At 38.6% G+C, this 71,283-nt stretch overlaps 5 protein-coding genes, 1 non-coding gene and 1 pseudogene across 10 annotated transcripts; 3 read left to right on the top strand and 4 right to left on the bottom strand.

Moving 5' to 3' along the window:
• The first annotated feature begins 2,050 nt into the window (after window positions 1-2,050).
• On the top strand, window positions 2,051-4,816 carry LOC112185658 (transcription factor bHLH18). 3 transcript variants are annotated; one of them, XM_024323924.2, is made up of 5 exons: window positions 2,051-2,173; window positions 2,652-2,754; window positions 2,940-3,509; window positions 3,809-4,180; window positions 4,283-4,816. In XM_024323924.2, the coding sequence occupies exons 2-5, from the start codon at window positions 2,716-2,718 to the stop codon at window positions 4,355-4,357; spliced, it is 1,056 nt and encodes a 351-aa protein (XP_024179692.1). In that variant the 5' UTR covers window positions 2,051-2,173; window positions 2,652-2,715; the 3' UTR covers window positions 4,358-4,816. The 3 variants fall into 3 exon arrangements, with proteins under 3 accessions (XP_024179692.1, XP_024179693.1, XP_040371069.1); XM_024323925.2 differs by having other exon boundaries at window positions 2,057-2,173; window positions 2,657-2,754; XM_040515135.1 differs by lacking the exon at window positions 2,051-2,173 and adding an exon at window positions 2,234-2,281 and having other exon boundaries at window positions 2,657-2,754.
• Window positions 4,817-5,639: 823 nt separating this feature from the next.
• On the bottom strand, window positions 5,640-6,010 carry LOC112186957 (annotated as a pseudogene).
• An 11,631-nt stretch (window positions 6,011-17,641) lies between these two features.
• On the bottom strand, window positions 17,642-19,991 carry LOC112183885. Its single transcript, XM_024322199.1, has 3 exons — window positions 19,691-19,991; window positions 18,403-19,493; window positions 17,642-18,094 (listed from the first exon to the last, which is right to left on the bottom strand). Exons 1-3 carry the CDS (start codon window positions 19,989-19,991, stop codon window positions 17,642-17,644), a joined length of 1,845 nt encoding a protein of 614 aa, XP_024177967.1.
• Window positions 19,992-24,513: 4,522 nt separating this feature from the next.
• On the top strand, window positions 24,514-28,133 carry LOC112183884 (probable hexokinase-like 2 protein). Of its 2 annotated transcripts, none has more exons than XM_024322198.2 (9): window positions 24,514-24,926; window positions 25,048-25,204; window positions 25,752-25,934; window positions 26,028-26,102; window positions 26,201-26,356; window positions 26,555-26,653; window positions 26,751-26,884; window positions 27,215-27,296; window positions 27,385-28,132. In XM_024322198.2, exons 1-9 carry the CDS (start codon window positions 24,646-24,648, stop codon window positions 27,760-27,762), a joined length of 1,545 nt encoding a protein of 514 aa, XP_024177966.1. In that variant the 5' UTR covers window positions 24,514-24,645; the 3' UTR covers window positions 27,763-28,132. The 2 variants fall into 2 exon arrangements, with proteins under 2 accessions (XP_024177966.1, XP_040371308.1); XM_040515374.1 differs by having other exon boundaries at window positions 24,576-24,937; window positions 27,385-28,133.
• A 17,738-nt stretch (window positions 28,134-45,871) lies between these two features.
• On the top strand, window positions 45,872-49,754 carry LOC112187132 (leucine-rich repeat receptor-like serine/threonine-protein kinase BAM1). Its single transcript, XM_024325790.2, has 2 exons — window positions 45,872-48,577; window positions 49,022-49,754. Exons 1-2 carry the CDS (start codon window positions 45,955-45,957, stop codon window positions 49,489-49,491), a joined length of 3,093 nt encoding a protein of 1,030 aa, XP_024181558.1. The 5' UTR covers window positions 45,872-45,954; the 3' UTR covers window positions 49,492-49,754.
• A 13,830-nt stretch (window positions 49,755-63,584) lies between these two features.
• Window positions 63,585-63,656, bottom strand: TRNAQ-UUG. Its single transcript has one exon. It is a non-coding gene; the product is annotated as a tRNA-Gln (tRNA).
• Window positions 63,657-64,872: 1,216 nt separating this feature from the next.
• Window positions 64,873-67,843, bottom strand: LOC112188803 (malate dehydrogenase, glyoxysomal). 2 transcript variants are annotated; one of them, XM_024328011.2, is made up of 8 exons: window positions 67,354-67,841; window positions 66,954-67,268; window positions 66,782-66,871; window positions 66,604-66,687; window positions 65,680-65,715; window positions 65,468-65,557; window positions 65,284-65,378; window positions 64,873-65,192 (listed from the first exon to the last, which is right to left on the bottom strand). In XM_024328011.2, the coding sequence occupies exons 1-8, from the start codon at window positions 67,642-67,644 to the stop codon at window positions 65,120-65,122; spliced, it is 1,074 nt and encodes a 357-aa protein (XP_024183779.1). In that variant the 5' UTR covers window positions 67,645-67,841; the 3' UTR covers window positions 64,873-65,119. The 2 variants fall into 2 exon arrangements, with proteins under 2 accessions (XP_024183779.1, XP_040371162.1); XM_040515228.1 differs by lacking the exon at window positions 64,873-65,192 and having other exon boundaries at window positions 65,680-65,738; window positions 67,354-67,843.
• Window positions 67,844-71,283: the final 3,440 nt, after the last annotated feature.

Below are 71,283 nucleotides of genomic sequence, written 5' to 3'. Positions count from 1 at the left end.
CCCTCCCCATCGCCACAACGCTTCAACCCCATCCTCGCCACTGCCACCGCCACTTCACTTCAACCCCAATCTCTTATTCTCTTCTCTCCTTTCGCCCAACAAAGGTACTCTCCCTCTACACACAATTTATGCACCCAAAATCACAACCAATCTGATTTAATTTTACATCTTCAATTAATTTAGGGCTCAGAGTTTCCCAGAACAATGCCCCTTCGCTTTGAGCTTTTGTGCAAAACCCAATATTCCTACAGATAAGAAGGGGTTGGGGTTGGGGTTTAGGGTTTAGGTGAGGAGGATTCGGTTGATTATGGTGGCCGGCTCAAATCCGTGTACTCACCGTGGCCAAGGGAGATCCAACGGCTGCGCTTCGATCTCCGCCATCTTCTTCATCCGCTAGAGCATCCAATCTCTGAGCGCCTCCGGATCGTCGTTGTCCAGCCTATCTAGGGCTGCGATTTCCTCGTCGAGCTTTTCCTCCAACAGCTTCGCCACCATCAACACTTGCTGCTCAATAATCTACAAACCAATCAAAGGAAAAGTTCAATTATGTTTCTGGAGATGTGTGTATGTTTATATATTTGAACGATAAGGAAGAGAGAGAGAAGAGAGAGAAGGTTGTACCTCCTGGACAGTTCGCCATTGTTGGATTAGATAGATTTGCAGAAGTTTTGATTCAAATGAAGGAAATGAGATTTAAGAAAAGGAGAGGGAGAGGGAGAAAGAGAACTGATCTGGGTGAGATTTTGTTGAAGATGGCAATGGAATTGGAATCCGTAGGGGAGCGAATTCGCAGGCGGACAGGGGTTGCTGATGCCAGCGGCAATTGGGAGGACGAACAGTAGGTCGTACTGTCGTAGTGGTAGAGGATAAGAGATGAAAAGAAAGAAAGAAAAAAAAAAGAATAGATTAAAAAAAACAAAAACAAAAAAAAGAGAAAAGAATAAATTGAAAAAAAAAATGAAAAAAAAGAAGTGAGGGTAGAATAGACATTTTACTGTAAAATGACTGCCACGTCAGCAATTTAATATAATTTTTGGACGGAGAGTAACATAATGGACCTATTGGTCCAAAATTGAGAGATGATTGAGTAAGCGTGTGAAATTGAAAAGGCAGGGACTGAACTGTTTTTTCCCTGAAAGTTCAGGGAGTAAACAGTATTTAATCCTTCAAAAAAATATAAAAATAAAAGTGTCAGTTGACATATAATATGTCTAACCAAAAAAATATCTTTGGTTACATTTCCAAAATGTTCATCAATATTATTTATTTACATCATACATTTCTCATTTACATTAATAAAATATTCAATGAACAGTAACTGACTGGTGACCCTGACCCAACGGGTGGAAACATATGCCCAGTGACAGTGAACAGTTTCTTGACCTAGTGACCCAACGGGTGAACTTGCTCTTATAGGCATGAAAATTTTCATTTTGATTTTGTTAAAAAGAGTTTTGGCTTTCATGTCTCCCCTTTCTCTGATATTTTTTTCTCTTTCACTTCCTTGGAGATCTTAAATTTCATCGTAAGAAAAAAAAAAGGACAATATTTCTAAATGCTAACAGAATTTTGACCTAAGGTTGGATTTCAAAATACTTCTATCCAATTGACACAAAATAACAAGTTTTAAAAATTTTAATTACTTGTGTTCACATACATTAGAATATTATATAAGTTTTGAAGTTAAAATCGAGTTAAACACTAATGAATTATGAGCTCATCAACCATGCATTATATGATGCAACGCGATTATGTCTAATACCATCCAAAATTATCTTCCTCTATTTAGTTATGAACCGAAAGACTAACACAGTAACACATATGCTCAAAATAATAACATTTATATATATGCCTTTTATAGGTCAAATTCAAAACAAGAAAAGAGTACTCATAAGTTGACCAACTGAACAAGAAGAGAGCCTCCAAATGAACAGTGACCATTAATCAGAAAGCACACAATAGTTTCACACGTGCCACTAAACTTGATCATAAATATATATGTAAAAATTGGAACACGTACAATATTGTCAATTCTTGCTTTCTTTTTAATCATTTACTTAATGTGGACCGCGTTCAAACACCTATAAAAAAATGCACTCCTCCTCTTCCCTGCGAATTGGAATAGAACATTTACCACTCTCTTGAGTCTTCTGATCTCATATCAAGTCTTAAGGTAAGCTCACTTCTTCTAATTCTTTTCCAAGTTGCAAGAACTGCTCGGAAAGGCTGTACTTTAATTTCTGGGCTTCTTTGATTCCTTAGTGCTTTCCTGAACTTAAAGGTTTCACAAACTGTTTTTCCACTCATTTAATTTCTTTAATTAATTTTGGGATTCGAGTTAACCTTCTTCCTATTTAATGGATCCATATCTTTCTAACCTTCAATTGTTTTCTTTGGTCTGTAATTTCATACATATGATCATGAGAATAATATAACATTGATGAAGTGTGATCTACACTTTCCAGTGCTTGGCTTCACTTCTCTGAAAATGATTTTGTTTCGTTCTCCAGTTTCAATGAAAGAGAACATGGAATCTGATGGAATCTGTGCATGTTTAAGTTAGAAATAGTAATTCATCAATAAAAAATGCATATTAATTGCAGCCTCCATGCCTTCGTATACAACTAATTAGATTTTACCGTCTTGTTTAGTTTAGTTCGAAAGGTGCTACCAAGATCTACTGTGAGGAAAGAACAGCAGGTGTTTTAAATATTAATGGAGATGATCTCATCAGCAAAATGGGTATCTGAATTGGTAAGTCTATGAATTATGCTAGCTTTTTTATCTCCTTAATTACCATTGATCAACAGAACCTAGTTAATTAAGAAATGACATTGATTAGAGAAAAATTCGATCAGCAAGTTCTGTGTTAACTTATTTTGATGTGTAAAAAATTGTTCCGTATTTTCATACAAGTGTTTTGGTTTTGGTATTTATAGGAAATGGAAGATCCCACTTTCCTGAATCAATATGAAATGAATTCTCATCTGGACTACTCACTTGAAGATCTAAATTTCCAGTCTTTTTCTGCTGAGAGCTACTCATCTTACCCAGATTTTACCCCTCATCAAAATGATGTTGATCAAAGGCCAGCAAAACAGCCCAAGAATAACCACAGTAACTGGAACTCTTGCACTACCACTCATGACCACATAATTACAGTCCCAAGGGCTTCCTCTTCCGCCTCCTCACACCTAATTTCTTTTGACAACTCCAACTCATCAGCATATGGTTCTCTTGATTGCACTACTACTGTGAAGCCAAAGAATGAGGTCCTGGGTTCTGGTGGAAAATTGAATTCAATTTCAAATATGATTTCACAAGGTAATTCCTATGACCCCCAAACTTGTTCACCAAACCGGGCATATGGCCAGGGGATCAAGAGGGCTGCTACTGTCACTAGAAGTCCCTTACATGCTCAAGATCACGTTCTAGCTGAGCGAAAGCGCCGAGAAAAGCTCAGCCAGCGGTTCATCGCTCTATCAGCTCTAGTACCAGGTCTAAAGAAGGTACTCATCACCCATCTACATATTCAATACGTAGTTTATTAGGGCAAATGATCTTTATCTATTAAGTGGTTTACATATCTGACTACATTAACATATTAGACATGCCTGTTGAGATGTCAACTTGTTATTATCACCACAAATTGAGGCAAGAATCAAACACACACACACACACACACACACACCGATCATCAATAATTTACATTAATTCATTGATAGTATGGCTATTTCCTGTAGTACTAAATTATAGCGTTTATGATTGAACATACATTTTATTGACAACCCTTTTACAAATTTGTTAGATGGACAAGGCTTCAGTGCTTGGAGATGCCATAAAATATGTGAAACAGCTGCAAGAACGTATGAAGATACTAGAGGAACAAGCGGCAAAGAAAACCGTGGAGTCAGTGGTGTTTGTGAAGAGAACTCAGTACTCTGTGGATGATGATATCTCCTCATCCGATGAGAACTTCGACAGCTGCTCCGATCAACCACTTCCTGAAATCGAAGCTAGGGTTTCAGACAAAGAGGTTCTCTTACGAATCCACTGTGAGAAAAAGAAAGGGTGTCTGGCAAACATACTAAGCGAAATAGAGAAGCTTGATCTCACCATTCTTAATAGCAGCGTCTTGCCCTTTGGCAATTCAACTCTAGATATCACTGTCGTTTCTCAGGTATATAAATTTTTCCTCTAAATGTGATATTTCGTTATTCATTAAGGAATTAACATGCTTAACTTAAAGATCTAAAACTAGTTAGTATTTTCTTAATTACAGATCGACGTTGAGTACAGCATGACAGTGAAGGAGCTTGTAAGAAAGCTAAGACAAGCTTTGCTCAAGTTGGTTTGACCTGTAAAATAATCCTGTGCCCTAGACTTCTACTTTACAAGATGGAGATAATTAGGAGAATAAACTCATGTCATGTGTTATCAGTCTGTACCGAAGTTCTTGTTCTTTTGTTTTTTGGTTTTGAAGGAGGAAGCAAAGCCCTGTATGGCTGTATACATCTCTCTCATGCACGCACAGATAAAGCAATATATTGCTATGGCTTTTTTTTTTTTTTTTCGCTGCGAGGCTTCGTATATTTTGGAGGAGGGTTTTTCCTGTCATTTTTGCGTGGTTGACCACGTTCAATTACACTCCTGCGTTCACCTAGCTGCAGCTTTTTCATTTTGAGGGATTTTTTTAGAGTTTTTGTGAAAACTTCCGTTGTAATCACTTATTCACTTTGTATTGATGATTAGCAACTGTTGTTTTTTTTTTTTTTGAGATGTTGGATATTTATCCCATTTATCGCTTTAACATTCACTTCATTTACATCAAGGATTGAAATTTGTTGATCGACCAAAAAACTAGCAAATCACATTTTGTTCCGCTCAAAGTTTCAATCTACTCCTTACTTTAGTGTTCTGTTAACTCTTTAGGTTTTTCTAATTTAGCATAGTGCAATTCGGATGACATGATTATTCAATCATCAAAACCCTAAACATCTACACGAACAAAAGAATTTGAAATTATGATTGGCTTACGGTAAAAATTTAGGTATAGAACTCAAACTCAAAAATTTTAACATTAACAACGTCTACATCAAGTAACATTTAATCTAATACACCACCTGCCAATTAAAATACATAATTTTCTTTTCTTGCATGAGAGGAGATTTGAACTTGAAACTTCATCAATAGTATTGTAAAGGAAAAATCATCCAAATAGTGTCTGAACTTTTCTGGACTATTAACTTTCATACCTATGTTTTGAAAAAAAATCAAAATAGTACCTGACTATTTAAGCCCGACCCAATTTCCGTACCTAGCAACAGTAAAAACGTTAACCCCGTTAACTTTTCAAGGGTATTTTCATCTTTTCAGTATTCATCTCTCCTATCTCTTTGCAACCTCACTCTTATTCTTTTTTCTTTTCTTTTTTTGGTATGAAACAATGCATAAAAATCAGAGAAAGTGATTCAAATGAAATCAGACTAGCAAATTTTTCCAAGATGACCATCCAAAACATACAATGTTCACAATTTTGGGGTACAAAACATTATTTAGAGCCATATCAAACATGGAAAATGCACAAAAACACATCTGAAATAAGAATTAGCACACATTAGAAGAAGCCCAATACTCCTCTATGGTTCTCCGCCGAGCTCCACTCGTAGAATCTCATATGGGTACACTTTTGGGGTAAACGGAATTTTGGACGCCTTCTCGTTCCACAAGGCTAACAAGCCCAGCCCAACGAAGCAGCTCAGACTTCCAGTAAGCCAAGCCAAAGCTTCGTACTTTCCAACTGTGTCGGCAATGCGATCGATACAAGGTTCGTGAAAAGGCATGTCGTTGTCCCAGACGAGCTAGTCTTTGACGCAGAGGGGTCTGTCAGGGACGATGTGTTTACCGATGGGGAGGCCCATGCCGACGTGGAGTAGATGAGAGGAGGCAACAGACGACGCCGTTTCCGCCCATGAATTTTGGACGCCATGCTGCTCAATCTTCCTGCCATTTGTCTTTCTTCTTGATTCGCAATGTGAAGCCTCACTTCCCTTCCAGCAATGGTAGCTAGAAGAAGGTCTAGTTAGGAGAGCTTAGAAGATGACAACATTTGCAGCTGGGTAATCAGAGTTGATTAATCAGAGTCGTTGTGGTTAAGTGTGTTGGGAAGTCTCAATCCCAGGCTGCAGGGGACAACTGGGACAAAGCCAAGCCGAGCCGAGCAAGAAGAGGAATCCGGTATTAGTCGGCGATTGGGAGACCAAGGCTGTGATGAAAGAGATATTCAGGCGGATTCCGAACATGCATGAAAGATTTGATGCCCTTAGTTGAGACCTGAATGGCGAGTTAGAATGGGGGACCTATGATTCTTGATTTGGGCGAAGTGAAATGGCTCGTGGAGCAGCCTGTTAGCTTCATAGCTTGGGAGCGATGGTAGGCGGTGGTGGCAGAAATGGGGAAGGTTTGGTGTTAATAGAATAATAGTTCTGCTTGTCACACGTAAATTACCAGATTTACCCCTCAAAAGTTAACGGAGTTAACATTTTTACTGTTGCTAGGTAGTGAAATTGAGTCGGGCTTAAATTGTCAGGTACCATTTTGATTTTTTTCAAAACACATGTATGAAAGTTAATAGTCCGGAAAAGTTCAGACACTGTTTGGATGATTTTCCCTATTATAAAAGAACTTCATTTAACAAACTTCTTCTCTCTATTTTTCTGTTCTACATGACTAAGCAGTTTTATTTATAATACCATTTTATTTTTAAATTTACAAATAACCAAGACAATTTGTTATAATTAATATTGAAGTGTCATATTCATATATTCTTCACAAACTTAATCTGATTTTGAGTGCAGTTGAAGGCACATCAATTAATGGTCCACCCTGAAATTAAAATTATATGATAATACCAATTATTGCTTAAGTTGGCGACAACCTACTGTGTGATCTTGCTAGTTTGTTGTCTAGCTTCTAGATACAATCTTGGAGCTGTCTTAAACTTCAAACCACCATCAATTTATTAATACCAAACCTCCAAAGATATGTAACAATTTTTTCGTTTAGATTACACTGGGGTTATTATTAAGAATGTCATGTCTTCTCGCTTAGATGGTACTTATTTGTCTGGTGGGAAGGATTAGATCATCTGATGATCATCAGATGTGAAGTTAATTTGTATTAAGAAAATAATTAACACCCGGTGGGCACCACCTAAGGCTAAATCAAGCAATGTTATTGGCCAGAAAAAGAAATCAAGCATTGCCAATTTATGTATACTTGTTGATGTAAACTATCTGATATGCAGACCTCAGAAAATTGAAGTGGGCGGAAGAGGATCAACGTTACATCATTCATAATACATATTATCCAATAAATTGAAGATAGCTTACTATATTTTTATTTTTCGCAACCACAAGATAATAGATAAATTAGATGTAACCATCACCAAGTTTGGACATATAATAGCATGTTTACTTACTTGGAATAAGAGGGAATGATTACGGAGTAAATTTATTCCTACGTTTACTAACACATAAATGAATTGGAATGATTCCGGGTAAAAGTATTCTTGTGTTTACTAACACATGAAAGAATCGGAATGAGTGTAGTTCCCACCTCCTTATAAGGAATTGATTCCTGGATACTCAGGAATTTGATTACGAAGGGGCGAGATGAGTTTAGGAATCAACTCGTCTGGAATCAATATCAATTCCTTTCTTCTCTCATTCCAGTTGTCTCCGATTCATATTTATTTCCATTCCAAGTAAGTAAACGTACCATAAGAGTAGACCCCAAGTTTAATCTTCAGCTTCTACTCTGGAGGCCGGCTAGCTCTCACCAATATTCAAAATCACTACCCTCGTCGAGAATCCAATATGTTTAACCTAGCTGGCTCATTAAGTATTTACTAAATTACTATTTTCTTGAACAAATTAAGTATTTATGTACAAAGAAAGAGCGGTATGACCGTATGAGACTATGAGATGAAAATCTATATATGTGCAGTTCTAAAAAGGAAATCTTTGATTTGAATAATGACGACGATAATAGATATCGGCTCAATTTGAAGGAGATTATGCAGAAGCTATTATCCTTATGATCGAACCAACCCAAGACCAACCAAAGTGGACGGCGTTTTTGGAGCTGTCCTTTTCTTGGCAACAAGAATTGTACTTGGTACTCGAATGCTGCTGTGCCTGCGTGCACACATAGATAATGGTCAGAGTCATACCTATATACGTGTTCCTTGAATTAATGCCATTGAAAATTTCATTAGCTTTCTCCTACCGAGTTCTTGGGACTTTGTTGGACCTTTCACCCAAAATGGGTCTAATTATATATTGGTCGGTATTCTTATAATTATAGATATGCAGAAGCCTCAATTAATTGACTACTGAAAAAACAAATACACCAAAACAAACAAGGGATGATAGAAGGATCAAGGATATGATAACTTAGTATTAAGCTGTCAATGAGTTATCTTCAATTCCCAACTTAGGAAAGAGTAATGGGTACTTGCTAGCTCAGCTGCTGGCATTATGTCTCTTGCGATACTGCTGTGAGTGACTTTCTTTTTAGAATGATCGTAACCCTAGGTTCTAAACCCTAAAGAGATAGAAGAAAACAGGACAATATTTGCTGGATTCCAATTTTTTATGTGGGATTTGGAGTACTAATTCCATCTATTTTATGTGGCATTTTGACTATATTGCATGAGAGAAATAATTATCAGGGTGAAAGTGAAAGCATCCAAAACCTCCTTTACAAAGATCCATGAAATCATTACGTTCGGAAAGAAGATCCATGAAATCATCATTTTTTGGCACAACAAATTTGACTTGATGTACAACTTTGATTTCCTTGTAAACACCTGTCAACCTTTGATAGGTCATCCACAGACATTTCCACTTTTGGGGTACATATTTTGTCAAAAAAGGAAGGTTGATGGCTACATTAGCCTTTTGAAATCTGAACCAACCCAAGCGGTTAAACGATATAAATGTGTCCAACTGTGTATGGATAGATTGTAAATTTAGATGTTTACAAGTCTTCAATCTATTATTGGCATTCAAAGTTTACTTAGAAAAATACACGAACAAAAATAAGATGAGTTACTGTATATTTTGATGCTATTGCCTATATTAAAAGTTTAGTTTTAATCATTGCACGTGTGGTGAAGAGACAACAAAATTAAGAGATGTTTCTCACATACTAATAGCTAATTATCGATCATTAACTAAGGAAACTGACCGGTTATAAATTACATCACATCCGACCCAAAATGAGAATCACAACCTATGAACCTATAATTTGAAAAAGTATATAAGTTCTCCTTTCTCCATCTCTCTCCCACATTTTTAGAAACCATAGCGTTCCTTTTGTTCAAAGCTACGAGCTTACATGAGGAATGGCATCATATAAATAGTCATAAAACTAGGTTTTCCTATTTGCAAGGCCCATAGTTTCAGCCCAAACTAGAACGCTGTCAAGTTGCAAATGGACTAGCATTTGGAATAAAACCCACTTCCAAAAGACTTCAAATCTTTTGTGGATGATCTTTCAAAGGGAGTTTTTACTCTATGCTTTATATCATAATGCAATCTCTTGCATGTATTTTTGATTTCAACATACTGCACTTGAGCTTAGCAATCTCATGCAATTCAAGAAGTTATAGATAAGCATTCAGACTTCGAATTTAATTTATGTATGTTTTGTTGAAAACAATAAAAAAGTTTGTTCAGTGTTTGTATGTGCGCGCATCTTCATGCTAAACGGAATATGTAAGATTACTTGTAGTTCTTCTTCTTGAAGATTGATAAACCCTCTTTCCGCCACAAACAAAAGAAGAAGGAAAAAAAAATTATATGTATAAGGAAAAAAAAATTAATATAAACAAAATTTTTATTAATAATGTGATAACATTACAAAAAGACCTGACATAGTGGCCTATAGAAATAAGTTCCCCACATATAATACTATGCTTACATAGTTACATATGCATGGCCGGTCATAAATATAGAAAATTAATAGATTGTAGAGCAAACTAAAAAAATCTACCCCCATAACTCACTCACTCCAAAAAAAATTAACTGTGGTTACCATAACTACATAAAAATATATGAATAAGTATCCTCATCTAGCCTATCCAGTAGAGCCTTTCACATGGCAACACTTGATCAACACCCTAATTGTTGATATTTTGCTAGTAAGGGATGAGTGCTTCCCTACATGGGATGCAATATTTAAATAAAAAATTGTATGCCCAACATCAAAAGCACATTTGGTAATAAGCTAGTCCACAACCAATCTGAGACCCAAAAAGGAACTCTAACACTACCACAAAACAGGTCTAAACACACCATTAATAATGGTGTGTATTGGATCTATAGACACCAATGATTGGTGTAGTACACCAATAGCCACCCTCATTGTTACTATTGTGGGGATGGTGCCTATTGCTGCTGTGACATATACTCAAAAAACCACTACCACTTTTTTGGTGACTTTCAAACCGTGGGCCCCATCAACAAAAAGCAATCTCATATCTTTATTGGTGACTTGATTTTTGCATTGTTTTAAAATACATCCATCAACCTCAACATTAGTGATTGCCAATTTTTCAAAGAAGAAAAAATAAAAATTAATATACAATAACAATAATTATTAAAGGGGAGTGAAATTTACACTCCCCTTTTTGAAAACCACACACCCTCTTAATATTTTAATAGTTTCTTTTGTTCAACTTATATTTCTTTCCTACATTACCCTTACAACCATAACTTTTTGATCATTTGACAAGTACCAGCAACAACAAGAAGCAATATTTTCGAAACAATATGATCTTAACCTCTTGTGGCCAGAGCCCTTCCTGCTAGGTCCAGAAGCCATAGTAAACATCTGATACCTTGCGAAAACCTTGTTCCTCATCTTCTTCGCTGACCTCCAAATCGAAACTTTTCTGATGATCATTGTACCGCTCTCTACAGCACCACTATCAGTACTCGTGCTCTTAATTCCTGATCGAAGAGCTCGACACTCGACCAGAACATCATTGGAGTTTGAGAGCACCAGAATCATCCATACTCGACCAGAACATATTTCTCTCAATGGAACCTCTCTTCCTTCTCATCATCTTCCCATTTCTCTGATCACACAATTATATCCTTCATTTGGTTTTGTTACCTGATCTGGGAATTACATTAATTAGATCATTTTCCTCTGATTGTCAATCTCTCCTAATCTTGATTTGTCTCGTGATTAAACAACCAAACATCTCCTCTCCTTTGCTTTCACAATCTTGATTTGCCGAATAAATTGGATTTCGTATTGTTTTGACTGTGATTGAAACTCTAAAAGATTGAAGAGGAAGAACCCAGAAAATAAGTGGTACCTCAAGACCGTATCCCAAGACATAAACAGACCCTCTCCGGGCTCATCTATGCCATGAGATCGAAATCTCAGCCACTGCCCAGATTCCCGTTGCAGCGGTGATGCCAAAACCCGTCGCTAGCAAATCACAACCCGACGAGTCTCCTCGCTTGCTCTCACCCCCGATCTAAGAAGAACAGATCGAAATCGATCTACCCATTCCGAGATCAAACATATTGAATTGGGATTTTCCAGTTCTTCTGCCATGATGGCTCTATTGGAGGATTCTGAACAACTGTATCATAATTTTGGCCTTGTTGCTGGGTTCATTTCTATCGAGTTGGACTGTTGAAGAGAGATTAGAGAGCAGGGGAAAATAAAGTGACTGAGCAGGGATATTTTAGGAAGAGAAAAAAGCATCAGCCAACTAAAACTAATAAAATATTAAGAGGGTGTGTGGTTTTCAAAAAGGGGAGTGCAAATTTCACTCCCCTTATTAAACCACTTAATGAGAAAAGAAATTCTTGGCATGATAAGTGTTTTCTCCTCTACTCCTCCATAGATAACTACATCACATAAAATGAAAGCAATATTTAGACAATATAAAGACTGTTACAGAGCTCAGAAACTTTAAAACCCTTCAAATCCTTTAAACCATTCCATAAAGCCATGCAGAACCACTAAACTTGTAGTTGCCAGAAACATCATAAAAATGTCAAAGAATAACTGAAGACTCACAATGTGGCACATAAACCTACAAAGTAGAGATTGTTGCCTTTCAAACCATCTGAACAAAGAAGAGTTGTAACATGGTATATCAGATGACAACTACAATATGTCACAGAGAGAAGTCAACATAACAATCTTAGGATTCTGGAATTATAAATGGAGTGTAGCACTTAATAGTAAGAAATGATCAGACAAGCTTATTTGTCACAAATTAGTGATTACCCACTAGGCTTGATGTATTCTCTGTCCATATTATCTTTATACATATTGGAAAAGGGTCATGGAAATACCTGCCGAACTAAAACCCAAACTCATGCAATTTTGCGTCAAAGAGAATCCCATGAAAAAAAGATCAAGCCAGCAATGTAGATATCTTACTGTAGAAAAGTCAAGAGTAACAAACCCACATAATGCATATTTCAATACAGGCTAAAAGACCCAAGTATTATAGAAACAGCACATGCTTGTTTATGAAAGTTTCCCAATTAGTGGAAGATAGCATTGTAATAAGCCTTTGGCAAAGTTAAAAACAATCATGATGCAATAAAAACAAATTTGGTGAAAGTAAAAGGACACTACATCACAAACTAAATATCATCTAAAATTCTTACAAGTCTTCTGGAGAGCTATGGTCTTCAGATGTAAGATTTTTATTCCAAGACTACCAGGTAAATAAAATAGACAACTTATGTCATAGATGGGATTTGGATGCCTTGGAAATAGTCAAAAAATTATAGTCTGTTGGATAGCAACATTAATCAAACCAGTCCATCAACTTTCAAATCTTCTCTTCCATCTTATAATACTATACATTTACTATATGTAACCAATAGAAAAGGATACATAGCAGCCTTCAACATTGGTTCAACCATCTGCAATAGAAACAAAACACATTTTAACACTTCAAAAAAATTAAAATGTATCCATGCTGGACCATTCTAGTGTGTGCACACTACAACTATAGAATCATTGCATGATTAAGTTCTACGGAGACCTAATTTGTGACAAAACTATGTTTTGGATTCAGAGTTCAAGAAAGATTATAATTAGTGGACTAGTTACAGTATAAAGACTTCTCTTGTGACTCCTATCATCCACCACATATGGTAATGAAATAAAACACAGAGCAACCTAAAAGGTAAAACTTAAGTTAAAAAAAGGTAAAACTTAAGACTGATTGTAATAAGGATAGCAACCTAAAATTATATCCAATTTCTGACATTTAGCTTACTTAATATATATTGAAATCTTTTCTTTCTTTATGTTCCATCAATTTTCTCGGCTACCAAACAACAGAGGAATAAGCTTAGAAATTAGAACCAATAGATTAGGTGTGAAAAAAAAAACCCACAATTTGCAAATGGTAAAAGAAATCTTTCCGACATTTCAGAACTAAAAGACGTACGTTTAAAACACAAGAGTCAAGAAAAATATTGACAGGACCCGCCCCGAATTTCACCCTGAAATCCGAGGTAACCCTATGAGGCCCACCTTAGGAATAGCTCTACCAAAATTTCAGCAGAGTCACCCCTAAAATGGACTACCCAAAAACCTGTAAAACACACAAAACACTTTAAGCAAACCAACCTTATACTTCTGGAGCCACCCTGCTCCCAATTACCATAAACTCCACTTTCACAAAACACAAAACTCAACAATACTAATCCCAAAGGTTATTAGAGCAATACTAATACACAAGGATATAAAAAGAAGAGTAAAAGATCGATTAAGGGATCCTACAAGGCGGAAGTAGTGACAATTATGCCTCAAATGCCATGTACGCCCGGCCTCCACTAATTCGCCTGCAAACTGGGCATTTGAAACCGAAGGGCCCAGGGGAAAGTAATTTGAAACACGTTAGAGTGAGTGGACAAAAATAAATAAGTAAGTTAATTCAAATGAAAGTAAAGCTTTAATACTTTCCCATATTTATTCCCTTAAAAAAAACTCGATGCATGCAACGTGGATAAAACATATTTCTCGCAACACGAAAATTCATAAAAACATTCCAGCCCCGCTAGTCAAAAGAAATCGAGCTAGCCTCGCTAGCTGAAGGTATCAGTCAAATATGGGGAAGAAGTTCTCACCATACAAATAAAGGAGCCTCCCAGGCTCGGGTCGGAGTGTCCCACACTCTGGAGCATCCCATGCTCTACTCACCCACGAACACATAGTAAGCAGAGAGTAGTACTAATAGGCTAGCTAGCAATAAATATGACGACCCAGGTATGGTGGTTGAAAAGCATACGAAAACTCGAAAATCAGTAAGGCTTCCCCAATACTCACGAGAAAAGACATATTCCAACGACGTGGCATGGCCCCGCACGCCAAAATAATCTCAAGTCAATGAACCATTAGGCGAGAAATAATCGATAAATATAATTCCATCGAAAATCCCATTTTCGAAAAATATTCCAGAAATCTCAATATCGAAGAATAGAAATGTATTATAAATTTCCGGAAATCACCTCGGAAAATAACTCGTCGAAAATCATGATTTCAAATAAAAGCCATATATCGGAGATACTTATCGAAGGCTCAAAATCCATTTCCGAACCATAATTGAAAATAATTCATAAATCTAAATCTGAGCATAATAGATTCGTAACCGAAATTCATATGGAAAAACAATGTCAAAATTATAATCCAAGGCAAAATATTATGCTGATAAATAAAATGATAATTAAATTAATCAATAATTTCAAGATAAATGCATGCATCATTATTTAAAACAAAAGTCCACTCACTGTACTATTTAGGTGATCACGCATCCGAGTTCCTTCGTCGAGCAATAGCACGGTACATCGCCCTATACTCAATTATATTCCGTGAATAACAACTCAGCCATTTAATACGATTCCTAAAATCAAATCCTCATAATCACATCTCCACTTCTTCTCGGACTCAACCCAAATTATACAACTAATACCAATTCGTTAATTTAAAGGTTCCAAGGCAAAACCAAGAGATATCCAACGGTCGGATTCTCGTAAATCGATAATCAAAATTCATAATTTTTGAAAATTCATAATACATTCAAAACCTCACCGATCTTCACCAAACTCCATATATAAGCTCCACAACATTTATGGGATTTAATTGGGCTAAAACAGAAATTAAAAACCTACTTTACGCGCCTCCAAGCTCCGGCGGCCACCACCTCCGATGACCACCAAACTTTGGTAGCAGCACCAACTCAACAGACCCAACAACTTTCTCAACTGAGACAAAGTCAGAAAACGAGTAGAAGTACCTCAACAATTAAGGAGAAGGTTGAACCCGATCGGTGAATAGTAACCCAGAAATTCATCTTTTCGACTCTTCCTCCACGTTGCAAATCGTGTCTCAAGGCTAGGGGCAAAATGATCCTTGGCAAAAACCGAACCTTCGACGCCGGTTTGGTGGCCGGAGACCGCGGGAATCGGAAAATATCAGCCTTGACTCAAAACTGCTACAGTGACCGTCCTCTTCTTCTCGTTGCTTCACATTCCACGGTTCAAATTAAGCTACCAAACGATCCCAAAAATGAAAAGAAGGAAGAGAGCTTTCCAACGACAGCTTATGCTTCAAAATCCATCACCGGATGGAGGAGTTATGGCCGGAAGAAGCTGAAGAGGTCGGAGAGGAAGAGAGAATCGGGGAGAGAGAAGAGAGAGAGCTCGGTAAGTTTCCGAAAATGGAAACTTATCACAGTAACTCGGCTATTTATAGACAAATTACCATAAACAGTAATTTCCGTTTTTCGCTTATAACTTTTGCATACGAGCTCCGATTTTTACGTACCACATATGCACGCGCTCAGTTTAACGTCCTCTACAACTTTCATGAAGGAAATTTTCTCAAATTTTGACCCAAACAAAAAGTCATCTTTTAGGGCCCCCTAAAAGTACTGAAACGACAGTAAAAGTGAAAGTAAAGGTCGTTTACCGTCCTAATGATTAGTAAATCAGTAAATTCAGGTTCGGGACGTTACAAATATCATCTGATAACTAACCTGGATGCTTATGCTTTTAGCTAAATACTCAATTACAAGAAATACTTCAGATTCACCCAAAGGAACATGCAACACCCTAAAACATCCATAAAATCCTCTAGCAATGATTCCATACTGAAATACAAATTTCAACCAGGAAGAAAGAAACAAGCCTAAAATCCAAAGCAATTATACCTACAATAAACTTTATAGTAAAGAAAGGCGGAACCCTTTTGCAGAAGATGGGGGACGCGAGGAAGTAGACACGATTAGCAGCTGTTGGGGTCAGTAAACCGTTGGTGATGGCGCGTTAGCTAACTTCCCGTCGTATGGCCATAGGGGTTATATAGATTGGCTCACCCTAGATTCATTGGCGTAGGTCGTGTTGCAGGTTACCAGAGTTTGAGAAATGGCAGTGAAGAAGAAAGAGAGAGCAAGAGAGTTTTGAGTTATCCATTGTTTGTTTAGCTGTTGTGTGTGTGTGTGTGTGTGAGAGAGAGAGAGAATGGGGGATGAATAATACTAAATTCTGTTGCAAAAAACAAAATATAGCACTAAATAAGTGGGATGAAAAAGGGTAGCTATGTTATTATTTTATTGTTTAGTTTATTAATAAACAATATCATCGGTGATAGATGCAACTTTGTGTCACCAATGTTTGCTATTGTGGATTACAACAGTTAATAGAACCGTTTGCAATCTATCGTTGGCCTATGGTCATGTTGTAATAGTCAAAGAATCAAAGGGTCAGTCACCATTAGCTCAAACGTGGGGAATCAATGGTATATATTGCCTAGTTTTGTGGTAGTGTAACCACACCACCATCTAGAAGTTACCATGGAACTCCTACTATCCAAGAGGATGTGCATCACCACCGTTAACACCACAAGAGGTGTGGGCCAAGACCTCATCACTATTGAAAGCTGACGCTGTCAACTCACAATACCACAGCAAAAAAGCATCAATGTCAGCAATGCAGCCAACATGAGTCTCATTTATTCTTGAAGCAACAAGTAAGACTTTGGAGGAGAGTGAGGCCAAAAACATCAGTCAAGATGATCAGATGTGTGAGAATTAGGACATGAAGGAGAAAGTATGGCCAAGGACCAAGAAGCCTAGCCATTGAAACAAAGAAAAACTCTTCCACCAAAATCAAACATATGGGGAGAAGGAAAAAAAAAAAAGCGAAGAGAGAAATGACAGAGAGGTGAAGAGAGAACAAATGTCTCGCTAACATGGTAAACGGAAAGTGTCAAAGTACCTAGACCCGCAAACGGTGGTGACTAGGTTATAAGTAGTCTAGAGAGAAAAGTTTTTCTTTGATATTTTAAAATAATTCTCCATATGAAGTTTTTCATTGTCCCTTTTTTTAACTGTAAAGAGAATTTTCATTGAAAGAGGCTAGCTCAAATGGTTACAATCATATTGAAGTACATCTAGAATACAATTGGGAGCATTTTGGAGCCAAGACTCCTTTTGACCAGATTCAAAACCAATACTAGCTAGTCTGTGCGCAATTTGGTTGCAATTCTTGGGTGCAAAACCAATCGGTGCTTCATTTAACCGCTTCTAGAGTTCCTGAATGTTAGCAATAATGGCTGCAAACTCTGAATAATCAGATTGTTGGTGCATAATTTCTTGAACAGCTACAAGGCAATCTGTTTCGATACTGACATAGGACAATTGTAGTTGTATTGCCATCTCAAGTCCGGTTCGTATAGCAAGCAATTCTGCCTGTTTAGCAGAGTTCACATATGGTATATGGTGAGCAAAAGTAGCCATGAATTGCCCAGTTAGGTCTCGAGCAATACCACCAGCTCCCCCATGCACTTGTGATGGTAAGAAGGCACCATCTACATTTATTTTCACTCTGCTTTCATGCGTAGGCCTCCAATAATGTTTAACTGTTTGCTTCGGTGCTGTAAGAGTAGCATGAGCTTTCTGGAAATCTTCCAGCCAAGCTAAAGCTTTGCATAAAAGAACCAAAGGCGGTCTGGAACGATCCTCCCACAGAGTAGTAATCTGATTTTTCCAGAGAGACCAGATGAGCATTAATAACTTTTCAAATGTCTCTGGCTTAAGGACAAGTGTAGTTTCTAGTATCCATTCCTTAAAAAACCAAATTTGGCATAGCCATAGATTATAAATTAAATGGGGGAGCAGAGAAGATTTCTTTTGCAATCGGACACTTACAGAAGATGTGTGTTGTATCCTCAAGGGTAGCAGAGCACAGTAGGCAATTCGTTTCACCATCATATCCCTTGGTGCATAATCGCTCTCTAGTGGGTAGGTAGGATGTTTTGGCAGGCCCTCCATGCACATATTTGGACCTTGGCAGGCACTCTAGCTTTCCAAAGGAGTTTCCATAGTTCCTTAAAAGGATCCCCCTGTGAAGTAGAAGCAAGAGCATTACGAAGAACTTGTTCTCTGGCAATCCAGTACGCAGTCTTAACGGTGAAGTAACCCCGTTTTTTGGGCTCCCACAAGAGTTTATCCGAAACAGCCCTTCTCCTTAAAGGGATGGATAGTATTTGAGCAGCGACTTCAGGAGAAAAAAGTGTAGACACAGATGGAGCAATCCAAGATCTAGTGTGAGGATCAATAAGGTCAGCTACCCTATCGAATGAAGTTGAGTTTTCCGGTCTGTGAATCTGAGACCTTGAGTAATTAGGAATCCATTTGTCCTCCCAAATATGAATCTGTTCTCCATCTCCCACTCTCCATTTGACCCCCGCTTTCAACACCGGTCTACCTTCCAGAATACTTCTCCACGAGTAGGATGGTGTGTCGCCTAATTGTGCTTCCCAGAAAGAGCAATTGGGAAAATATCGAGCTTTAAATACTCTAGCCACCAAAGAGTTGGGTTTGGACACCAGTCTCCATCCCTGCTTAGCTAACATGGCAAGGTTATAGGCAAAGATATTTTTAAAACCCATATCTCCCTCATGTTTGGTAAGACACAATCTCTCCGAGCTACTCCAATGAATCCTCCTTTTGTCATCTGTATCTCCCCAAAAGAAAGAAGCATATAACTGGTGAATATCATCACACAAACCTTTTGGCAATAAATAACAATTCATAGCATACAAAGGCATAGTTTGAGGAAAAGCTTTAATGAGGATTTCTTTTCTTGCACAACTTAAAATTTTGAACTTCCAGTTAACTAGTTTCTTTGTGAGTTTCTCTTTGATATACCGAAAGTTGGCCATCTTGGCTTTTCCCACACGTAGTGGCAAGCCCAAGTATCTATCATGCTCCTCTACACAATTTACTTCCAGTACAACAGCAAACTCATATTGCAATTCTTTAGGTACATTCCTGCTAAACACCACGCTGCTCTTCTGGAAGTTTATCTTTTTTCCAGAAGCACATTCATATGTGTTCAAGATTTCTCTCACTCGAGTACATTCCTGTATTGAGGCTTCACCAAAGAAGAAACTGTCATCAGCAAAGAAGAGATGATACAATATAGGGGCCTAAGGAGACATTTTCAACCCTTTGATAAATCCAAAGTCCACTGCTTGTGATAACAAAGCTAACAGTCCTTCTACACATAAGATAAAAAGGTAGGGTGAAAGTTGATCCCCCTGGTTGGAATGATACTTTCAGATTTCTCACCATTAACAAGAATAGCATAAGTGACTGACATAACACAACTCATCACCATGTTAATCCATTTAGAGTCAAAACCCAGCTTTGTCAATATAGCCTGCAAAAATTTCCACTCAAGGCGGTCATATGCCTTACTGATATCCAGCTTGAGGGAGAAGAAACCCTCTTCCCGATGCCTCAGTTTGCACATAAAATGTGCCACCTCAGTAGCTACTAGGGTATTATCCGAAATCAAACGTCCCGGAACATATGCACTCTGAAGGGGAGAAATGATGTCAGGGAGCCATTTCTTTGGCCTATTAGCCATAACGTTGGAGCTAATCCTATAGATGACATTACACAGAGCTATGGGACGAAAATGAGATGCAGCAGTAGGGTTTGCAATTTTCGGAATAAGGCATAAGTGAGTAAAATTGGAAGCAGTCCAAATCTCACCCTTCTCAAGAAAGTTTCGAATAACAAGACATACATCCAAACCAACAATGTTCCAATATTTTTGGAAGAAAAAAGGGACATACCATCAGGTCCATGACTTTTTGAGGGGACATACCATCATTTAGAACAACGCAGCCTTGATTTCATCATCAGAGTAAGGCCTCAATAAATCTTCATTCATGTGTGGAGCAACTTTCAACGGAGTTGCTCGAAAGATCTCGGATAGTGCTGCAGCACAGTTACCTTCAGTAGAGAAGATTTGATTATAGTAATTGAGAAGTAGTTGCTTAACTATATTAGGATCCGTTATCCACTCATTGTTGGTATTCAGCAGTCCCTTAATTGTATTTTTGCACTTTCGGTTAGAAGCTTTCCAATGAAAAAAAGCAGAATTTTGATCCCCATCCTTCAGCCATGTTACCTTGGATCTCTACCTCCAGTATTTTTCTTAATTGGCAAGTAATTGGCTGTACCAGACATGAAGTTGCCTCTGTTCCTCATATTGTAATGGTGAGAAGGGTTGCCACATGATGGCATCCATCTTGGCTTGAAGCATATACATCTCAGCCTTTTGGTGTTGGAATTCAGATGTGTGCCACTTCATAAGTTCATGTCCAGCAGTAGAGATCTTCTGTCCAATTTGGAATAGCATGTTTCCCGTTATTGGTTGAGCCCAATGCTTCTGGAAATGTATTGAATTAGAGTTGTCATCTTTACTCAACAAAAAGAATATGTGATGACTAAATAAAAGAAACGAGAGAAATAGAAAAAATTAACTAACGATTATTTTTCATAGATTTTATCTCCAATAATGTGTTGATATTGTCATTGGAAATGTCTCTAGTTTCTTGCATCAACCTTTCATATTAATTTATATTTTTTGGGTGATGAAAGAAATTTGCTTATTGAAACAAAGACCCAAAATTGGGCCAACAAGCAGTAAACATAATACAAAACAATTCCAAAAAATAAAAAAGCCCAACTAGCAGCAAACCCTCCATGCGATGGAAGGGGGAGAGGCCGTGTCGTCACTACTACAAGCCAATCCATCAGGTGACTCAAAAATGTCATCAAATCTGTAGCCAGAAGCACCACACACATCCAAATCATCCTAGTATGAGAACTACATAATAGAACCCAGCCAAAGAGACACAAGGCACCACCAACCAAATTCAAAGAATCATAGTCATATAGGGCCGACAAGAAAACACTTTAACCATGGCGATCTTAATGTTCAAGAAGGAGAACCATATTTATGAAAAACTTGACATTGCATACAAGAGCCATGACCCATAACCATAGAAGTTTAATTTGGCATTGAATAAGAACAACATTATTAAGAAATTGTTAACGAAGCCGCTCGTGAATGTGTATGGCTCAGATATATAACATCCAAATCATCCTAGTATAAGAACTACATAATAGAACAAAGCCAAAGAGACACAAGGGCACCACCAACCAAATTTCAAAGAATCGTAGTCATATAGGGCCGACAAAAAAACATTTTTACCATGGTGAGCTTAATGTTAAAGAAGGAGAACCATATTTATGAAAATTTTGACATTGCATACAAGAGCCATGACCCATAACCATAGAAGTTTAATTTGGTATTGAATAAGAAAAACATTATCAAGAAATTGTTAACGAAGCTGCTCGTGAATGCATGTGGCTCAGATCTATAGTTAAGCATATTCGAGGAACATGTGGTTTGAAATCTACCACAAATGAACCTACGTGCATTGATGAGGATAATGCAACTTGTATTGAACAAATGAAGTAAAGTTTCATCAAGGGCGACAATATTAAGCATATCTTGCCTCAACTTCTACAATCAGCAACAACAAACTCTCCTCAAGATCAGAGATAGTGAATCAAGTTCGACCTGAGGACAATATGGCAAACTTATTCACTAAGTAATTACTATATTCACATTCAATAAATATGTAAAAAGTATTGGTCTAATGAAATTATCCGAACTCCTATGATTGCTGCCATCAGAGGGAGACGTTGACATCAGGGGGAGGCTCGATGTCTACATGTTTTGATCTCAAAGTGTGAAGGGTGTGTTATACTTTTTTTTCCTTTCGACTGAGGTTATTTTTATCCTACTAGATTTTTGTTACCCGACAAGGTTTTTAACGAGACAACTTAAGGAGCACCATCAATAGCATGTTTGAACAACACAAGGGAGAGTGTTGGAAGGAAATCATAATTTAATGTGCCTAGTCCATATTGGTTCATGTATCCTAGTTGGAATAGGGGCAAAATCTTCTAGATATCCTAGTATGTATTGGAATATGATTCCTTGTGCTTAATGGTATTATGTTTTGTAATCCCCTATAAATAGAGGCCCTATTATCAATGGGAAAACAATTCTCTTGAATCTCTCTTCTCTCTTTTCCCCTTTTATTATACAACAATATTAAATTACTAATCAAATTATTGGCCAAAAAAGAATACTAATCAAATTTGCTAATTTTACGTCCTATTAATTCTTGTCTTTTATGTGTTAACACATTCAATAAGGGCATATTGGTTATGTAAAAAAAATTAATGAGGATTGAATCAACAAGATGAAAAATGAAACGAATCCGAGGTGAAAATTGAGTCATTAGACCACAATTAATAAGAGAAAGAGTGCAACTATTTCCACCCTATGATTTTCTTTGTTCACCCTACTTACTCATTACATCCTATATTTTAATTTCAATTATTAGATTTACTTATCAACCAATTTCTCTTTCCAGGAATATCCTCCATCATATAACATATCAAATTAAAAAAGAAATTTTGTTTAAAAAAAAATTCTCATTTAGTTTATATCAATTAAAAAGACGTACTAAAATATATTAAAGTTTCCTTCTAAAATCATAATTTGTTTTACTTCCATTTTATTTTATTTTTTCTATTCAGTTTCAATGTTTGTTTATTTCAATCCATATTAAAAAATTATAGGTAAGTGCTACTATGAGCAATGAAGAAAATATTGATTTTTTTTTCGTGTTTTAAATTTTTTACTCTCAGTACTCATAAAGGTAGAGAAGTTTTAAATACACACCCCTAATTACTTAATACACACTCCATACTTAATACACCACTCATTTAATTTCTCATTCTAATATTCTACTAAATACACAACCAAAAGTACCTAAAATATCCTTAATCTCAAAAATCATGAAATATCCTATTATTTGACTATATTAAGGCTACTATTTAATATGATTAGTATATTCTAGTATATTGATGTTTTTAAATGACCATATTGATTACTTGTGTTACTTATTCAGAAATCCATAAAGATTTATTATTGTTCCCTTTAAATAAATGCATATAAATAGGTTTTATATTATTTGAGTTCTCATCCACCAAACACCATGTTGATCAAGTATAAAATTATGAGTTGAACATTTAACCAAAACTATATCATTAGTTTCTCTCCAATGGTGGAACTACAAAGTTGTCATTAGAGGGGCCAAACAAATTAACAATTACAAAGTTTTTTCACCCGTGATGTTTTATATTAGAAAATAAATGGATTAATTGTATCTCTTAGAAAAAAGAAAGAAAAGGAAATTAACTAAAAAATGGGAGTAAAACTATCTGTTTTAAAAATATTTAATACCATTGATTTTGCAATTCTAAATATTATGGCTTCTAACCTCATTTAATTATAATTTATTTAAAAAGAAAATTAAATTAGATAGTTTCTAACTTTATTCTTGTACTAAATTAGGAGGTCATGTATAGAAATTTATTGTGTTTATCTAACTATTTATACATAAATTATTCTATATAAGGAAAATATGACTATTTTTCTTTCTTTCTAATGCATAGATGTCTGTTTTGGTCATTCAACCTACCTACAAAATCTAATTTGAAATATAAAATAATAGGGATGTGTATTAAGTGATTAGGGATGTGTATTTAAAATTTCTCATAAAGGTATTATAAAGATTTTGATGAAGTTAACACTTATGGTTTTGTGAATTGAATAGCGAATTAACGATGATGACGCAACAAAAAGATAAAAAAGAAAATTGTAATAAATTGAAATTTGGATGGAGAAGATGAAGATTAATATTATCAGAAGAGAAATTAAGTAGTTTTGTAGTTAATTAATTATATATTTAGTTTTCCTTATAGATTTGAATTTTAGAAATTTAGTGTATTGATTAGTCATTTTGCATTTGGATAATATATTCTTTTAATAATTCAAATATTTGTTGGGTGAACAAAGAGAATGGTAGGATGACAATAGCCGTACTCAGAAATTGATGCGGCCTATAACCGGGTCTAGTTTTTGCACTTGAATCAAATTTTATCTCTCTCTGTCTCTCTCTTTTTTGCCCTTTTGCGCGCATAGGAATGCATAAGTTTCTTTTCCCTCCATGATACTCGTTCCTCCCTGCACAAAAAGCGGGTTTCTGTTAATCTCCCCTCTCAAATCACCAAAAACAAGACAAAACAGACGGAGGAAATGCAGAGCTTCTTCATCATTCTGATCACACACTGCTCAGATTGACAAAATGAGGAAGGAGGTGGTGGCAGCAGCAGCATTGACCGCAGCCGCTGCAATAACAGCCATAGCTGCCTTGGTGAGGCAGAGGAAGCGCTGGAGAGAGCAACAATGGAAAGAAACGCAGAAAATTCTACGCAAATTCGCCAGAGATTGCGCCACTCCAGTGCCAAAGCTATGGCAGGTGGCAAATGCTTTCGTCGCCGACATGCGAAGTTCCCTCATAGCTTCCAATGGAACTCACACAAGTCTCAATATGCTGGTTTCCTATGTTGCTTCACTCCCATCTGGGTACTTAATTCGTATGATCTCTCTCGATCTCTTGAGAACTTGCTAGGCTAGCTCAAATTTGGTTTTAGTAGTTAATTTCTGTACGTAAATATTAAATTTTGAGTTATTGATGTGGTGGCAGAGATGAGGAAGGAATGTATTATGGGGTGAATTTGCGGCGGACCAACTTCTTGCTCTTGTGTGCAAAACTTCGAGGGAAGAATGATCCCATTTCTGATTTTCATAGGGAGGAGATTCACATTCCGACTAATCTCTTGGATGGTACTGGTAGTACGAAGGTATAAGTTTTATTTGAGTATCCTTAATGATAAGAAAAAATACATACCAATAAGGCTTGTGAGAGAAACGACTCATTTTGGGTTTGAAATGACACAACTACCTTCACTTGAAGTTTTAAAGTTTATATAGTAGTGAAAATTGAGATATTGATGGCAGTCCCAGAATTGAGATAGTCGAGATCTCAGCACGTGCATAGGGTTGTATCAGAGATTTCTAGGGTCCAAGGTGAACCATAAAGTTAAGAGCTCTGAGAATTTGGAGGCTCAAAGTAGCCTTATATACAACTTTGAGCTTTTCAGCGCTCAGTTTGGCTTACTCTGGTCCTTTCAAACCCAAAATGAGTCATTAATTTGAATCTATACAGTTATATCCTATTTCTAAGGACCCAAGAGTCGCTTTGCCAAGCATGGATTTGTTATATATGCATTGGTCTTTACTCAATAAGATGCCTCTTGCACTCTAAAACTTGTATATGATAAAAGAAATGTGTACTGTAGGCTTCAATTCAGCATACAAAATTGCATTTAAACTCTTCTGGTTTGTTAGGAATTGTTTGATTTTATTGCTGTGGAGCTGGGGAAGTTTGTTGAAGCACATCCAAATAGTGAAAAAAAGGATGCACCAGCCAAGTACAACAAGCTGGGTTTTATAATGTCATGTCCAGTGGACCAAGCTGTGGCCACTTCTGGAACCGCCATCACATGGAAGAGTTTCGAGGCGGATAGCACAGTGAGTTTATCTACAATTGCCCGTTTTCTCTAGTTTTACACTTCATGCAACAACGAGAACTTTCCTAAAGTTTATATGTTTACGGATGAGAAGCTGGGAAAGAAGTTGGTGAGTGACTTCAATAGAGCTCTGGAGGAACGTGGAGTAAAATTGAGTGTTTATGCAATGGTAAGCAACTCTGTTGGTTTGATGTGCATGACTTCCAGGTGTAGCATGATTTCACTGCAACAAGTTGATTCAGCTATATTACTAATCATGTTGAACAGGTTGATGATACTGTAGGGACTTTGGCTGGAGGCAGATACTATAACAGAGAAAGTGTGGCCGCAGTTACTCTAGGGATGGGTACAGATGCTGCTTATGTAGAGCCTGCAGATGCAGCTCTGCAGTGGCATGGTCCGTCGCCTAAGTTAGGCGAGATGGTTAGTGACTATGACACATCTATATAGCAGAGATGAGAATAAGAAGTCATACATGCAAAATTCTAAGCCTTGCATTACTAATTTTTGTTTGGCATATCCACTAATTACCAATATTTTTCCCCATGGATTCTCTAATTATAACATGATGGTATATTAGTAGAGTAGCAGAGTTACATGTATATCTGCTTAGTTTTTCAGGTAATTAGCACACAGTGGGGAGAATTCAGTACTCCTCATCTTCCAATAACAATCTTTGATACTTGTCTAGATGCTGAAAGCTCAAATCCTGGATTCCGGGTAAGGCAAGACATCCCTTGCATTCTAAGGACACTTTAACGAAATTGACAACCTCAACCTACATTTCTGCTCTTGTTCTAATCCTGTTTTACCTCAGAGATTTGAGAAGTTGGTTTCCGGAATGTATTTGGGAGAGGTTGTGAGAAGAGTATTACTGAAGATGGCAAAGGAAACAGCATTATTTGGCAAACGTGTTGTGCCTTCAAAACTCATGACTCCTTACCAACTCAGGTGAAGAAAAAAATATAATGTCAATGCAGTATTTGTTTTAGCTACATGGTCTTCCAGAATTGAGAAAATATAGTAACTGAGATATGGCCAAAAACAAAATGACATTGAATTTGTGTGGGTGTACACAATGGTCCTCATGATGGAAAGCAAAATAGTATTTTACACCATCTTAATTTTTACTAAATGCTGCCTTAAATATTACAGAAACAATGACAGAAAGGCTGCAACAGTGTGTTGAAAGCACTTAATAAACACTTCTGTAATGTTGGATCTGAGAGAATCATTCAGCTACTAGCCTACTAATAAAATTCCACTTGTCATTTCCTCTAGCTCACCTGATATGGCTGCAATGCATCAAGACACATCAGACGATCGTGAAGTTGTCGGAGAAAAAATTGAGGAAGTTTTTGGGGTAAGGTGTCTTTAGTTGAAGCAGTCTTCAATCTTTAACGATATGCAAAATACTCAAGTACTTGACTCTTATGCTTCATCATTCCTAGATCAAAAAATCTACTCCAATGGTGAGGGAAGTTGTCGCCGAGGTTTGTGACATTGTTGCAGAACGTGGTGCTCGTCTTGCTGGAGCTGGAATTCTTGGGATCATAAAGAAGCTTGGGAGAATTGAAAACAAGAGAAGTATAGTGACCGTGGAAGGCGGGCTTTATGAGCACTACAGAGTCTTCAGAAATTACCTTAACAGTGGTGTCTGGGAAATGCTTGGTAATAATCTTTCGGACAATGTTGTTATTGAAAATTCTCATGGTGGTTCAGGAACTGGAGCTTTATATCTAGCTGCTTCACAAATGAAGGATGCTGCTAAATCCCAAATGCAGGATTCTGATCCTCAACCTGAACCCCAACCCGAACCAGAATTTTAAGCATACGATTCTTTTGATCGAGCTTCTGAAAAAGGCCACAGCTCTTGTCACTCTTTTCTTTAGAACTTTTCTATAAATAAAATTACAGTTTTAACCACCACAGGTGGTCGAGTTGGTAAGAGTCTTCAGGTGTGGAATTCCCACACCGGAGTTCGAATCCCGCTGACGCTTATTGGAGTTAAATCCCAATATATTATTGGTGGCCAAAGGGGAGGTAGCGTTTTGACATGATCTTTCGGCACAGATTAGTCTCTGGGCCTAGAAAGCCTTTGAGGAACCGTGTGATCTCGATCAAAAAATAAATAAATAAAATTACAGTTTTGTAACAGATTGTTTACTTGCGGGACAAGTAAAGACTGTAAACTGAAATCTCCAGTATTCAATTTAGATCATTTGCACGGAAAAGAAAGAAAGAATTGAAAGTGACTTATGAACTGGGATGATAACATGTCTTCCAAATTAGGCTATCTTTCCAAATTTACAGAAACAACAGAAAGAATTCTGTCACAATTTGTAGTGGAAGCTCCTCCTACACATGAAGACAGGCATGCAAACAAAGCATGCCTCTCAATAAACCTGAAATAGTGGGTGGCACGCAAAGCCATTACAAAATTGGTCCAATTGGGTTTGGGTTTTGCTTGGAAGTATCTTCACTAAGAGATAAAACAGGTCCATCATGGAAGCCCACACCAGTTATTTTCAATGCAGCTCAAAAAGCTCAGTTGTTTAAAAGATTCCTTGGAGGATTGCTGGTGGCAATTGGAATTTGATTTTGGGCAGTATGTACTCCTAGTAGATGATGTAGAGGCTTCATATGCGCCCTTCAACTATTATTAAGATTATGTGGTTCGACACAAACTACTAATAAAAATCGACTAAAAAGCACAACTATCTGGCTACCATACACAATATGAACGATCCACTATTAATAACGTCGAAAGCCTTTCAAAATATTACTTTACACTAGATGGGCGAAATGAACTACTACTATAAAAGACTCTTATGTGGTTTCATTTTCCTACAAGTCATGAATGAGAAAAACACTTATCTCACGTGGGTAAATTACTTAACGATCCACGGTATATCAAATTCGTAATTCACTACCAATACTATAAATATTTTGAGAGACAGATAATACATATTATAGAGCTTAATGGGTTTGTAACTTCATATACTTCGGGTATGGGCTTCAAATGCATATCATATGCCTTCGACTTCAAAAATTAGTTGTTTTCTTCTTTTATACGTGCATTGCAATTAATTGGTCATTATGGAATTGCTACCAAAGTCCTTATTGCGTGCATATATGTTATTAAGCATTTGAAAATCCCATGACAATGAAGTATAATCATTCCACATCAAATGATCAGTATGTTCTGGAGATGCTTCTTTTTCATAAACATATTAGCCTCACATCATTGCATTTGGTTCCATAAATAAATCTTTTGAAAACTAATATCAGTTTTGTCTTGGCATGAAAAAGATAATTATAAATGAATTGGGAAGCTTTGTTCTTATGAAAAAGAGAAGAAACAATGGTAATAATTGTAGATATATACCTTGTAGCTTTGTCCTTTTATTGGCCAAGACACGAAAGTGAGTTTGATTCCGGAACGAAACGAATAATCCACCATTTTTAACTGGATGAGATTCAAGGCTCTCTGTAAAGAAGAGTACTAATCAATATGTTGAGTCACTTTCTGTCACATTATGTTGGGAGAGCAGTAGAGCACTCAACTCGATCATCTCTTTTTTTATTTATTCATTAAAATGATAGTTGTCTCTTCCATGCCTTTGGCAGTGGGTAACTGGATTATTAATGGTGAGGTGCTTTGTGGGGTTGGAGATAGAGATTGATTCAAGCTATTAAACAACAAATGCATGCATGGTGTTCTTGTAGAATTCAAAGCCTCAAAGGTAGAGAGATTTTGTAATCTGAATTATGTTAGTGTGTTGTTAAACTATTACTCTAGTATCCTGTCGATCCAACCATATAGAGTGAATATGCAACTAATGTTCTTGAACTTGCTTTTCCAAACTTATGACAATGTGGATCTTCAACTAATACGCATAAACTAACAGAATCTAGTCTTTACCTGGTAACATTTTTTTGCTCAATTAATCTAGAGTAAATATGCAACTTCAATTTTGATGTTGAAGATAAAGCTATTTTTTTTGTGTGTTCAATTTCATAAACTTATTCACAGCACTCCATCACACAGAAACTTTCCACTCCAGTTCTAAACATACCATGTTTAGTATCAAATGATGCTCAACAAAGCAATTATTTACATTTGATCCACAATGCCAAAAGGGAAAAGATCAAAGACCAAGAAACAAAGTAGCTTTTGCAGGCTCGGATGATCTGCTTTAGTGCTCGCAATCATCATTTCCATGTTATTGTCCAATTCCCACGTTCATTCTTCTTTCTTATTCTTAGACTCTCACCCAGGTCCCTCCAAAAACCAATCTAGTAGTGTTGATGTCATAATTTGGTTTGACAAATACTTTTGACTTTTCAACCTATTCCACCCGGTACGCGTTGAAATGTCAAAGAGTCCACGTAGGACTCTGACCTTTCAACGCACTTAAACCTTTCATCGAGAAAGAAAAAATAACCCTAAGATGGAAATAATCATGACTAGCGAGATGCCTCACTTTGGTACTCCAAGTCTTCAACCTTGGATCTCTACCTCTTAAGTCTTGGACGGTCACCATGTGATTGACTCACCATCTTGGATGGCAAGGCAAAAGCATATCACGACCTCACTACTAGAATAGCACAGTCCAAAGGAACCAAGAGTCTCAACCCCCAAGACCAAGAGTCCGACCCCCAAGCTTAGAAGCCTCGACCTCTAAGGATCATGACCACGAGCTCCAAGGCTAAAGCCTCGACCTCCAAGCTCACGCACATGTAATCGTCATGATAAGACATGGAGCACCAATCAAGAAGCAAATCTTACCTAATTGGACAAGTGTCACAATCCCATGACCAGCATGGCCACGAACGTGGGTTGAAGATGATGTGATTAGAAGAAACCATAAAATGGTGACATCTGTCACCCACTCTGCCACCCACTCGACCAATCCCATGCTGATGGCATGTCAGAAAAGGAACTGACACCCTTATTTTCGGGGCCAAGCCCATACTCCAACAGTGTACCTCAACCACCTCCAAGCCCTATAAAAAGAATGACTCTTCCTTCATTCGGGGTCTCAGAAACACTTTCCAAAAATACCAACAAAGCTTCTCCTCCTTCTCACTTTCTGATTTGATCATCGGAGCCTGATAGGCCAGCACCATGTTGAATCGACCAGTCAACCCTATGGAGAGAAGACAAACCCCACATCCAAGATCTTACCCTACTACCCCACCTGGGACTTCAACTTTCTCTTCTTTCCGAAAGCTATGCCAAAACGCATAGCCCTTTCCATAGAGCTCCGCCAACTCGAGGTGGTGGAAGCCCAACACGAGGTAGAGGAAGCCCGATGTGAGGCCATCATCTTCACCCAACAAGGAGCTTGGAAGCCCAACACGAGGTGGAGGAAGTCCGAGACGAGACTATCAGCTTCACCCAACAAGGAGCTTGGAAGCCCAACACGAGGTGGAGGAAGTCCGAGATGAAACTATCAGCTTCACCCAACAAGGAGCTTGGAAGCCTAACACGAGGTGAAGGAAGTCCAAGACGAGACTATCAGCTTCACCCAACAAGGAGCTTGGAAGCCCAACACGAGGTGGAGGAAGCCCGAAGTGAGGCCATCATCTTCACCCAACAAGGAGCTTGGAAGCCCAACACGAGGTGGAGGAAGCCCGAAGTGAGGCCATCATCTTCACCCAACAAGGAGCTTGGAAGCCCAACAAGAGGTAGAGGAAGCCCGACGTGAGGCCATCATCTTCACCCAACAAAGAGCTTGGAAGCCTAACACGAGGTGGAGGAAGCCCGACATGAGACCATCATCTTCACCCAACAAGGAGCTTGGAAGCCCAACACGAGGTGGAGGAAGCCCGAAGTGAGGCCATCATCTTCACCCAACAAGGAGCTTGGAAGCCCAACAAGAGGTAGAGGAAGCCCGACGTGAGGCCATCATCTTCACCCAACAAAGAGCTTGGAAGCCTAACACGAGGTGAAGGAAGTCCGAGACGAGACTATCAGCTTCACCCAACAAGGAGCTTGGAAGCCTAACACGAGGTGGAGGAAGCCCGACATGAGACCATCATCTTCACCCAACAAGGAGCTTGGAAGCCCAACACGAGGTAGAGGAAGCCCGACGTGAGGCCATCATCTTCACCCAACAAAGAGCTTGGAAGCCTAACACGAGGTGAAGGAAGTCCGAGACGAGACTATCAGCTTCACCCAACAAGGAGCTTGGAAGCTCAACACGAGGTGAAAGAAGTCCGAGACGAGACTATCAGCTTCACCCAACAAGGAGCTTGGAAGCCCAACATGAGGTGGAGGAAGCCCGACGTGAGGCCATCAGTTCCACCCAAGAAAGGAGATTGGAAGCCCAACACCAGGTGAAGGAAGTCCGAGACGAGACTATCAGTCTCACCGAACAAGGTAGCTTGGAGGCGCAGGATCAGGTGAAGGAAGCCCGAGGCCATACCTTCAGTCACAAGAGGTGAACGACCAAGGCTAGGCACAAGACTACCAGGGCATACCTTCAGTCACAAGTGGATGACCAGGGCTGCTCACGTAGCCAAACTAATCGAAGGAAAAGATAGGCCAACTTGAAGAAAACAACCCCACCACTTTACACTTGGATTTCAACGGAGCCTCCGTTGACTCGTTGATGCCGAAATTGGCACCAACAAATGGCGCCGTCTGTGGGAACCTTGAACGCTTGGCGCGTGTTCACTGGTTTAGTTAAGAAGGAAGCGCGTAGTATACCGGAAAGACCTTCAATGTCTAGAGCCTTACCTACGACTACGAATGAAAGATGAAACAATGACAAATTGGGCAAGGGTGGACATCCACCTACGAGGAGGAGCACAAGGTCAAGTATACCGTGCTTGCAAGGAATAGAGGAGAAGTTCGCCAACCCTTGCCACTAAAAACCTCGGCTTCCACCTTCTACACCAACTGGAGGTTGGACACTCAATGTTCATATCTATAAATCTTTGTCCACATGTCTCCATTTGATGAAAGATAGCCCACTCCTGAGTATGATGTTGTCGTATGTGTACCCCCCAACATGCCACTGATGAGGAGACCAAGGGTGACCAACGTCGCAAAGACAAACACTTTGGTGGTTTGGCGAACACGGGGCAACCATCACCACCCAAGGCTGATGAACACAATTGATCCTCATATCACCCCTGCTAATCATTATTATCACTGGATGGTGACAAGCGAATTATCATCGTTGGAGCGCCATCACTAGAATTCAAGCTGGGAACTGATGATCAGACAAAGTCTGTAGATTTGATGAATGGTGTAGTCAAGAGATCCACACAAAGATCACGCACGTTACCTGACACGGAGAATCTTTCTACTAGAAATCCAGCAACGGCTCTACCTTCAACATCCAGGTCATTAGATGATAGCTCACAAGGACGCGTAGGAACCTCCGACGCATAGTCAATGACGAGCAACTTCAATTCTCGTGACATTGTGCGACCACCACTCGCTGAAGTAGCAGCCTTGGATCGAACTAGAGGCCTCGAACCTCCAACGCCTGGCAGCCCAGGACACTGGCATAATAGGAGAGAGTTGTAAAAGCTTTGGAGTCGCTAGGAAAAGCGAAAAAGTTACCGCTAAATGCCTGACGACAAGACCACTTGTCCATCAAAGACGAAGGACTCAAATCTACTCATGCTAGAAGTCATTCACCGTTGTTGTCATAAAAAGTATCGAGATGCATGATAGGCGACGTCTCGCTATCCACAATCCACTACTCTGATTGACGTTGGTATTCAACAAGCTTGGAGCTCCATCGCCAATCGCCACCATCATACGAAGGTGGGAGAAACTTTAGCTCACAAGTTGTAACATGTAGCTAAAGGATGCACATGACCAATGCTTCATCAATGCTGATATGCTTGAACCACGATGCTCGCATACCACGGAGATTCAATTGACTCTAAGAACAGACGTGATTTGGCCTTACCCTCCACCTTCATTGGCAACTCAGGATCCACCGACTGATCATGTTTCAATGCTCGGATAATCTTGAAATTTGGAGTTGCTGGAGTACCGCCGCATGAGTCAAATTAATAGACGGGTTTACGAGTCTTGCATGCACGGCGATAATACCCATTCACCAATATGGCGAAAAATTGGTGGCTAGGAGAGCCAACCCCAGAAGAAGGAAAAGCTTTCAACCCCACCATCTTATTGCCCTTAGACCTGTACTCCCATCGAAAAGGTCTCGACGTGCCACTACTCAACCCTTTTGTTGCCAAAGGCCTGCATCAAGAAAATGCCCACATGGAGACACCATCCGGAACAAGTCACATTCAAAGGAGCGAGCTACACCTCAAACGGTACACCCTACTCTAAATTACTTATTTGTCGTATCATAAAGTATGATCACATGCACCATTATATCCTCTTTAAAGATTTCCTTCATATGCCAAGAGTGATGAATCTTCAAACACCAATAGGAATATGTTAGCCCTAGAGAGCCGGGGGCTCAATTCTATTATGTATTGACTTTTACATCTTATATGGCGTTCTATGTATCTACTATATGTGTCTCTATACTATTTGCATGCTATAAATCATGTTGAGATCGGAATTTGCACAAACGAATTAGCTTGAAAATATATCCATCTATTCAACAATTCGGCAAAGACCCCCGTGCTAAGCATATGACTAATTAACTCTGGTTACATCAGCTCATTACTGATGAACCTGTGTCAATGCCCAGACGCGGACCAAGTGGGGTACCAGTTCCACAAATCTGTCTATATATAAACTCCTAGAAGTTTATTGGAACACAAAGGTATAGCTATCTCAATAGAAGTCCATCTAAGATAAATATAGTAGTAGTTTGTATAATAGACATCCTCGGTATTCCAACACCCCAAGGATTTGAGCCACAGGATGAAAGAGTCTTGCTAGTCTAGACCAATTCACAGAGTGCCCTCGAGGTCCAGCTCACTTGAGTCACAGGTGAGCAAGTCTTAACAACTGAGACTAACACACATAGTGCACTCGAGGTCCAACTCACTTGAGTCGCCAGCTGAGAGAGTCTTAATGGCCGAAACTCGCAACGAACACTCGAGGTTGGTCGACTCTCAACCGCCACGACCACCAGTTATGAGACTTTTAGACCGGACAATAGTTAGAGGTCTTACACTCCCTAAAAAATTATGCTAATATTTTAGTTATGGCAAAAGTAGGGACAATGCACTTATGTGCTAAATTAGAGCCAATAGTTAAAGCTCAGAGGGAAACAAAAGGAGGTCATTTAACCTATCCTCACCCTTGTCAAGAATGTTACCCTTCTCTCTATTGGAGATCAACCACAATGAGTTCAATCTCCTACCGTGGACCTTTGTAGTTCGACCTTCAAACTACCATAGTAATGGCCTATCACATATAGAAACTCACCCCCACACAACGAGGTTCACTTTTTACATCCACTCTTGGTCTTTCACTAAGAACCACCTACTCAAGCCTAGATTCACCAAATTCTCCCTCATATTGAGTTCCCTACCCAACATAAGCCTTGCTTGGCCAGGGAACTGGGGGCTTGTTGATGTCATAATTTGGTTTGACAAATACTTTTGACTTTTCAACCTATTCCACCCGGTACGCGTTGAAATGTCAAAGAGTCCACGTAGGACTCTGACCTTTCAACGCACTTAAACCTTTCATCGAGAAAGAAAAAATAACCCTAAGATGGAAATAATCATGACTAGCGAGATGCCTCACTTTGGTACTCCAAGTCTTCAACCTTGGATCTCTACCTCTTAAGTCTTGGACGGTCACCATGTGATTGACTCACCATCTTGGATGGCAAGGCAAAAGCATATCACGACCTCACTACTAGAATAGCACAGTCCAAAGGAACCAAGAGTCTCAACCCCCAAGACCAAGAGTCCGACCCCCAAGCTTAGAAGCCTCGACCTCTAAGGATCATGACCACGAGCTCCAAGGCTAAAGCCTCGACCTCCAAGCTCACGCACATGTAATCGTCATGATAAGACATGGAGCACCAATCAAGAAGCAAATCTTACCTAATTGGACAAGTGTCACAATCCCATGACCAGCATGGCCACGAACGTGGGTTGAAGATGATGTGATTAGAAGAAACCATAAAATGGTGACATCTGTCACCCACTCTGCCACCCACTCGACCAATCCCATGCTGATGGCATGTCAGAAAAGGAACTGACACCCTTATTTTCGGGGCCAAGCCCATACTCCAACAGTGTACCTCAACCACCTCCAAGCCCTATAAAAAGAATGACTCTTCCTTCATTCGGGGTCTCAGAAACACTTTCCAAAAATACCAACAAAGCTTCTCCTCCTTCTCACTTTCTGATTTGATCATCGGAGCCTGATAGGCCAGCACCATGTTGAATCGACCAGTCAACCCTATGGAGAGAAGACAAACCCCACATCCAAGATCTTACCCTACTACCCCACCTGGGACTTCAACTTTCTCTTCTTTCCGAAAGCTATGCCAAAACGCATAGCCCTTTCCATAGAGCTCCGCCAACTCGAGGTGGTGGAAGCCCAACACGAGGTAGAGGAAGCCCGATGTGAGGCCATCATCTTCACCCAACAAGGAGCTTGGAAGCCCAACACGAGGTGGAGGAAGTCCGAGACGAGACTATCAGCTTCACCCAACAAGGAGCTTGGAAGCCCAACACGAGGTGGAGGAAGTCCGAGATGAAACTATCAGCTTCACCCAACAAGGAGCTTGGAAGCCTAACACGAGGTGAAGGAAGTCCGAGACGAGACTATCAGCTTCACCCAACAAGGAGCTTGGAAGCCCAACACGAGGTGGAGGAAGCCCGAAGTGAGGCCATCATCTTCACCCAACAAGGAGCTTGGAAGCCCAACACGAGGTGGAGGAAGCCCGAAGTGAGGCCATCATCTTCACCCAACAAGGAGCTTGGAAGCCCAACAAGAGGTAGAGGAAGCCCGACGTGAGGCCATCATCTTCACCCAACAAAGAGCTTGGAAGCCTAACACGAGGTGGAGGAAGCCCGACATGAGACCATCATCTTCACCCAACAAGGAGCTTGGAAGCCCAACACGAGGTGGAGGAAGCCCGAAGTGAGGCCATCATCTTCACCCAACAAGGAGCTTGGAAGCCCAACAAGAGGTAGAGGAAGCCCGACGTGAGGCCATCATCTTCACCCAACAAAGAGCTTGGAAGCCTAACACGAGGTGAAGGAAGTCCGAGACGAGACTATCAGCTTCACCCAACAAGGAGCTTGGAAGCCTAACACGAGGTGGAGGAAGCCCGACATGAGACCATCATCTTCACCCAACAAGGAGCTTGGAAGCCCAACACGAGGTAGAGGAAGCCCGACGTGAGGCCATCATCTTCACCCAACAAAGAGCTTGGAAGCCTAACACGAGGTGAAGGAAGTCCGAGACGAGACTATCAGCTTCACCCAACAAGGAGCTTGGAAGCTCAACACGAGGTGAAAGAAGTCCGAGACGAGACTATCAGCTTCACCCAACAAGGAGCTTGGAAGCCCAACATGAGGTGGAGGAAGCCCGACGTGAGGCCATCAGTTCCACCCAAGAAAGGAGATTGGAAGCCCAACACCAGGTGAAGGAAGTCCGAGACGAGACTATCAGTCTCACCGAACAAGGTAGCTTGGAGGCGCAGGATCAGGTGAAGGAAGCCCGAGGCCATACCTTCAGTCACAAGAGGTGAACGACCAAGGCTAGGCACAAGACTACCAGGGCATACCTTCAGTCACAAGTGGATGACCAGGGCTGCTCACGTAGCCAAACTAATCGAAGGAAAAGATAGGCCAACTTGAAGAAAACAACCCCACCACTTTACACTTGGATTTCAACGGAGCCTCCGTTGACTCGTTGATGCCGAAATTGGCACCAACAAGTAGAACATGCATGTCTCCATGACTCGGAAGTAATCAAGCTCTCTCCTAAACCCTAGACTGGAATACAATGCTTGTTATGGAACTCTGTTCTTTGTTTCTTTTTGTTTGTTGGTTGCCCATGTTCACTAATAAGTACACGTCCCCACTAAATCCAAAGCTCTCTATCTTCTTAATTCCATCCCAGCTACTTTCAACTTCTTGTTCAAACCCTACACGGCTACACAGTTAACACAGAAGCTCGATGTTTATAAAAACTGAGGCACCCAACTCATACCAGATCCTACACATTAACCAAAAGCCAGAAATATTACTATACAGTTGTTGATCGAGTAGTTAAAGATTATTATGGTTTTCAAGGGGAATTTTCAATTTCAGTTTTCTGGACTGGTGGGTTTTTTCCAGATTTCCAAAGGTGAGGGGACAAGAGGAACACAGTTCAAGGCATAAAATAGTGATTCATACAACGTGTTTTCTGGGATAAAAGAGCTTGGGGCTTGGGGCTTGGGGCTTGGCCCAAAGTTTTCTTTCTAGTTCCAAGTGAAAAGGGTTTGACAAAAGAAAAAGCTTAGATAAAGAAAGCTACCGAATCTCTTCCTGCCCACTCCTTCCTTTATCTGCAGTCTGCATTCCTATAAACTTTAGCATTTTTTTTCCTAAAATGGCACCAAATAATTAGTGCCATTTTGTATTTAACTTTAAAGGTGTATCGATTTCAACTTTCAAGCAATACATTTATTGTGCAGTACTATTTGATTTAGTGGTATAAATCTCCTCTTCACAAATTGGAGGTCGTGATTTCGACTCACAAAAGATTAATTGTAGCATATGAGTTGTTGATTTGATTAAAAAAAAAAAAATACGTTTCTTCAATTTTGATTAGTTATAACGTTGAATATCTATAATTTTGAAAGACTGAAGAGTAACCCTTTCGATATCTCTCTACCCGTTCGCCTATTCCGTAAATAATAAAACGGTGTAGGAATTTACTCATTATACTTTTTTAATTGACCAAATTACTCTCTAAATTATAATGATGCACTGATTTATCTAAACTATCAGTATATTATTAAAAAACCAAATGGGTCTCTTCATGTTGGCTGTCTTTAGTTGAACCACTTTTTCTCATTTACATGGTCTCGACCAATTCAACCTAAAAAGATTGTTATATGCACTTTTCATCGTATAATTTTTTTTAATGAAATATTGGATGAAGATTGCAAAAATATGACAATAAATCAAGGACTAAAATATCCTCGAAATTTTTGTTTTTTACAAGCATCGATAAATGGGACAAAAATGACATACAAGTAAACCATAGAACCCTTCGAGTTTGTTCTTTCAAAAAAATCCACCAAATACCACAGTGTGCGTGACAAATGAGTTCAACCACCACATGTGGTGGTCCTTTCCTTTCTAAATATCACCACTTGGGCATACTCTTATTTTTTATGATGTCCTCTATTTTGGGCAGAAGATAACTTTTTTCCCAGAAATCATAAATTCTTCAGCTCAAAATAGCTAGCAGAAAGAAAGTAAAGAGTTCAAAACTTCACCATTTGGGCACAAGTTGAACATTTTTACCATAAAAAAAAATTACCCAATAGGCTCAACAACCACATGTGGTGGTCCATTTATCCTAATTTAGACCATCTGATGACAAAATTTACAGCTGAAATTTTCTTGGCTTTTAATTCTTGATGACAAAATTTTCAGCTTCACCCACTTCCTCCAAAACATAGCCAAAATTAGATCACAATCAGAAACCCTATACGACCTAGATCAATCTCCCATTTTTCAACCTCTGAGATAATACTAATTACCAGACCTGGAGACGTTTTTTTTTTTACAGGCTGGACTTCTGCAGTTAGAATTACTAATTTAGCCTCGCCAACTGTGTCTGATGGGGACACACTTGCTGTGAAGGGTATAACAGTCAGGATAATAACGGTGTCGCTTTCGGTGGCGTGGAGGGACTGAAAGGTCATTTTCTCCGCCCTTTTACAGAACGCAAAGCAGCTTCAATGTCTGCTCTGGGGGACCATATTTACCATTTTGGGACCAGCAGGCTAGTGGAGCAGTGACTGTAATAGAGGATCAGGGGACTGTAAATTTGGTGTGAGGTGAAGGGTAGAAAGGTAATAGTGGGGAGTTATGGTAGTACAGAGTACAGACAGAGAGATGGGGTTTAACGAAAACACCATGTCTCGTGTCCCAACATGTCAGTCAACCTGGTTTGACCATCTAGCTTTATCCAACCCAGCAACATTATTACTGTTTAATAATTACGTATAATTATCTTTTAAACTTTTTTTGGGCCTCATCATCATTGAGATTTTATCTTTTTTAGCTCTTTTTCTATGTTAAGATTCTTTTACACACCTGAAAAGTAAAAAATTCAGACAACTTTGCCTTGGTAAATAGTGAAAGTTTTACATGCCGCGAGTGATTTCAACGGTAAGTAATGAATTTGTCTAACATCTCATATTTATGTGTCTAATACAATATATCATATTTTCAGAATTTACTTGTTAAGACTTGGAACGTCAAGAGATTTTGGAAAAAAAAAAAAAGTAAAAAAGTTACAAATTATTAAAATGTAATCAAAACGATAGATCATTCAAATTTGTATTTAATCTCATTAGAGCATCTTTAGTAATGTTAGCCATTTTTTAGTCAAATTTTAGCTAAAGTAGCTAAAAAGTCATTTTGGCTAGCCACTTTATAAATACGTCTGTATCAAATAGCTAATTTTGAATTTATATTATTTTTTAAAGAAATATTAAATAGTTTAAATGTATTTATAAATTATATAAAATAACTCAAAATGAATATTTTAAATTATAGAGAGCCTTATCTCCCTATCTATATTTAGGAGCGAGATAGCTAAAAGTTATAATAGAGAGTTACTTAAGAGTCTGGTGCAGTTGCTAAAATAGATAAAAAGCTAAACATGTTCCCTAAAATAAGTAAGGGGTAAAAATAGAGAATTTGCTAAAAATGTTCTCATAGTATAACTCTACACCACCTTTTGAACTAATTCACGAGATGAACATCAAAATAAATGTCCTAGTTAAATTTCGAAAGCCGTTCGAGAGCGGACGTCCGCAACTCAGAAAAAGTGCGGACGTCGCTCCTCCGGCCTCAATCGAGCGGCGACGGCGCAGCGCGGCTTGCTGGAGGGACCCTGAGGATCGTGCGGAGGGGTCTGCGGTCCGGTGGAGTCGCCGGCGACGGTTCTGCGGTGCTGCACAAAACCTGCAACTGCAGGTGAGATTGCCCAGAAACAGGCAAGCCCGACCTCCTCCGACCTTGAACGCGGCCCAGAAGAGGTCTGGGACGCCTCCGGCCATCCCTGTGCCTCCTCCGCCGCCTGGAAGCCGCTGCTGCATCGACGTCCTCACTTTAGCGAAAGTGCGGACGTCCGCTCCTGATCGGGCCTCGTTAAATTTCAGATAAATTATAATTGAATCTAACATGCTTGTAGCACGAAGCTTGTAGGGCACAAGTGAACCTTTCCTACAAGTAAATGACAAGCATTTTGAATTCTTGAATAACAAAATATGAACTTCTGATAACATAAACCGGCAACATGTATCAAATTCACATCTAACAAGATAAAAGATGAACGAAAAATTAGTGTGTAAATGCTTAAATACTATATTAGACAATCACCGAATGGCGACTGGCTAACATATTGGATCACAGACATGAGGAATCTGCTGTGCAATCAAACGAAATTCACCGTACGTGGTTTTCAACTTTCGTTGGTAAGTTTTGGCCTTTTTGGATTGGGAAATGGGACCCCCAAACTAAATCATAGATAGATTACATGCTGCGTGGCACTATTTAACCACCGTCGGATTGAACAAGGGGGTCCCATGTTTGAAGGAGGAGAATATACGATTAGACCAGACCGCGGACCAGATGGATCACTCAACTCCAACAACCTGATTATCATTAATCGATAAAGTTGAAAGTTGATACTGTACCAAGGGAATCCATCGATCACAGATTATCATCACCATAATAATAATAATAATACACTATTCATGTTTTTCTTTCTATTTTGTCCTTTACCACCACCATTATACGTACAATACTAGTATTTATAGTATATTCAACCCAGTATCCATAAAGTTTGCAATTTTGATTTCGATGTAGCTTTTGATACTTTAGATTTACTGAAATTTTAATCGATATATATATATCAGCAAGTGTTGGTACATAAAAGTTTTAAACATATTTTGGATGTCGCTCAAATATCAGTAATATAAAAAAAATTATGAGAATTTTAATAGTTTAGAAGAAGTTTAAATATTCATTATTTCATTTAGATCAATTAATTGATAATCAATTTTTTTAACATTTTCGTATATATAAAATATTGAAATTTCACCGAAATATGTGACTTTCTTAGGATCATTTCATGACATTTTTAGTGATCAAACTTCAAACCATCATTTCAGACCCAAAAAGAAACCTCAAACCATCATTAACTTTAGTATTTATGTATATATATGTAAATTTAAAATCAACACGGTTGAGTTCCTATATTTTGTATCTCGAGTATGTCATATTTCAATGTATTTACATATTTTGAAATATGAAAAACACAACTGAAAAGTGCAGGAACTGAAGATGGATCGATCAATGGGGTACAAAAATTATTTTATTTCAAGTTTTCGACTCCTTGAAAGGAATCCGAGGGCTTGGCCAACAATGAATGATAAAACTGACATGACAGATCAAATTTAAAAAATAAATATAATTCTTATTAGTTGATCAAGCTAATGATTAATTCTATCACCATCAATTAGTACTTCTATTAGCAAGCTAAGACCCTAATTAGTTTAAATAATACACATGATTCACATTTCATCAAACGATGGAGATATCTCGTCGAGAACTACTACTGCAACAATTTATAATGCACTGTTTCAAGAGATGGTATATTGTTTCATGGCCACTAAATAGAATTTACTGCATTAATCTTATGACTCAATTAATTAATATGCTACGTCCACAGTCCACACTTGGTTGGTCAAAATTTTGATCAACTAGAACAGCTCCAACAGATTTCCAATATTTTGATTTTTCTCTATTTTAGGAAAAAAATGAGTCTCTTTTGCTTCAACAAATTCTCTATAACTATTCCCATTTTAGGGATAGTGAGGAAAAAGAAAACTAAATTTCATAAATTTACATCAATCTCTAAAATTTTGAGGAAGAATTATAGAAATTTTAAAAATTGTTGTAAAATAGAGAATTTGTTGGAGTTGGAGAAGAAAAAGAGGTTAAAGTTTTGACTTTTGGTTTCTTATAATACACAAATGATAGGAAAGCTGTTGAAGTTGCTCAAATTAAAGAGATGTTCAATGAACATTATGAAAATACCTAGAGGGCTTGCTCTGCTAGGGTTGGGAGAGCGTCGCCTTCGGCCTATCTGTACCTTCCTCCATCATCAATGGAGTATTGTTTTGGTACTGCCTTCGGCGTCGGTTATGTCGAGCACGACTTATCTCGTGCCCTGTATCAGGTCGTGATTGGTACCATTGCTTGTGGCAAGTCCTTTCTTTCAGATCCATTCTGACTGTGGCTCATATGTTCGAGGGGAAGAAGAAGATTCTACGTTGCCCATCTTGTTCGGGTTGGCACCAAGAGTCAGGCGGCTTCACCAATTCGAGCCCGACAAAAGTTGATTTTGACGGAGGGTGGTTTTCTGACAGTAGGGCTGGGGAGGGGCTCGAGATGGCCTGTTTTTCGACCCATCTTCTCAACGGAGCGCAGTTGGTGGAACGGCGGCCGGAGCTGGGTTATGTTTCTAGTTTCTACATTCTAGATCAAATCAGAGGGAGTTCAGAGATTCTACTCCAAGTGCGACACACCGGCCCAACCAAGAGAAGGAGGAGCGGTAGTCCGACGCTGGCGTAGGGTTCCAAGGTTGGAAGCGGTGGTCTGGATGTGTGCCTAGTTTTTGCTGAGGTGCCCAAAGTATTTTCAATTGGGCTTGGGCCTCTGTGATGGGAGAGGTGCATGGGCTTGATGCTATTTGGGTTCGTATTTGGGATCCAGGAGACTTATTGTGGGCTTTTTCTCTCATAATATTTAGGATTTGGTTATCTTGTCACTTAGGTAGAAGATTGCTCTGTATTCAACATATTAATTTGTGTGGAGTAGGCAAAGGTCGGTCACACTACCTCCGGTTACCTTGATAGAAGGTTACCCTCTATTCGACATATTTTTTTGCGTGGAAGTATGATTGACCATACTATTGATACCGTTTTACATAGCATGGGCTCTGCTAGTGCTTAATTCAATGCTTTATAGCATTTTTCAGTATCTTTATGAGGTTTTATTTTCGATGCCTTATTGTATCTAGTATTGTTTTTGTTATTTTTCATTTTGATGTAGTTTCTACATCTATAAATTGTAATCTTTCTTATTATTATTAATAAAGTGGTTAACTATTACTCTAAAAAAAAAATTAAAGAGAAGTTCTGTCTTTTTTTTTTTTTTTTGAGAAAACAGAAAGCAGAGAGCTTTTATTCCTTAAGAAAGCAAATTACACCCATGAGAAGATGCGACTATGGGAGTCAGCCACAATATCTTCAACTAGTCTAGAATCCCTATAATGAATGCCGGTTATAGGCATATATCGCTAGCGATAATTAGCCAGAGTTAAGGAGGCCCAAGTTCTAACCAAGAAAAACGTTCATTTTTTTTAAGGCTACATATTGAGAAAATAGCGAACATCCATGTTCTATCATGAACATCGCAAACACGTATTAATATCGTGACAATACGAATGGAAGATTGCAAACATGTATGATGTGCCCAAAACAAAACATGTTCTCTTGCGTGATCACTCGTAAAATTATGAACTAATTAAGTTAGGTTAAGAGAAGCTAAAACAAATCAAAAAAGAAACTTGGCCTAATTTTTTCCTTGCATTTATTATTAACAAAATATTATTTAATTACATTAATTACAAACTTTTTAATAATTTTCCTGATAACTTTTTTTATATTACCAAACATTGAAATTTGGAAAGTATTTAAACATTGGAACCGTTAGTGGTTCATTCCAAACACAAAATAAATCGCTTTCCCTAATTCTTTCATTGCATTCATTACTAACAAAATATTATTTTATTACATTAATTACAGACTTTTTAACAACTTTATTAATATTACCAAACATTGAATGAAAAATTCTTGAAAAATGAACATAAAAAAGACAAAAGAATTACTTTTATTTCCGTGAACCAAACGAGGCAAATTGTCACTTATAAACATCGGAGCATATACAAACATGATTGCAATTTTTTACTTTTCTAATTAACTTGTTAGTATAAAAATGATTGCAACTGTCAAAAATGCTTAGGAAATAACAAACCATAATCGTCACTTATAAACATCAGTGCACATACAAACGTGATTGCAACTTTTAAAGTTCTTTGCAACATGTAACACATGTTAAGTTTTCGATTTAATTAATTTTCATTTTTACTCAATTTCACATCGAAATATCATAACAGTGTATAATAGAGTTTAACACAGAAACATCCAAGACACGCGGTTTTCTGTTTCAACTGTGAAATCTACTTACTCACTGAATTTAACGATTGAACAACTGAGAAGCCAAACATCAATCTTTTTTTTTTTTGAACTTGCCAAACATCAATCTTAGCACCCAATAGCAACAGACTTGTGCAACCAAAAGAATTCAAAACCAAAAGGACTCATCAGTCATTTCACCTCCAGAACCATCTACAATAGTACAATATGAATGTTTTTTTTTTTTTTACACGACAGATTGTACAATATGATTTTCCTATAAAAGAACAATACCAGTCCAAAAATAGATCAATCAATTATTTCGAAAATCGGCGATGCCCCTCATCAGAAAATCCCTTCTCTAATTAATCTTTAATATATATTTTTAAAATTTTCTATAAAAATGGAAAAAAGACAATATTAAAATATTAAATCACGCAACCTCACCCTCCTCTCTGCCTCTTATATTATTACTCGTGCTCACAAAACCTCACAGTCACTCTCACACTGCGGTACCCAAGCTTCTCTTCTCCTCTCCTCTCCACCCTCACCCCACCTCCTCCTCCACCACACAACCGCCGCAAAAACAACAATAAAATAATGCGGCTCCTCCTTCTCCTCCTCCTCCTCCACCTCCACCTCCGCCACTCTCTCTCCTCACCGCACCGTCTCCTCTCCACAGCCACAGCCACAGCCACACGCCCAATGTCCACCTACCGGGCCCTCCTCTCCCTCAAGGCCTCCATCACCGACGACCCCGACTCCCGCCTCTCCTCCTGGACCCCCAACACCAACCACTGCACCTGGGCAGGCGTCACGTGCGACTCCCGCCGTCACGTGACCTCCCTCGACCTTTCCGGCTTGAATCTCTCCGGCTATCTCTCCCCCGATATCGCCCGCCTTGTCTACCTCTCTAACCTTACTCTCGCCGACAACACGTTCTCGGGTCCTATCCCGCCCGAGATCTCGGCCCTCTCGGGGCTCCGACTCCTCAACCTCTCCAACAACGTCTTCAACCGCACGTTCCCGCCGGAGCTCTCCAACCTCACAAACCTCCGCGTGCTCGACCTCTACAACAACAACTTGACCGGAGAATTGCCGGTGTCAGTCACCCAGATGACCAACCTCAGGCACTTGCATTTGGGTGGCAACTTTTTCGAGGGTTCGATCCCGCCGGAGTACGGCCGGTTCCCGTTTCTCGAGTACTTGGCCGTCTCCGGGAACTCGATCACCGGCAAAATCCCCAAGGAGATCGGAAACCTGACCAGGCTCAAGGAGCTTTACATTGGCTACTACAACAGCTACGACGGCGGCATACCGGCCGAGATCGGGAACTTGACAGAACTCGTCCGGTTCGACGCCGCCAACTGCAATTTATCCGGCGAGATCCCGCCGGAACTGGGTCTGTTGCAAAATGTGGATACTCTGTTTCTCCAGGTGAATGCGCTTTCCGGGTCATTGACGTCTGAGCTGGGCTACCTCAAAAGCTTGAAATCCATGGACTTATCCAACAACTTGTTCTCCGGCGAGATTCCGGTCTCTTTCGCAGAGCTGAAGAACCTGACGCTTCTCAATCTCTTCAGGAACCAGCTTCACGGCGCCATTCCCGACTTCATCGGTGACTTGCCGGAGCTCCAGGTTCTGCAGCTATGGGAGAACAACTTCACTGGGTCTATTCCTCAGGGTTTGGGCAGAAATGGGAAGCTTCAAATCCTCGACTTGTCTTCGAACAAATTGACAGGAGCTCTTCCTCCTGATATGTGCACAGGAAACAATCTTCAAACCCTCATCACTCTCGGCAACTTTCTCTTCGGTCCCATTCCAGAGTCACTCGGAGACTGCCAGTCACTCAGTCGGATTCGAATGGGTGAGAACTTTCTAAATGGGTCGATTCCTAAAGGTCTATTTGGGTTGCCCAAACTCACCCAAGTGGAGCTTCAAGACAATTTCTTAGGCGGTTCATTTCCAGAGTCTGATTCAATCTCTGGTGCTCTCGGTCAGATTAGTCTCTCCAACAATCGGTTATCCGGGCCCTTGCCGCCGACCATCGGAAACTTCTCCGGCGTCCAGAAGCTTCTCCTTGACGGGAACAAGTTCTCGGGTCGAATCCCGCCGGAGATTGGACGCCTGCAGCAACTGTCAAAGATTGATTTTAGCCACAACATGTTTACGGGTCCAATTGCGCCGGCGATCAGCCAATGCAAGCTGCTGACATTTGTTGATCTCAGTCGGAATGATCTCTCCGGTGAGATTCCGAAAGAGATTACCGGTATGAGGATACTGAATTACCTCAATCTCTCGAGGAACCATCTTGTGGGGAACATCCCATCTTCCATTTCCTCAATGCAAAGCTTAACCTCGGTGGATTTTTCGTATAACAATCTTTCGGGTTTGGTTCCGGGGACTGGTCAGTTCAGCTACTTCAATTACACTTCGTTTTTGGGCAACTCTGATCTTTGTGGTCCCTATTTGGTTCCTTGCAAAGATGGAGTTGCAAATGGCACTCATCAGCCTCGCGTCAAAAGCTCATTCACTGCTTCATTGAAGCTATTGCTCGTTGTTGGGTTGCTACTCTGCTCCATCATATTTGCAGTGATTACAATAATCAAAGCTCGATCGTACAAGAGAGAGAGGGATTCCAGAGCTTGGAAGTTGACTGCATTCCAGCGCTTGGATTTCACTGTTGATGATGTCTTGGATTCACTGAAGGAAGACAACATTATAGGCAAAGGAGGTGCTGGGATTGTGTACAAAGGCGCTATGCCTAGTGGTGACAATGTGGCTGTGAAAAGACTCCCTGCAATGAGCAGAGGCTCATCTCATGATCATGGATTCAATGCTGAGATTCAGACTCTGGGTCGAATTCGACACCGTCACATTGTTAGATTGTTGGGTTTCTGTTCAAACCATGAGACAAATCTTCTGGTCTACGAGTACATGCCTAATGGGAGTTTGGGTGAGGTTCTTCATGGCAAGAAAGGAGGTCACTTGCATTGGGATACAAGGTACAAGATTGCTATTGAAGCTGCAAAGGGGCTTTGCTATCTTCACCATGACTGTTCGCCTCTGATAGTCCATAGAGATGTGAAATCGAATAACATTCTCCTCGACTCCAATTTTGAGGCCCATGTTGCTGATTTTGGCCTTGCCAAGTTCCTTCAGGATTCCGGCACGTCCGAGTGCATGTCTGCCATTGCTGGTTCTTATGGATACATCGCTCCAGGTATATATATGATTCATTCCGACTTTGAATTGAATTTTTGGATTTTGGTACTTGGTTACTATTGAAAATGTACCAACTCCCACTATCTTATTCTTAATTGAAATTTGACTTCTTACCCCCATAATAGCTTGTACTGAGGGTCCTGCATTTATTTCTTTGAAGTCTTCTTTGTCATGTGGCGAAATTTGATTTTTGACATGTTAAGTCCTACATTGTCAAAGCTTTGGCATAGAGAGTATGGTGGTTGGTAGGCTTTACCTTGAAAGTACATGAATTTATTGAGTTCCATCTTCTACAAAATGATTAATTAAGATCCTTAACTTGGAAAACAAACCTCACAAATCATATGAAGTTGAATTCAACCTTTACTTTGAAGTCTTAAATGGCTTTTGGCTTTTGATTGTAATCTGATATTTGTTTTTTTTTTCTTTTTTTCTTTTGCAGAGTATGCTTACACACTGAAGGTCGATGAGAAGAGCGACGTCTATAGTTTCGGTGTAGTTCTCTTAGAACTTGTTAGTGGCAAGAAACCAGTTGGTGAATTTGGAGATGGAGTCGATATAGTCCAATGGGTTCGGAAAATGACGGATTCAAACAAGGAAGGAGTCCTGAAGATCCTTGATTCCAGACTCCCTTCTGTTCCCCTACATGAGGTTATGCACGTATTTTACGTTGCAATGCTCTGCGTTGAAGAACAAGCAGTGGAACGTCCCACCATGAGAGAAGTGGTTCAAATTCTTACAGAGCTTCCAATTCCACCAGGCTCAAAGCAAGGAGGAGACACAACAACAATCACAGACTCCCCTCAACAATCTGCCATTACTGCAATGGAATCACCAACTACCACAAAAGACACGAAAGACCATCAACAGCCACCGCCACAATCGCCACCGCCGGATCTTCTAAGCATTTGATTTTGATGAAGTGTTAGTTTGCTGGAGGATTGAAGTCTCTGTTCTAAGTTCCTTGAATTGTCTTAGCTTTTACTGTTGTGTTCTTTTATTTGGGAGGGGTAATAGTTTGGTCTAACTTTCAGGTGTTAATGGTTTGAAGGTATTTATGTACAGTAGGACTTGGGGGGTATTTTCCATAAGTTTGTCTTCTTCATCATGTAGCTAGCAGTACACTAGTAATGGTGCTGATTTCTACTTCACACCTTCTGCTCTCTGTTTATGGCCATGGCTGCTGTTATTACTGTTTTGAGCCTGCAAGCATTAGCCCCTAGTGAAAACACCAAGGGGAAAACTACTTTTTAAAACCATGTCTGATTGCTTGTGACTAGTGAGAGAGGGAAAGACAAAAATGTCAAGGCAAAAGAAAGTGCTTTTCTAAAGGTATTTCTAGGGTTTTTTACTTCAACAGTGTCTGAACTCTTCGAGGACTTTTAAAATGATATCTGAACTTTCAAAGTGATCAAAATGATATCTGGACTCTAATTTTCTTGTCAACGAAATATCTACGTCAGAATTCCGTTACGGATCCGTTATTCGGAGGCATGTGAGGCGCACGTGATCAAAAAAATGAGGGCAAAACAGACTTTTTATCCCAATTTCCCCTAAAATCGATCAAAAACTCAATTCCCTCCAAACTTAGGAGGGCATGAGATTCGAACCCCCAACCTCACTCACAACAACTCAACTCCCCACCACTGGAGCACGAACTGTCCCCGATATAATGCCTCCAAACTTTATATTTATAGTCTTTTTAAGAGATACCGAATATACAAAATATATAAACCTTGGAAGACTCATTCGAACCCCCAACCTCTCTCACAACTCCTTAACACCCCACCACTCGAGCACGAACAAACCTCAATATAATACATCCAAACTTTATATTTATACTCTTTTTAGGCGATACCGAAGAATTAAACAAAATATATAAAACCTTCCAACACATGGGATTCGAACACCCAACCTTTTTCACAACAGCCCTACTCCCCACCACTGGAGCACGAGCTGCCGGTGATATAGCCTCTACAAACTTTATATTTATACTGTTCTTAGGTGATAGATTAAACACAAAACAGAATCTCTCTCCTGGTCTTCGACCTTTCTTCTTCTTCTTCTTCTTCTGCTGCGTTTAATTCTGCAATTCAGGCCTCGGTGACCCAGACGGTGTTCGATCAAAAGCCGGTGGCCATTTTCGGAGTTTCCAAGGTTTTGTTGCCCAAAGAGATTTTTGGGAGCACCCTGGCATCCAGGCCCGGGACGCCAGTTTCCGGTTGGGCTGAGACGCCGGACAGTGCTCCGTCACCGAACAATTCGATGAGTGGGCAGGAACTCTCTTCGCCGCCCGGTTTTAAGGAGATAAAATCCGAGGGTGCTGCCATTACTAGGCTGTGGAGGTTGGGGGTTGCTTCATGTTGTATAGCATTGTATAAAACCCAAAATGCAGGAAATTGCGCAGATTTTCTGGGAATAGAGCGAGAGAAGGAAATTGGGTTATAATTTGTTTGATTCTTGTTGCCATTTTTCGTTGCCTTCGTGTCATAATCATGAAGATATAAAGCTTCATTCTTTGCTTCGCAACATATCCAGCTTGGAGAGAGAGAGAGAGGATTTGTGATCTGAAAATCTGAAATTGATCGAGAGTCAAGACTTCGATCTGGGTAGTGGATTTTGGCAACTCGATCTGGGTATAATCCGATGTTGTTCAACGATCTGGGTAGTGGATTTCTATGTCAAAGCATGCTCCATAGAAAGTCTTGGTCTGACCAAACAAAACAAATTGAGGGCAAATAAGCCATTTTGCTCTGTTTTACGGACACACGTGCGCCTCACATGATAAAATTAACGGACCCGTAACGGAATTCTGACGTAGGTATTCCGTTGACAAGAAAATTAGAGTCCAGGTATCATTTTGATCACTTTGAAAGTTCAGGTATCATTTTAAAAGTCCTCGAAGAGTTCAGACATTGTTGAAGTAAAAAACCCGTATTTCTATTGACTTGTGACTTGTGAGAGGGATGGACTGAAAGTCTGAACGGCACCGCCCAAATGGGGTGGATATGGAATGTGTGCAATTTTTTTTAAATTTTTTTTTTTTTCTAATGATTTAAGTCTAGAAAAATCGAAGTTCATGTTTGGTAAGGGACATCTTCGCTGCACTACCAAGTGAGTGCCCTTTCTTGTAATTAAACAGAGGTTTCTAGGGTTTAGGGGTTAATTCAAGGCATTCAAGTCAACATTTGCTGGGTTTCCTTGTAAAATAAGGGTCTGCGTCTTAAATGACTCCACTGGGACTTTCCCAAGAACAATGGGGATTTCAAATCCTGGTTTCAGGGGGAAATGAAAGTGGGATTAGTGGTCATATCCTGGAGATAAGGTTTTCGTTGGCATGTGGTAGGCACTTGATTAGTTCAAATCCTTCATTTTCATTAGCTTTTTCAAAACTGGGTTGACATGTGTGTGCTTGCTTTTATTGAAATGAAAAGCTGCCCTGCAAAATATCAAAAATGCCCCGGTGGAGATAAATAAGTTCAAAACCGTGTAAATATGATTATAGCAAATTTTATTTGGGGCCATGCAACATTTCTGAGCAGGGAATTGACATAACCTACCAAACGTATTTATACATTTTTTTAGTGAGTTTTCGATTTCTATCAATAGCCATAGTCATGTTTAGTTCCTAATTTCGTACTCAGTTGTTTTGAAGATGAAAAATAATAACTTAATGAAACCTGTTTTAGATTTCTATCAATAGCCATAGTCATGTTTAGTTCCTAATTTCGTAATCAGTTGTTTTGAAGATGAAAAATAATAACTTAATGAAACCTAGCAGAGTATAATAACTTAATGAAACCTAGCAGAACTCTGCTAGGTCTGGGAGCGCGCCAACGTCTCTGCACCTTCCTCCATTCTCGATGGAGCACTGTCCCGCCGTCCTCATCGATGCTGGGTAAGCCAAAGCCGGCTTCTGCTGTGTTTTCTTCTTCGCTTTCTTTCTCTGCATCACTTGGGCTGAGCATTGAGGGATTTAGATCGCGGCTGGTGTCTTCTCCTTTGGCTTCAGTTTCATCCATTACTGCCGAGGGTATCTAGTTTGCGCGCTGCATCTTTGATCCCTTTGATGGTGATGGGGTGAATGGCGTTGTGGTTTGCTGGTTCGATGGTGGCTATGGTGTCTGGCTGTGGACTAGCTGAAGGTAAGGCTGGCTTTCGACCTTAGTCTGGGGGCAGCGATGTCTCCTGTGGTGGTGGAGTAGTGACAGTGCTTAGCGCCCGTTGGATCTGGCAAGCTCTGTAGGCGCTGGGTCGGGTTGATAATCCTGCTGCGTCCGATGGCGTTGGCTATGGTGGAGGCAGCATGATTTTCACCGGCAGCCAAGAGGTATCCTTGGTGGAGGCTGCTAGGGTTTCTCCAACTTGGGCTTTGGGCTCACAAGTGGTTTTAGGCCTTTTATTTTTTATTTTTTATTTAGTCATTATTCCTCTTTGGTTTAAGGGGATTATGACTATGTTTTTCTTTTTTTTATTTTAGTTTTGGGTCGCAAAATCTACTGCTCGGTTGAAATATTTATTTAAACAGTTTATGAGCAGTTAGGTTTTGTTAGAATAATGGTGCGTGAATTTCTTAAAAGGTGAGTGTACTCTGGATGGTGGAGCTCTCTATTTGTTAGAATAGGTTCTCTGTAAGTCCTAAAGGACGACTCTTTATTGACGACTCCACTGGGGTATGTCGTTTGATACTGCTTGCTGAATTATACAATCGGGTTAACCTGTTTCGATTAAAAAAAAATGAGATAATAAAATTTATTCCAACTTTTTCATTAATTTATATTTTTTTAGATTTATTCTCCGGCGGCAATATAATAGAAAAACTGTTTCGTTGTAATTAAATTATCTTTCAATTATGTCAACGTTATGTCAAAGCAAATTGAGTAGTCAGTAGAACATTCTTTACTAGTTGGTGCATGATTGAATATATTTATTTGGTAGAGACTTCTGATATCATTTTAGAATATTTTCTAAATTTTTATTGTAATTAAGGATTTAAGTTCAATATCTCCCTCTTATATTCGAGAATTTCACTAATTAAGACTTTAACAAAGCTGCATCAACTCTTTGTCCAACAAAAAAAAAACTATAAACTTTATCCCGTGCATGCTTCAACAAAACATCCTGTCATATTATTGGACAGACATATCCAAACCTGCAAAGCCGATCAACTTTCATGATTGAAAATCATCAAATCAGCTCAGTAGTGCTTTCATTTCATCCCAGCCCTCAGAGGCCCTGACAAAAGCTCACGTCCCATTTGGTTCTATTCTCACTTTGTTTCCTCTTTCCCCTAAATTCGAATCAAACGTAGAGAATTAGCAAAGATGCAGCCATGACTTGACAATCCATGCCACACTGTTTTTCTTTTTGTTTTCATCAATAAACAAAACCAATGCCAATGCCAATGCCAATGCACAAGATTAGACCTTATTGATTTTCACAATACGTCCCATCTATGTAAGAATATGAAATGGGGGACATCGTGTTATCCGGCACGGTAACTATATACACAGTAAATGGGTTTGTTTGGTTGCTTCTGTTTTTTGCTAGTAATAGTAAACTAGTGAATGGTTGGTAAATAGTTGAATGATCGATCATCTCAATAGTCCAACCATGTTCAAATGTAAGTGGAACACAAGCAGAGAACATTTACCTTTAAAAAACTCTTAATTATTGGAGTGAAGGAATGACTGCAAATTTTTCAAAGAACAACAGTGTAAGTCCCACCAGCTTTATAGTCGCCGTTAATTGGGACATGAAAGAATGAAGACACTCTTGATTTTATAAATAGTCACAAATTTGGTGTTAAAAAGCCCTTCATATTCCACAGATTGCTACAAAGTAATTGACTAGCACTTATAAGTAATTAACGTAATTGAATTGAGGGACTGACTGCCAAGTTACCACAAAACAATGCGCATTGTAAGTACGCCGGCTAAATAATCACTGCTAATTGGGACATGAGAGCAGCAAGGCACCTTCAATTTTACAAATAGTCTTGAATGCGGTGTTTAAAAGCCTTCATATTCTGCAACCATTTGTATTGCCTTACACGACGACAGTGATTTTCTTTGCCTTAAGGTGAGAAGATGTCACTGGATCGTTACCAATTACCCTCAATGTGACTAGCACTTATAGGTAGTTAACATAGTTGAGTTCTACACCACCGGATATGACTTCACATTGCGGTCTCTTTTTCGTTTGTTTTTTGATGAAACAGGATGAGGGGAAGATCCCTACCATCCCATAATACATTAAAGAAGAGAAAAAGAGTACAAGGAGGGGACATATCAAACCAAGAACTCTCTAAAAAAGATACCAACTATCAAAATAAAATTTTGGAAAACTCAAACGGTCCTCATTACAAAGCGAAGCAATGAAAGGGGGAGCTATATTCCACCACACAAAACCATTATTCAAAGTACTATACTTGGCCAATGCGTCAGCAACATGATTCCCTTCATGAAATATATGAGATGAGGGAAAAATTATCTGAGAAATACGGAACAAACAGTTTTTCCATTCTACCCGCAGTTACCAAGGCACTAAACAAGGAGACCGAAGAAAATCAAGAATGACAGAAGAGTCCACTTCTAGCCAAACATGCTTCCAATCTCTAGCCCAAGCAAGTTCAATTGCTTTGATCACCGCCATTACCTCTGCTGCAACTTAGCTACGAATGTCCAAATTAGAGGCAAAAGCACCTTTACAATCCCGGAAAATAGCACCATACCCACCACGACTCGATTCATGCTTCCAAGCTCCATCAGAATTGATCTTGATCCAACCCATAAAAGGAGGATGCCAATTAACTTCTATAAGTCGTGGGGCACGACGCAACCGACATTGCGGTCTCTATTTTTTGAAGGATGATGAAATACTCTTTAGTAAATTCTGCAACATGGAGTAGTGTAATAGAGAGATTCTTAGATAGGGCAGTCGTACCACGTGACGGTAGGGTAACTCAATTAAAATTAAGAAAGAACTTTACATATCCCGAAATTAGCCTTCTTTGTAATATTATATCTCACATAAAGGTAAGTCTAATACTCTAGCATTCTATGGTAAAATGATTTTGCAACAGGGAGTAGTGTGACATTGCATTTTTCTTTTTTTTTTACAAACATTTGTTGCTGCTGAGTTTCAGTTTGACATTGATATTGATATTGATCATTCATCTTTTTAAAATGATTTTAAAAAGATTTTGATACTCTAAAGTGAATAAATCATGAATTTACGTGAATTTCGTCTAATTTAGACCATCAATAGAATCTAATGCTTTTTATTAAGTCACATCAAATAATTTTAGTTTTCTATTTCAAAATATTATTGTTGTTGAACTCTGTTAAGTTCTACACCGTTAGTTTTCCACTTCTCTTTCTTAGGTTGTTCATTTTGCTCGATTCACCGCTTCGTTCTTCTCCCTTCTTGTCTGTTCTTTTCTTTGTTTCTTAAATGGGAATCCAAATGAATGCAAACATCTCTAAGGTTTCTGGCTTACTCTGTAGTTCAGTTCATCAATTAGAATTTTGATTTTTTCAAGTCTACTTGGAAGAGTTTGATTGAGCTACAGAAATTACGGGGAAGGGAAGTAAAGGGAAAGTGGTGGATGTGATGATATTACTCTGAACTACTCCATCTTTTAATCCATGATTTTCAGTATAATTGGAACAGATTAGGGATTGAAGAACTCTCTTTAACGAATTTGGGAGATTCGATGTTTCCCCTAGGTTTGGATTTTGGAATCTGGTATTAAAATTCAAGTGGGATAACAATCCCCCATTCCCCATATGCATATATTAGGACCATTAGAAGCCAAATAAATATGGGTCAAGGAAGAACCCATTAAAATCCAACCTTGTGCAAGAAAATCATTGATTTCATGAACTGGTTATGAAGTTGGGAAGAGAACAGACTCAATAGAGATTAGAGAGAGAAGGGAGAAGAGAATGTTAACGGCGAATTGGCCTTAATTTGTGACTAAAAAGGCAATAAGTTACGCTCGATGATGTGGCTGCTCCCGAAACCATTGGACCATGGTGATGGTCCAAATTATATCAAATTCACCAAACTGCATGGTCTCTCACTGCAGAGGAGGTGAATCCTTTGTACAAACGGAGACAAAAGGCTCTTGCCCTTGGTATTCCTCAACTTTCTTTACATCTTCAATCCAAAAGAAGGAGAAACACGTACATATGTTCACCTTTAATTTCCATTCTCCTTATTATTTGATTCGACTTCACATGATTTCTTTAAAAATTTAAAAATAAAACGTCTTGCAAATTATATCTAATACTGAATATATGCTTCGATTTATAGCTAAATGAAATGATGAATGAATAGAATAATTCTCAAAGATAATGGAAGTTCAATTCTGGAAGCAGAGCCATGTATTTTAGATTTAAAATCAGATAATAAAGCTCAATTCAAGAAAAGAAACATGACCGATACAACTAGATTATAGTGTCATAGAAGCATCCTAAGTTTCTAGGTTTTTCAACAAATCTCCATAGGGATCTGATATACAGGGTTTTAGATAGGGTTTTTTAGCCTCTGAGCTTAGTTGATTAATCTGTATAGAAATGGTAGGTTAAAAGGTAAAAGGAACCTATGAGGAAACCTAACCCACATCCTTACCTGCCCACACTCGCATTATATATAAACTATATGTCATGGTCTAAATTTCTTAATTCTCAGTATCTCAGTGCCAATTAACTAAACAACAAGTTAGATTGAAGATGTATATGAGAGTAACTCATTTCATTTTAAGCTAGCTGAGCAACAAACACACATCAGTACAAAAGCGTTTGGCGTCAACTGTAAAGCACAGAAATATAGATATAGACTGGTGATAGAAAACCTAGTTACGAATTAAGAAAATTCATGGAACACTATTATTGATCATTGCCAAATGATTTTGAAGATTTGTTTGGATGAACTTTCTCATAAGAATCGTATCCCGCATTTACATAACACCAAACAAAGAGGACAAAATCAATTGGTTCTAGCAGCTAGCATACCATTAACCATGTCGAATTTTCAAACGTAGGTATTGATACAAAGTTCTGGAGAGAAAGTTTGGCCCCAAAATGACAAACTACTTTAACAGAAATCTAATTAGACCATGGGAGTCCACCAGGGTCCTACGTTCTTTAATCTGTCTAGGCAAATCGATCTGTTCCTCTCTTTTTCAATTTTGCAGAAAAGAAAAATTACTAGAATTAAGCAGTCCTTAATATTGGGGTTAGATTCTAGTATTCGCCACTATATTTATATATTTGTCTCATGCTAGCCTTTTGCGGTGGCAAGTCAAAAGGGTATTATGTAATTGCATTAGAAAACGCATGGAATTAGGAAATTTGTAGCCACTCTGCCCTTCATTAATTTGGCATTATCAATTCTTCCAAATGTTAATTAAGAAGCTTATGTCCAGCAGTACAAGTTGACGATGATTCACAATGTTCCCTGCAAAGCTCTCACAAGTTCTTCATTTCCAAAGAATGAGATATAAGGAAAACGACTAGGACACATGCAATAACACCAAAATTTCAAGAATAAACACCCTAGCTGATTGTATTGGTGATGTTACATACCCAGTCGTATCTTTGCGAAAATATGTCCAATTATCAGACTCAATGTCACACTACTAAAACTAAATCCCGCTCTATAGTTTTACTACTCCATTAGAAGTCCAGATTAACAAAACCGAAGAGAACTTGTCTAATTAGTAGTAAAAGTTTGATACTTGTAGTTTTGGTTAAAATCAAGTAAACCGATATATTAATTAAGCTTCATCGGTTGACTTCGATATTTTATTAATGAGGTGGAAAAATTAGGTAGAGAAATTACTACTGCATGAATGACGAAGAAATTTCTGCTTTCGATACCAAGATTCTCTAATTTTCAAATGTCTGAAAAATATGAAAGAAAAATAGAGTTCTCATCATTAACATGTATGCATGCAGGTCTCTGCTGGGCGGAAGATCTGGTGTGTGTAATAAAAGCAGCAATTGATATCAGAAAGACTGGAAGAGGTCGAGGGGAACTACTCCTACTGCAAGTCCACGATCGAAGTAGATAGCTATCGCTCAGCTAGTCTTATTAATTCGATCTCTTCAGAGTTCTCACCCCACATGGACATGCATGTAACCCTAATTTATTGTAAATCGCCATCTTCAATCTGCTTCTTTGACTTCATTCAATGTTGTGGACCTGATGATGGATTGAATTTGATGAAATTGTTAATGATGATAACTTGAGACCAGATATGAATGATGAAGATACGAAGTTAAGAACCCTAAAACTAGATAAAGTACTTGCCATGAGGATCACTACGATTTCATTCGAAGTGTCCGTCACTCTAATTAGTTTCTTGAAACGCTACAGAGATGAGAAAGATAAGATGAAGAAGAGAGATATATAATCGTCGACAAAAATCTCCCATAAAACAAGGATACACATAGTCAGACATCTAAACTCATCAGTAAAAGCATCCCATAAAAAAAAAAAAAAAAAAAAAATTTGGAATGAAAGACGCCATTTCTGATGAATAAATCATCGACAAAAGATCCTATAGAAATGGAACATTGATTTCCGACGAAAAACTCGTTGGCACAATCATTCCATTAAAAAAGAAAACAAAATTTATAAATGAATATACATCGCTAAAAGCCTCTCATTTTTCCAATGAAATTTCAGGGGCCAAAACTTTCATAAAGAAAAGTACAGACAAATGCCAATTAGACAAAAACTTCTCATTAAAAATTGACCTTTTTCAACGACTAACTTATCGGTAAAACCATCCCATAAAAAAAAAGAAATGCTAAATATTGTTTAGTACCCTGTGGTATGGGCCAAACATCGATTCAGTCCCTCGACTTTCAATTTCATCAAAAACCCCCCCACAATATCATCTTCTCATTCAATAGGTCCCTCCGACTCAATTCCGTCAATTTCAGACGTTAAATGCTGACATGACATTTCCAACTAATCAAAAGTGGGGCCCACATGGAAGTGAAATTTTCAAACTAACCCTGGCCAACCGAATATGGAAAAATCCAAAATAAATTCTAGACTTTAAGGTTTGGGAGACTCAAACCCACCCCAACACATATGGTATTGGTATATTACAAACAAAAATAACATATGTATTTTAGTTTAAAACATATGACTTCTTCAACCGCCACGGCTTTCTCCTTCATCTTGAAACTGGTCAAATCGAGAAGCTTCACAGCACCGGAACGATCCCCTGCGCCACCACAATCATCACGTTCTTATCATATATCTTCCTGCAGAAGTAGGAGCAACGCTCCCATGGCCGAGTTTCGCGACTCGGCGCTCCCAATCTGCAGCCAAGTCACTAGATTCCAGCACTCGGCCAGGATGGTCTCTCTTTTCGAGGAGGAGCTGAAGTTGGCTGTGTCGTGGAGGACGCCACTCTTGAAGAGAATCTCGCCATCCTAGAGGTGGAGATCGAGCTTGGCGAGAATGGAATCAACGTCGCTCTGAGTCCGGAGCTTGCTGTAGGAAAAATTGGGGGTCTGGCAGGGTCGGGGGAGCGAAACGGTGTTGCTGAGGGTGTGGGAGACGGAGATGAGGACCTCGAGAGGGTTGGAGGTGGAGGTGGGTGGAAAGGGAGATGGGGTCTGGGTCTTTCATGGTGGAAGAGGAAGAAGAAGAGGAGAAGAGGAGAGGAGGAGAGAGGTGGGTGGAGAAGGATGATGACAAAATACATATGTTATTTTTGTTTGTAATATACTAATACCATGCAAGTGGTTTGGTGGTTGGGGATTTCATTTGCATATGTGTTGGGGTGAGTTCGAGTCTTCCTAACCTCAAAATCTAGAATTTATTTTGGATTTTTTCATATTCAGTTGGCCAGGGTCATTTTGAAAATTTCACTTCCTTGTGGGGCCCACTTTTAATGAGTTAGAAATGCCATGTCGGCACTTAACGTCTGAAATTGACAAAATTGAGTCGGAGGGACCTATTAGACGAGATTGTGAGGGTGTTTTTGATGAAATTAAAAGTCGAGAGACTGAATCAATATTTGCCCCATGCCACAAGATACTAACGGTATTTGGCCAAAAAAAAAAGAGAGTCAAACATTCATCTCTCACAGCCTTACTCTTTTGCTGACGAAAGTTTGTCGGTTAAAGACTCCTTCCGAAACCTTCCCATAAAAATGAGTCACACCAATGCCGACAAGTGATTTGTTGGAAAAACTCAAAAAAGCCTCTCATAAGAAATAGTGACATATTTTGGTCGTTGTATTTCTGCGTCAAGTTTCCAGTAAAAAGAAGGGACACACCTTACCAAATACCAACTAATCGTTCATCATAAAAGGCTCTTTTTTTTTTTGTCAAAGACACTCTTTTTGTCGATGAGTAATATGTTGGTAAAAGCCACATCAACAAATATTAAGCTTGTTCTCATTATAATGGTATAGATAGATGTGCATACCTTCCAAAATTTAAGTAGATGAGAGCCTCATTTCCTACATGCATGAACAAGCTCTTGTAGATTTCACCTACTAGCATCCATCTCAGCCATTTAGGGGAACTAATATCAAAATTTTAATTGACAAAAGGTAGGTTATGAGATTAAAATTCAATTTTCAAATATCGAATTAAAGTGGAAGATGAGTGAGAAAGAACTCAGATTAATTTGAACATAGTCGTATTTTGTTTTTTACTTTTCTTTTATAAATAGTTACTAAATGAATGCAACATCAAATATGACAAAGTGCATATTCACTTAGTAAAGGATGAAAAATGAATGATACATGGTTTCATATAGTCTGTATTCTCGTTGTAACAATAGAGGATCAAGATGCATTATTACGGTGTATCCTATCTAACATATTTCAAATTTTGGAAAAACATGAATGTCGTAAGTTAAAGACGTCACTAGAGATCTGGTATTGGGAACTATGATCATCTAGTCATACTAAGAAACAACAAAAAGAAACAGTTCATATGTACACAGACGGGCTGCGCAGCTGCATTATTAGGGTTTGGGCCAGTACTAGAACATGGAGAGACATAGAGAGACACGAAGGGAAACATTATATAAAGCTAAAAGGGATGGATCGAGCTACGGAGGGACGTGATCGACTATGCCTTCCACGTTCAAAACATTTGAAACTTCAATGCAAGTATGAAAGATGTAGGCCAACAACGCAGGACAGATACAAATCAATAAAGCTATAAAGGTTAGAGATTTTCTTTGGCCTTTAGGTTAGTTTTACCAGAAAGTACATCGCTCAATTATTCAAGCAGAAAGTGGAAGCTAGTGCAAATTTATTATAGAAAATGTAAGCAGTGTTTAATTTTGATGCAGAAGAAATAAAGTTTTTATTATTATTATTATTTTTTTTTTTAACTTATCTTTTCGGGTAAATTGCGAGTTAAATTAGGCTTAACGATTGTAGTTCTTTAGTAGTTTGGTATATAAACATCTTTTGATTATGATTTTTGGTCTTGTATTGTGTTACTAAATTTTTACGCTCTTCCAATTGATTTACACCCCCATTTTAGTATTCAAGGTTTTATAGGCCGTTACAAATATAATGTTCTGTACACAATGATTTTGCATGTTGTATATGTTTAAGTGACCTATTTTCTACCTTCATATACACTATATATCACCATTATCACATCCCCTAGTAAATAATTTATAACTTACGACATCATTGAGATAATAAACATAATATCAACACACATATAACTTGTACTATTACATACACAGATATGGTATGTATTGGGATCAATAGTAACTAAACATGATTTAGGTTTAATTGTGTACGTTAAGCATGATTGGTATGTAGATCGATGCTGTAGTGCACGTTAGAATGTTGGGATTGATTAGGTAGCTAGCAAGCAAGAGGTCGAGAAAGAGATTTGTCATGGAATGACAAATTGATGGGATATTCTCCACGGATGTCTAAAAATACAAAACATGGTGGGATCGATCTCAAAAAATTTAGAATTGAGAAAAGGGCAGTTCCTGCTTTAATAATGGAATTGGCTAGCTCTCTCTTTCACGGGCCCTTGTCCTTCATAATTTTTCAACCAATCTTACCAATACTGTTTTCTGCCTATCATTCCGGGGATCTAGTCAAAATTAATTCAAACATTCAACATGCATGCTTTGGTTGGAGAAATTATCTAATGCTCTTCATTCATCCACCACTAACCAACAAACAAAGATCGGAGCATTACATTTTCGCACTGCCATATATTCTTATGTTTTGTGCTAAACTTTAAAGGCAAGGGATATACTTTTCATCAAAATGGAGCACATCATATTTGTTTTATAAAAGTTTTATCTCACTGTAAAAAATAAAAAATAAATGATTTTGATCATAAAGTTAAAATGCACGATATAAAAGAGAACCTAGTAATAGTTATGAATGTTAGAACAAAAATGTAGCTAACATAAGTCGATATGTATATACAATCATTCTTGTGGCACATGATCGACTTAGGGAGTAGAAAACAATCAAATTTTAGATTGGCGTGGTCTAAAATGAGAGTGTCCAAAACATGCAAGCTCTATGTCTAAACCTCAAAATCTTGTCAAGTCAATCTTTGTAACGATCCGCTATCATGATCCTTGAGTAGCCATGTGCTGCTATACATGCAGTGACACTAGTCATGTGATTCCAGGCCTGGCCCTATAGCCATCAGCCATGTGCTGCTGGGTTCATATCTTCTTCCATCATACCACGTTTAAGAGGTCGGGTAATTCGTGATTTGCCATAGGGGTGTCTCTTTCTGTCGAAGCAACTGATTAACATTCGATCGTTTTTTTGGTAGTACTAGAATCAAACTATCCGATCAGCTGTCTACTTCTCTGTAGTTTTGTTAACCGATTTTCAATCACACGGATCAAAATTTCCAAACATAAGCAGGGAAAAAAAAAAACCATTACCTGAGACAACGATCACAGAAGAAAAACCAACATATGTATAAAAGACGCAAACTCTTTTTGGAGATAAAAAGAGGTCCTACCGGGAGTCGAACCCAGGTCGCTGGATTCAAAGTCCAGAGTGCTAACCACTACACCATAGAACCGCGGATGTCCAGTTTTTGAGATCACTAGAGTCATTTTCGTTTCTGTTTATTATGATGCGCCTTTCAGTTTATTTTGGTGCAACTCCTTCCGTAAGTCCAGGCCCATCCAAAGTTGGGCCGATCTTGATCAGGTCCACAAAAGTGCATGGTATGATAGTAACATTACATATTACAGCTGAGGCTGTTTTTTTTTTTTTTACCAAAAGCTGAGGCCGCGCTTGGATGAGGAACTAGTAGTTGCCATAAATCGGAAACTTGAATAGGATTCGTGGATAAAAAATGTGTGTTTCAATTTAATGTCACTTTGGTATAAGCAAAACTTATAATGTATTGGAAGTTGGGGAAAAGAGATCAAAGAAATCAAAGGTGCATCCATTTATCTTCAATTAAAAAAACAACAGAATCCTCTAGGATGGTATAAACTCTCGCTGCCCCCAAACTCTCTGCAGTTTTGAGAGTCGGTCAACCGCTTCTCCACCCTCTATGATGTGTCTCCACCCTATGTGGTGTGTTTTCCCTGAGTTTTGTCTCAGATCTGAGACATAATGTCTCAGTTTCATTATAGTTTTCTTTGTTCTAGCCCAATTCTTCTTCAATTACCCAGATTTATTTCCACTTCTCTCACACTCTTACAAATCCACCTCTCATGTTCTATCCCATCTTTCTCTTTTTTTCCAAAATCCCCTCACACTCGGTCTTGACCTGGGTATCTACACTTAACTCTACACCTACGAATAGCTGCCGAACCAGTACTCCACCGATGTTTGTGGACGTCACCGAACCAGTGGCGTTGTGTTGCTTGGTGGTCTCCACCACCACGACTGCCGTTTTCATGTCCTTTGGTACCTCTTTCATTCTTTTGCAGACTATTTGGGTATGGAGAATGATGGTGGACAAACCTTTGGCCTCCGTAAGTGAAGCTTTGGTCGATGCTTCTCTCTTTGCAGCTTGGTGGTCAGCAGCCATGGCGACTGGTTTCTTTGCGGCAGCACTGTGGTTATAGATCTAGGGTTGGTTTTAGTTGTTGTTGGGCTTTTGGGCCTTGGTTTGTTTTCTTTTCTGTCTGATGTAGGTTAATCAAGTTTTTGTCTTTTGGGCCTCTAAGCTTAGGACTTTTGCTTCCTTACGCACATCAACATTTGCAATTTGTTTCTCTTTTAACGGATGAACCATTTGACCCAAAAAAAGAAGAAGAAGTTATAAACTATAAATCATAGGGGAAAAAAAAGAAAAAAACAGTTCCTGCCTCGATCTATTTTTATTTCAAGGAATTTGTCTGATTACCATACAAAGCTATGCCACAATTCAAAACCTCCTGTCATGCTCTTTTTAACATCAAGGAGTTGTAGAGAGCCTCGGTTTGCAGCAGTTTACCACCCCCCCCCATTTATTACGAGTCATCGTGTTCTTGAGAAAAGTGTATGTGGATCCATCTAAATCGAATAAGCATCAGCAGTGCCTGTTCACTTTCTGATGAAAGAAACCCCCTTCTGAATGCTTGTTGCTAATTCTTTCTTTGCCTTCTCCAAACCAGACCTGTTTCATATACCCAGAAAAATGTAAAATTTGTTGTATAGAAAGAAGACAAGCCAGATGCAAGGGTTTTCAACAGATAAAAGTTACAGACCTCTCATACTCATTCAGGGGGCCAAGAGGGTGTATTTCCTCAACTCCAGTACGGCCAAGCCGTACCTTCGATGCAAAGAAGGGAAGTTCAGTCACCTATGAATAAGCAAGCCATGAGTTGTTAGGTCCAGGACAATTGAGAACAATTCAAAATTTTAAAGGTTGTTAAGATCCTAGTAACATGCCTGAGAAGCCACAAATGCACATTCAACAACACCGGCGTCCCCTCTTAAGCCACGAAGGCATGCATCTGCAAATTTAACAGCAGCGTATGCCTGCATTTTTTATTTATTGCAAGGATTTAGAGGATCCAACCATCTTTAAATAATGGATTTATGAATAAAGAACCAAACGAGGTAACTTGAGAAAAACTAAGAACTATGTACTAACTACTAACCATTGATAAAGTTGCAGAACCAGCTCCAGCTTTTGCCTGTGCAAAAATGTAAAGATTTCCTAGTCAATGTCATTCTTGAGTGTCAATCACATTATGGCAGCATCAGATAACAAAGCGTTTTGAAACAAAACATTATTTATCAAAATAACTTCTAAATTCTTGTATCACAATGCGAAAAACTTTACTCTTCTTACGACGAAACTATAGCATTAGTTATAATTAATTTATCTTAATATTCAAAATATCTTGAACAGTGTTAAAGAAATTCCCACTATTTTAGCACAGTTATAAGCTTCTAGGAAACATAAAGGGTGCTAAAACTACCTAACTCCTCGGATAACATCTGGTTTCTCACTTCATACAATGCCCACAAACGGTGACAGAATAGCCAAAGCTACAAATACCACTTGCATCCTTTTACAAAAGCAGTGTTTCTTTTCTTCTTGATAAATAACTCTTTGCAAGAACTAGACTGTATAATCTAAGTACCTTATCCTACCCCATTAATTAGTGTAATGTCTCTTTTATTCGCCAGAAAGTGCATAGCGTGTCTAGTGATCAAAAAAGACTCTTGCATACCCTGATTTGCAACTATTTTCATAATAGCAATTTAAGGCCTAATACTCAGATAGCTGAAGAGCATTTCACTTCTCAGACACTTAATTCACAGTACTTTCTCACTATACTTCAACATACCATACAGAACTAGTAATTCTCTCAACCAACCTACAGTCTACCGCAAGATGAAAGCTATAAAACTACTGCGACATCTTTTCTTTCAAACTTCTCTCTAAGACTGTCAGTATCAGAAAGAATAAGCCAAAGCTAGTCTCTTAACCTTGAGTAAACTATATAGTCATGAACTCATGATATTGTTTGCAAAATTGTACAAACTGCTTAACAAGAGAGGCACTGCTTACTCACCTCAACAACCTCAGTTCCACCATTCTGAATGCGATCAGTTAGATAATCAACTTCCTTTGGGGTGAAAGAGCATGGAGGCTTAACCTGCATACAGTAAAAACAATAAATTCGAATTAGTTAACTCCGACTCTATACTACATACGCATGATCAAAATTTCGAAAACAAGTTGTTCTGAACCTGAGACAGAAGAGGCAAAATAGTAACTCCAGCATGACCACCAACAACAGGGACATCAACTTCCCTAGGATCAAGACCCAGAACCTCTGCCTGCAGTTAAATTAGGATTCTCTTCACAACTTATAACCAAATTGATCACTTGCATAATCGAATTAGGAACTGAAATGCATACCACAAAAGTATTGGCTCTAACAACATCAAGCATGGTAACTCCCAAAAGCCGCTTCGGGTCGAAAGTCCCAGCCCTTTTGAAAACCTCAGCAGCAATAGGAACCGTAGAGTTCACAGGATTGCTAATCAAGTTAACTATAGCATTGGGACAACACTTGGCAATTCCTTCACAAAGCGTCCTCACAATTCCGGCATTGATGTTAAACAAATCATCTCTAGTCATTCCCGGTTTCCTAGGCACGCCGGCTGGAATTATCACCAGCTCCATTCCGATCAAAGCTTCCTCCAGCTGCTGCTGCCCTAAAAACCCACGCACCTGTAAAATTCAATCAATTTTGAACTTAAAATTTTCAACTTCAGAAACCGGAATTGGAATTCGGAACTTGGGGGTTTTAGTTTACCACGGCGCCGGTGTCCATGTGGCTGATGTCAGAGGTGACGCCGGGGGTGTTAACGACGTCGTATAGATGGAGGACGGAGACGAGAGGGTTCATCTTCATCAACATGGCCAGAGGTTGACCTATACCGCCGGCCGCTCCCAAAATCGCGACTTTGAAACCCGACGCGCCGCCCTTGGCGCGGCAGTCCAGTCGCCGGAGAGTCCCGGCGTCCTCCATCTGGAGATTCTGAGGGTCGAGATGGCCGGAGATTCTAGCAATCCGTTGACTCGCGTCTGAGCTCGACTGCATCATTTTTTATTTTATTTTTTGACGGGAAGTTTGATCTGATCGGCGATTTATATATGAAGAGAGGGATGGAGAAGAAGAGAGACGTCAATGATGACGTGAGAATTGGGAAGCGTGAAAATGGAACTGAGAGCTATCCTCTTATCCCGACGCCCAAACCTTTCTATTTTGGAACTTTTACGGGTCCCTATCCTAATTAGGAAAGAACCATACTTCTGATCACTAATTGTTGTTAGCTGATTTTTATGGGGAAATTAGGGTCGAATTTAGTTCACTAATCCGCGTTAGAACCCCTTTTTTTGATCAATTTAAACAAGCAATGTGCATTAGTTACCAAGTTTGGCATTACAAGACTCGAAAAAGCCCACAAAGAGTAACAATAGTTAGAAAGGCTTTCAGATCCAAGTAACAATAGTTAGAACCTTGGTTCTGATTTTTTGGCTGCAGTTTTAGTATCAAATAATAGTTTGAGAAAAAAATTAACGTAAGTTCAAAATCTAGCTCTATATTAGTTGCAATCTTGATCATTTTACTTGTTAATCTCAGTCAAGATAATTGAAGCTTCATTATTATCCGCGTTAATTTCATCACAATTTGATACTCCATTTGAAAATGTTGAGATTTTCATGATTTATACACATCAGTGACATCAATGTTATTTTCATATTCATTGTTGGGCTGTCAGGACCAGCATAGGTCTATAATCAAGATTAGGACTGGAAGCAAATTTCCAAAGCATTTGGAGTAAGGCCCATTGACAAAATGGATTGATCTTGCATGCATATAAGAGATCATTTGAGCCCAACTTAATAGGATAGCATCCTTTGTAAAATACTCAAAATAAAATACAAAAACTCCTTTAGACCTAATGGAAGGGCTGCCCAAGCTCAGAAGCTCTGAGGTTTTCTTCAAAGGAATATTCTGTTTACACTTCAAACATCATGTAGGATTATTGGTTTCGATTGATGGAACAGCACATAACTGGGCCAAAACTAATGGGTTTGTGACCACTGCATTTTGATGTGCTTATGTTGAATGTGTGAGGTTATTTATGAGGACTGGTTGATGACTTTTTAATTAACGGTTGCGGGATTCACTTTTCGATCACATTTCGACAAATCAACCATTAGATGTTTTGATATTCATGAGTAGATCATTTATGCAAATTTTCAACAAAATTGAAAATCGTTAAGACATTCATAATAGTAATTTATCATTTATAAACATGAACAGTTCTGGTTTAACAATGGCTCATACATTGATTTGGTCCAGTTTGGTATCTTAACGATTAAAAATTTGAAAGAAAATTTTCAGAAATGATCTGCTCATGCATACCAAAAAATCTAATGGTTGATTTGCCGAAATGAATTGAGAAATGGATCTCTCAAACCGTTGATTAGAAAGTCCTCAACTAGTCTTCATTAGAGCCTCTCCCTATATTGAATAAGAACAGGCAAAATGACATGCGTTAATATTTAGGTCAAGAAGGCATTGAAGTATCGCTTGTTGTACAAGTTGGGATCCGAGTCATCTACGTAGTGTTCGGACATGAACTCCCTTCATCATATACAGTTGTTGGAGCTCAAAGCTTTAATGGTTAAGAAGTTTTATCTATGCATTCAAAGTTTTAAATTGAATATTCTCTCTCACAAGAATCCAAATACGAGAAATACCTTACATAAAAATATATTTCATTGATCGTGTTTATTTTTGTCGGACCTTAGATTCTTCATCCTGATTGAGAAGGAGGATAAAACCGATCTTGATTGACCTTTTCAACACTCAAATTGCAAGTAAATTTAATTTACTGGCCTCAACACTAAAGGGAGAATGCTCTCAAGGATGTGAACTGTTTTGTCGGCCTTCTTGGTTTTGTATTGCACTATTGCTAGTAGAGAAGAGCACTGAAATGAAAAGGCACTAAAATAATGAGGTTCTAGATAACAGCACGTCGCTTTTGGTGTCTTATATTGTGGAGAAAGCTTTGATGGATGTCTTTGAAAAATGTTGGTAGAGAATCATTGACGTTTAAGGCACAACACCACCTCCACCACCACCCCCTTTATTGTCCATAGGGTGGACATAATATATTTATATATATATATATATATATCATTTCTTGAGCCAATTTTTTATACCAAAGCAAATCCAATCAATATTTGGATCATTTTATCCCATAGTTTTTTTTCCTTTCCACCTTTGCATTAGAACTTGGAAGATTTACAACAATAACCACTGTTAGAGATACACATTAATCTGTAATAAATATGGGTTAAATTAGTTTCTTATCTCTTTTGAAATTATAATAATTACTATTTTGATATTTGAAAGAAAAGATAAAACATCTCTTCAGTCTTTTATAAAGTATAATCATATTATTCTTTTTTATTCAAAAAAAAAATCATATTATTCTATCATCGAAGGAAGTATCCAACATTCACAACGATGGACGAATCACAGATTTTTCTTAAACAATTAAATGGTCGTAACTTCCTAGTGGCAGGATGAAACTATGTATCACCAGACTTATATGTCGGTCGTGGCAAGTGGGAAAGCTGATCTTATTAGTAACTTATGTCGAGACTCTCAGTATTATTTTAGGATGTTCTCCATATGTTTATTGTAATTTGGGGTTCAGGTATCATGTTCCTCCATGTTTTCTGCAGTTTTATTAATGATCAAGGCTTAGGGCAGCCGTATTGGCCCTCTTTCAAATACAAAAAAAAAAAAAAAAAAAAGGTGAAACACATAAAATCACGGAACTTACTCTATGGAGCCAAAAGACCTATTTTGCGCGCAACACTTATACTGGCATAAAAGTTTCGAACTCTTTTCTTATATGAATATTAAGGGCCCCTATTAACCCTCTGCCGAGCTTAACCCTACCCTTTTGAAGGGAGCCAAATAAATGTCAACACCAATTCTTAGGTTCACCCCTAGGGTGAACGAGTATATTCATCTCTATTTTTTCTTTTTGAAAATATATATTCATCTCTATTGTCGATTAACATACTTTTACTTAATAACTTTATTATCTAACGGTCCATATCTTAGATTAGCCTTTAAAGATAATCTCTATAAGAAATCAGTCAAATTAGAAATCATTTAATTATCTAATTAAATCAAACAAATGGATGGTTCTAACAATATTTACTACTATTATGATGAACTGTCCATGTAGAAATGAATAATTAAAAGGTCTTCAATTTAATTGATTTTTTTTACAGAGCTAATATTTGTATGATGTTATGCAACATGAATGGTTGGATTAAAAAATTATAAAGTTAAAATGTATTAATCACAATAAATGGTGAATATGCTCTTTCACCTTAGGGATGAATATAAGAATTGTCCTATTTTTGCCCCGTCATTGTGCGTTAGAGACTTCTTACACTAAAAATCTCTATCATTTGATACTAAAACACAATTAGCGATCAAGTACTCATGATCATACATTTCCTTTAAGGGAAAATTCCCAACAATATAATCTACTTCCTCCTTGCCAAAAAAAAAAAATCTACCTCCTCCAAAATCTCTTGGGTAGTTCTTACCAGATCAACGTAATTAAGTTGAAGTAATTGCGTGGAGAAAGCATGACTCCTTGGGGCAGCTTTGTGTGACCAAGGATTCAAAGGAATAAATAAA

Source organism: Rosa chinensis, chromosome 2, assembly GCF_002994745.2.
Source record: "Rosa chinensis cultivar Old Blush chromosome 2, RchiOBHm-V2, whole genome shotgun sequence".
Classification (NCBI taxonomy): Eukaryota; Viridiplantae; Streptophyta; class Magnoliopsida; order Rosales; family Rosaceae; genus Rosa; species Rosa chinensis.
The sequence above is the reverse complement of the archived record's forward strand: the minus strand, read 5'-3'. Positions and strand labels throughout refer to the sequence as shown.

Excerpts from the sequence above, each read along its gene's own strand:
- LOC112188803 (XM_024328011.2), bottom strand. The coding sequence starts at position 67,644 with ATGATGCAGTCGAGCTCAGACGCGAGTCAACGGATTGCTAGAATCTCC. Across the intron at positions 67,269-67,353 it reads ACATGGACACCGGCGCCGTG|GTGCGTGGGTTTTTAGGGCA; the intron begins GTAAACTAAAAC and ends TGAATTTTACAG. Across the intron at positions 65,193-65,283 it reads CCCCTGAATGAGTATGAGAG|GTCTGGTTTGGAGAAGGCAA; the intron begins GTCTGTAACTTT and ends TATATGAAACAG.
- LOC112187132 (XM_024325790.2), top strand. The coding sequence starts at position 45,955 with ATGCGGCTCCTCCTTCTCCTCCTCCTCCTCCACCTCCACCTCCGCCAC. Across the intron at positions 48,578-49,021 it reads TTATGGATACATCGCTCCAG|AGTATGCTTACACACTGAAG; the intron begins GTATATATATGA and ends TTTCTTTTGCAG.
- LOC112185658 (XM_024323924.2), top strand. The coding sequence starts at position 2,716 with ATGGAGATGATCTCATCAGCAAAATGGGTATCTGAATTG. Across the intron at positions 2,755-2,939 it reads CAAAATGGGTATCTGAATTG|GAAATGGAAGATCCCACTTT; the intron begins GTAAGTCTATGA and ends TGGTATTTATAG. Across the intron at positions 4,181-4,282 it reads ATATCACTGTCGTTTCTCAG|ATCGACGTTGAGTACAGCAT; the intron begins GTATATAAATTT and ends TCTTAATTACAG.
- LOC112183885 (XM_024322199.1), bottom strand. The coding sequence starts at position 19,991 with ATGGCTAATAGGCCAAAGAAATGGCTCCCTGACATCATTTCTCCCCTT. Across the intron at positions 19,494-19,690 it reads TTATGCTATTCTTGTTAATG|CCTCAATACAGGAATGTACT; the intron begins GTGAGAAATCTG and ends TCTTTGGTGAAG. Across the intron at positions 18,095-18,402 it reads AAGCTAGAGTGCCTGCCAAG|ATTACTACTCTGTGGGAGGA; the intron begins GTCCAAATATGT and ends TGGAAAAATCAG.
- LOC112183884 (XM_024322198.2), top strand. The coding sequence starts at position 24,646 with ATGAGGAAGGAGGTGGTGGCAGCAGCAGCATTGACCGCAGCCGCTGCA. Across the intron at positions 25,205-25,751 it reads ATGGTACTGGTAGTACGAAG|GAATTGTTTGATTTTATTGC; the intron begins GTATAAGTTTTA and ends CTGGTTTGTTAG. Across the intron at positions 26,103-26,200 it reads AATTGAGTGTTTATGCAATG|GTTGATGATACTGTAGGGAC; the intron begins GTAAGCAACTCT and ends CATGTTGAACAG.